We start from the raw sequence: 68,332 nt of genomic DNA on the forward strand, positions 1-68,332 counted from the left end.
AGAGCAGTCAGTGCTCTTAACGGCTGAGCCGTCTCTCCAGCCCTGTTGTTTGCTTTTGCAGTGATACTGTGGCTTAAAAAAATGAAAATTCGTATAGCCAAGTTGCTTCTACTTGGAGACTGTGAGACTAATCCAGCTAGGATGGGATATTTAGTTAATACCTGGCTTGTGACAGAATCCACCTGTCAGAAAATACTTCTCTTCAGTAGGCCATTTCATTTAGAATTAAGCGATTTTCTATAATTTCTCTAGCTAGATTATCACAATCATAAGAAAATTAAGTGCGTAGGTAGTGTCTAGACAATGTAGCACACCCTGACACAAATACATTTCCGATCTGGCACATGTTGTGTGCCTGCTACATTGAGTAACTTTTCCGTAACCATTGTTACATATTGAGTCTTGCCCTTCTTGGTTCTTTGAAAACAAACAGGTACTGCTGCCCAATGAAACATGTCACTGGTACCCAGAATGACTTAGGTCAGTGTCTTTTCATAGCTTCAATTCACATATCCATTCTGTGGCTATTCCATACTTAACTACTACAGCAACAGGCAACCATCACAGTCACTGAGTCCACCCTTAGTTGTGGTTTCTCTAAAAGTTTGATACAGGTGACATGGAACAGAAGTTCTGCTGCCAGAAGTCACACAGGAATGCCCATGAACAATGGTGGTATTTCAGGGGTCTCTGCCACAGAGGGATTCATAAAGGAAATGTTGCAAGCAGGGATGCTTTATTCCTGTCACAAATTGCTTGCCCCAAATGTCAGGGGTCACACACAGCCATGGTTTATGCTTTGCCCTTGTGGCTAAGTATTAATATTCCAGAATGTGAGGAGAATGTGGGTGGGAGGTGCTTTCAACTCTATCCAGATCAGGAAAGCAGGACTGAGATCAGCCTTCTTAAGGAAATGTCTTAATGGGACACCCACTGAAGGACAGTGGGAGGAGAGAGTGGGGTTTTAAAGGAAGAGTGAAATGGTGAGGTCCTGGCTAATGTGTTCTCAAGACTAGGATGACAAATCATCCATGCAGCATAAAAAATAATGTAAAGGCAGTTCCTGAAGACCAAAGGGTCGCCAGCGGGGAGGTAGGGAGTGGAATGGAAGGGGGTTGGGATGAAGAAACAGCGTTCAGAGAGTTGAGACTAGACTTCCGAATGTCAGAGGTAGCTTCCAAAAGCTAGTAGGAGGCTATCCTTCCCTCCAGTCCTGATTATGGTCAGATACAAAAAGCCTACTTTGGTGTCTGCTAATGCCTCCCCAGGGGCGGGGGTGGAGATGACTGATCTAGTTGCCTGAATGTAGGAGTTCCCCTTTGCTAATTTAATTTCTTATGTTTATTCACTTGTATGTCTGTATATACGTGAGGGGTCATGCGTATGCCACAGCACCAGTGTGAAGAAGTGGCAGTTCTACCATGTCCCCAGAAACTGAGGTCATCAGGCTTGGGACCAAGTTACTCCTATGCCATCTGACTCCACCCCCATCCCCTTAATTTTATTGTTTTATTTGTGTGTGTGTGTGTGTGTGTGTGTGTGTGTGTGTGTGTGTGTGTGTGTGTGTGTGTTTACAGTTGGCATGAGCCACATGATAGGAGTGCTAGAAACAGATCCCACACTTCCTCTATGGGCTGCTGGCCCCTTAAAAACAATTGTTTATTTGTAGGGGGCTCCCTTGATTAGGATCTGAAGCCAACTCTGTAGGGGTGTTGGCCACAGACCTCATCTAGAGGAAGATTCATGAGGGATGGGTGCATGGCTAAGTACTCCGAACATAAGCTTTTAAAGGAAACCAAACTGAAAAGCCCAGATGGAGAAAGCCGGGTCCAGCCTAGCGCCTCTGCAGGCCAGGCGCTCGCTGGAAGGGCACGGCTGAGCACAGTGGGGTTACTCAGGAGTGGAGGAGTCAAGTGTAATTTTGTAGCCCTGAGCAAAGCTTAAGTGCCTCCTCTTGCTGCCCTGGCCTGATGCATCTTAGTCCTCTGCCAGGGGGAGGAAACAGTTTCTCTATCCTTCTGGAACATCTGCCCCAAGTCCTCACCTATAGGGTCAGAATGTGCTGCTTTTGTTACATTAGAGCCTGGCAGGTAAGTGTTCAATTCACCAATAATTAGATTGAGGTGGGTGTTCTATTAAGGTTCATCATTTGCCAGCTGGAAGTTTGTACGTGTGTGTGTGTGTGTGTGTGTGTGTGTGTGTGTGTGTGTGTGTGTGTGTGTACATATACACACATGCATATGCACACATATTTACACACTCATACACACATGGATGTTAAATTTGGTTCTGGGAAACACCTAAATAACATTTTGGCTCTGGCCTTTTTAAAGGACCTTTTAAAATTCTCCTTTATTACCATCCCCACACCTGTCTTTCTGATGATCAAACCATGTAGCCTAGTCTGGCCTCAACTCCTAAATTTAAAGGGTTGTTTTTGTTTTTTTGTTTTTGTTTTTTTTTTCTCCTGACACTGAGATGGGTGGTATTAACCAGATATGGTGACACTCCTTTAATCTCAGCACTCAGGAGAGGCAGGTGGGTCTATTGAGTCCCAGGCCAGACTCAACTATTTAAAAATTCCAAACAACCAGGGCTTTGTCTCAAAACAATAAAGATACAGCATTAATAAGATTAGGAGAACTGTTTTGTTTGTGTTTTGAGACAGGGTCTCAGAGCCAGGTTGGCATTGACTTTACTAGGTAGCTCATGGTGACATGAACCAATGATCACCCTGTCTCTACCTTCCTAAATTAACTTAGTAGAACTAAAAGCTTGAGTGAAGACACTAACAGTTGAATTGTGGGCTCACAATTTCTGGATGAATCTTTTATTTTTAATTAATTTATTTCAAATATGTGTGTATACTGTCACTGTCTTTAGACACACCAGAAGAGGGCATCGGATCCAGTTACAGATGGTTGGGAGTCACCATGTAGTTGCTGGGAATTAAACTCAGGACCTCTGGAAGAGCAGTCAGTGCTCTTAACCACTGAGCCATCTCCCAAGTCCTGTTTCTGGATGAATCTTAAACTTGCTCTAAGAGTAATCCATTCTAAGTTCAGCCACAGTGAAGACTGCCTTAAAGATCATCAAGTGGCCTGTGTGTATTCAGTCTTCTGCCCATGGAATAAAAGTGCCTCTTGTTGGGGTTTGGGGATTTAGCTCAGTGGTAGAGCGCTTGCCTAGCAAGTGCAAGGCCCTGGGTTCGGTCCCCAGCTCCGGAAAAAAAAAAAGAAAAAGTGCCTCTTGTTTGTGGTAACTTCTGTACCTGGCTAAGCAGCTAGAGATGCCATCCTCAATGCAGACAAGTGGGTGTTAGCTAAGAGCACAGAGCTGGGGCAGCTTCACCTCTTTAACGTGACCCTGTGGGGTGTAGTCAGGTCTGGGCTCTTGTTCCTCCATCTATAAAATAGAGAATTCCTTTCAGCAGTACTTAACAGGGAGGAAGTGCGACCCTTTGGAAGTGCTTATTAACATGACCTAATTTTTACTTAGCACTTTTTATGGCTCAGAGTTAAAACGTTTACGTAGGAAGAGAGCAAGGGGGGGGGGGCATCGCTTTTCAGATGGGGAAACACTGCTAACTTTTTATATCTAAAACCTTCTGTCTTCTCATTATCAACCCACGATTTACTATTGAGTGTCGTCAATTACAACTCAAAAACCCAAGTGCCCTCCTCTAGTTAAAATCACACTTGAGCCAGTGTGGTGGTCCATGGCTTTAACCCCAGCTCCCTAAGAGGCTGAGGCAAGAGGCTCTCTTGAGTCTGGGAATTCAAGGCCATCCTGAGCAACATAAGGGGAAAAAAAAATCTAAAAACAAAAATGTAATTGAGCCTCTTTAATGTACCTATCACTGGGAGCTTAAATATCAGCATTGACTTTGCCATTGGGAGAATGGCTTTAACGTGGGTCTGGGCTAGGGTCTGGGGTACGCATTAATGTCAGTGGGCCAGGATAATTGAGCAGGCATGCTGGGTTGCCACAGCTGATCCTTCCAGCTTTCTTTTTTCTGAATAGAAATGTACAAAAAAATTTTTTTTGCATGCTTGTTGAGTTTCCTTTTCTTTAATGGACTAGAGAGATGATCAGTGGCTAAGAACACCTGCTGTTCTTGTAGAGGACCTAGGTTTGGTTGTCTAGAATCTATATAGTGGCTCATAACCACTTATAACTCAAGTTCCAGGAGATCTTAGCATGGCCTCTGAGGGCGTCAGACAATGTAACACACATACATACATGCAGACAAGACATTCATACACGTATAAAGTTTTTCAAAGAATCCTTTTATATTGAAGGTTTAGTTTTTATGAATGTGTTTTTGTGAGAGTCTATCACGAGTGCCCTCTGAGGCTAGAGGAGAGTGTCTCCTAAATAGCGTTCCCTCACTCGATGTGGGTGCTGGGTCCTCTGGATGAGCAGCTAGCACTCCTGACACTTAACCCCAGTCAAGGACCTTTAAACATTGGGTCTCTTTGCTCTGTCTTAATAGCATGGCCTAAGGAAGTTCCTGTGAATTACAGAAATAAGCAGCTAGGGACTGTTACTGTTTGAACGCACACACAGTGCTCTGAGCTGGTGTGTCTGGATACTTGGCCTTCAGCTGCTGATGCCATTCCAAGGGTTGTGAAAACTTGAGGATGTGGAGCCTGGCTCCACTCGGGACATACCCAGGTGATTACATCTGCCCATTTGTTCTGTCTGCCACCATGTGCGGAAGCTGCTACTGTATGTTGCCACTGCTTCAAACTCAGCCACTGCATCTTGCCTCTGATACCCTGGTGGCCATGGTAGCCTGTGACTGTCAGAAACCTGTCAGGTATGGTCACAGCAATGAGCAAAGCAATTAATAAAGAGCTTAATGAAAGGGAGGAAATCAACATCCTTGCAAACAAAACACTGGATGGACAAGAGAGTTTACACGGCCAAAAGTTTAAGGGTTTGCGAGTGTCTGTGGTTTTCTTTCTTGTTGCTGCTGTGTTTTGAGACACAGTCAGACTGTAATTCAGGCTGGTCATAAACTGATTATATAAGCCAGACTAGCATTGAGTTTGTGATCGTTGGACTCCTGAGAGCTGACATTATAAGCACACACCGCACTGGGTCCAACTTGAACTTGGATAGTATAGATAAGACAAAATACTCCTGAGTGATTGGAATGGATAGACTCCTGATTAAAAAGGTAGAGTAGTAAAGAAAAAAAAAACAAGCTTATTAGAATGTATATTCCATATGTATATGTGAGAAATGAACTGCAGTTTCACTTGTACATACACACACACACACACACACACATACACACACCATGGTACTTGCAATACAGAAAATGAAAGTTGGACAGAAAACTAGCATTCTCAAGGACATGTAACAGCGCATTATCAACAAGAAGCAGTAAATTTTTTTCAGAAGACAGAAGACATAAGAGAAAGGCTTTGAGTCTGGACATGGCAATTGTGCAGAGCACAGAGAAAGTTCAGTTAGTAAAGCTTGTGAACAGAACCCCCGGGGAACGCCTCCAAGCTGGTAAGACAAGAAAACTGGTTTTAAATCCACTTCCGTTTTGAAGACTCCGCATGCTGGTTAAGGGGCTAGAACATCTAGACTGTGGAGACTTGGGATGTGGCAGACCGAGCCAGTTACCCTGAGTGAGAGTCTTTATTCACATATGAGTGCCTCAGGTGGAAGCCCAACCTTTACATCAGTGTCTTCCTTGACCCCTCCCCCCCCAGTTTGCCTTTTGTTGCTATTATAAACATTATGATCAGCAGCAACTTTGGGATGGAAAGACTTAACATGGCTTACATGTCCTCATCATCGTCTATTGCTGAGGAAAGCCAAGGCAGATTTAAGCAAGGCGGGAATCTGGAGATAGGAACTGAAGCAGAGGCCATGGGGAAATGCCAAGTTAATCAGTAAAGTCTTGCTCAGTCTGCTTTCTAATATACCCCAGGACCAGGAGGTCCCGTATATGCCCAGGGTGCCCTGTATATGACCTTACAGGACATTGGCAAGACTTTGGAATCTGTTATTACATTTAGCCTCTAGCCTCCACCACCTTAGAAAACTATCTCTTGCTGAGATTGTTCTACTCTGCTCTGGCCCTCTTGTCTGAAGCGCTCATTAACACACCAGTAAGTACACTGATTTATGGCTTTCTTTTGTCCTATAACTATGAAATTTTATATAGCAGCTGTCACAGAGGAGTACTTTACTCAGGGGCACGGTAAATCCATGTTCTAGACCTTGAAAGCTCATAGTTGGCTCAGAATAAACAAACTCTTGCTCCCTTTGGGTCAAAGTTGTGTTTTCTGTTCATACCTTTGTTCTCCCCTGGAGAAGGCGAAGGGAGCCATGGCTTTGAGATCCGTTCCTCCTTAGGCAAACACATGGATGGCCTTGGTGCATTGCTTTCTTCCATTCAGCACTCCATCGTTTTATGGGGAAGCATATTCTAGCCTTACACTCTTTCATAATTCATAACTCTGCAGATTGTTTTGTTTGACCCCGTGGAGAAACATTCTAGTCCTACCTGCTAGGTAATTCAGACCTCAGAAGATTTCACGCTGACGATGTGAGACATAGGAAGGGAAAAGGCCGCGCCTTCTGAGTTAAGGTCTGAAAGAGCAGGCAGGTTCACCATGGAGGTTGGCAAACAGTTGTGTGTTGAAAAGAGAGTAAGGTGATTGAGCGGAAGTAGGATGCCCAGAGCAGCAGGGATAGCATGCTTAGGCATTTGGTCAGTAGCTGAAGAAGAAATGAAAAGGAAAATGAAAAGTTATGGTTTTTGAGTTAGAATGAGGAAAAGCAGGCAGGCTTAGCAGTGCCATATGGCAGGAGCTCTGGAGGCAGCTGCCTCACGGGAGAAGCACTAGTACACTAGCTCCGTGTCTTAGTCAGGGTTTCTATTCCTGCACAAACATCATGACCAAGAAGCAAGTTGGGGAGGAAAGGATTTATTTAGCTTATGCTTCCACATTGCTATTCAGCACTGAAGGAAGTCAGGACTCAAGATCAGGAAGCAGGAGCTGATGCAGAGGCCGTGGAGGGATGTTACTTACTGGCTTGCTTCCCCTGGCTTGCTTAGCTTGCTTTGTTATAGAACCCAAGACCACGAGCCCAGGGATAGCAGCACTTACAAAGAACCCTACCCCCTTGATCACTAGTTGAGAAAATGCCTTACATCTGGATCTCATAGAGGCGTTTCCTCAAGGGAGGCTCCTTTCTCTGTGATAACTCCAGCTTGTGTCAAGTTACCAGCCAGTACACTCCCTAAGGGAATGGTTTTTTTTCTTTTTTTCCCCCATTTCCTTAGCTATCTTCAGGTGAATCAGCCTTCCTATGGGGTCTGACTGTTGACCAGGTAATAGAGAGACACCACTGAATTAACTCTTAAAGGAGACAGTAGTATGTCATGTCTCTACCCAGGGCAAGAGGTAGAACTAAGATTTCCATTTTACCAGGTAGCCTTCCCTTCATTAGCCTCAACAAAGCCCTGGTACTTCCTTTTTTTTTTTTTTTTTCCCTATAGTATAAAGAGGCAATTGTAGTAGAGCTTCCCTTTCTAGTTTCACCAGGAAAACAGGAGGTGAGGTCCATTTACAGTGGCCTCCAGGGCTACTTCTGTATCAAAGGTAACGTGAACTCAAATTCTTAGGCCATGGGCAATCTTAGTGGCTCAGGATAAACTCGTATTTTTTTGTATGTTTAACTTGGATTTTTTTAAATTATTATTTTGGTATTTTTGAGATGGGATCTCACTGCTGTTAATTAAATCCCCTGAAAAGAAATGACACCCCCCCCCCCCCGCCCCTCGTTGAGCACTCTACAAAAGATGATTGGTTTGAACCACAGTGATGGAGAGAGGGTGGAAATTGCAGGTCCAGAGCCAAAGACCTTGAGGTTTTGTTTTGTTTCTTTGTTTTCAAGACAGGATTTTTCTGTGTAGCCCTGGCTGGGATTAAGGGCATGCACCCCCTCCCCCCAGTCCCCTCACTCCCCAGCCTGCTACCCTTCTGATTATTGGGCTATTTTTTTAGCCCCCCAAATAGCTACTTAATTTCTACCTCCAAGTGTAATATGATATCCAGTGACTAATTCCAATCTTTTTGGAACACAGGAACAGACCTCCCAACTTCTACCCACTCTAAATCTACACAGTGTCCTTAGCCAGCATCTGAGAGAGGCCTGAAGCAGAGTTTTCCCCATCTTTGTCTAACCTACCTTCCAGACGATTACAGTAAAGCATTTTTAAAATTCCTTTTTATGTCATGTGCATTGTTGTTTTTGCCTGCATGGGTATCTGTGTGACTGTGTCAGATCCCCTGGAACTGATGGTCAATGTCGGAGGGGCCAGCTCACTGTGGGCAGTACCGCCCGTGGGCTGGTGGTATCCGGTGATATAGGGAAAGTAGGCTGAGCAATTCACGAGGAACAAGCCAGTAAGCAGCACCCTTCTTATGGCCTCTGCATCAGCTCCCCTCGCGATGCACTGTGATGCAGATGTGAAAGCTGAAATAAGCCCTTCCTTCTCCACATTGCTGTTTTAGCACAGCAATGGAAGCCCTAAGTCCAGCAGCTAACCAAAACCCAACCCAGGATAAACAGCAAGACAAAGGGTAGGCCTGGTCCAGAAAAATAACTACCAATTAACCTTTAGCTAGAGACTCTCCCCTGGAATTAACCGAATAGGGCGGCATTCCACTTTAATCAATATCTTCTTGCTTTCTGTCTTTTTGTGGAGCCTGGAGCCGCACGTTTAATGGAGCTGTCCAGTACATAATTGTTACCAGCTCAAGTTTTACATTTGTAATGTGCCCAAACTTACAGCGTATTCATTTTTATTTTTTAAATTGAATGTATTTACTTATTTACCTATTTATTTGTGTGAGTGTGTGCACACATGCAGGCGCACATGCAACACACGTGAGAAGGGCCAGAGGATAACTCTCAGGGGTCAGTTGTCTCCTTTCACGAAGTGGATCCTGCGGATTCATCAAAGTTGACAGCAAGGACCAGTACTCACTGAGTGTTGTGCTTGCCCCCGCAAAGTATCTCTTCCCAGTACCAATCCCAGTGTCTAAATTCAGAGTCCACAGTGTCTATGACCAGCTGTAAATTATTACCCCTCTGCCTCCCTACACTTAGACTCATGTGCATGTTTGTCCCTATTGGCTCCAATTCTTAGGGGTTAATTCATCTTTTTTTCCTCTCAATATCTATGAAGGCATAAAAGATCTAGTCTCAACAACTGATTTATTTTTAAACTACTCAATGTGGACATTAAAGGACTGCTCATAGTCCTGGGTAGTGGTTTACACATCTAGTTCCAGGTCAGCCAAGGTTACATAGAAGGTGTCTCTAAAACCAAAACAAAAGGACTGCACACTACAGAACCGACCCATCTGCTGACCTTTGTCTCCCTTTGTTCCCCTTTGTTTAGAGAAGTGAATTCTTCTCAGGGGCTGGCTTCCTGCAGCCGGAAGCAGTCGGGGATAGGGGTTAGGAATCTCCCCTCCTGCTTCAAAGTACTTTCTCCAAATAAAGAACATTGTTTCCAAAGCCAGGTGTTTAGAAGTCCTTGTTTTTTTTTTTTTTTTGTTTTGTTTTTTTTTTTGTTTTGTTATTCCCATTATTTTATTGCTCATTTCATGCTTAATGTAAAGCCAAGCACATAACCAGTGTAATGCAAATCTTTTTGGAAAGCGACATATTTTCTTTTCTTTTTTTTTATTAACTTGAGTATTTCTTATATACATTTCAAGTGTTATTCCCTTTCCCGGTTTCCGGGCAAACATCCCCCTCCCCCCTCCCCTTTCTTATGGGTATTCCCCTCCCAGCCCTCCCCCCATTGCCACCCTCCCCCCAACAGTCTAGTTCACTGGGGGTTCAGTCTTAGCAGGACCCAGGGCTTCCCCTTCCACTGGTGCTCTTACTAGGATATTCATTGCTACCTATGAGGTCAGAATCCAGGGTCAGTCCATGTATAGTCTTTAGGTAGTGGCTTAGTCCCTGGAAGCTCTGGTTGCTTGGCATTTTTGTACATATGGGGTCTCGAGCCCCTTCAAGCTCTTCCAGTTCTTTCTCTGATTCCTTCAACGGGGGTCCTATTCTCAGTTCAGTGGTTTGCTGCTGGCATTCGCCTCTGTATTTGCTGTATTCTGGCTGTGTCTCTCAGGAGCGATCTACATCCAGAAGTCCTTGTTTTTAATCCCAGCTGGAGCAGGTGAATCTCTGTGAGTTGGAGGCCAGCCTGGTCTACAAAGTGAAAGCCAGGACAGTTGGACCACATAGTGAGACTCTTGTCTCAAAAACAAAACAAATATAACGTTTCCCCTAAAACAAATCCTGATCACCATGCACTCTGGGTTTTCCTGTAAAGGAGAGTGCAGGGGTGAAATGCTAGATATCCTATAAGCCAAAAGCTCCCAGAGACTTGACTGTCTTCCAACCGGTCTACAACTCTGTAAACTGTAGAAAAACATACAGCAAATCGCGCTGTTGGCGGAGGGACCACCCTTGCTGCTTCCCAGCAAAAGCCAACTGTACAGCCTCCGAGAGTTTTTCCGTATTACCTGTTGTTTGACTTTATCTTAAGTCTTTGGATTGGCCCTACAGTTTGTTGTTTTCTAGTGCTTTCCTTTAATTTGTGAGTAAATAAAAGTTTTGACACATGGTCATTTATTTCTGCATGTTCTTAATTCTTATCCTTTTCCTTGAGAAGGATCTCTCTAGCGCATTAAGCAGGAGTCTCAGGCAGGAAGTGACGGCATACTCAGAAGGGAAATGGAATAGGAGTTGGTGAAGGGACTATTTTTAGGGGTGTGAGTTCAGCCAGTGGGAAACTGTGGCCACACTGGAGGAACACAAAGGCGGCCAGCAGGGAGGGGCAGGGGAATAAATGACCTTTCTCTCCTTTTGTACTCTCAGCCTGATGAAGCCAGAGGGCACTGGAGACAGGGTGATAGTGTTAAATTTGTTTTCCACTGTTTCCCTGACACTTTTCTACTAAACCCGTCCTTCATGCATCATAAATTCTTGGTGAATTTATAGTGTGGTTCAAGTCTGCTAAATTAAGGGGGAGAGGAATTATAAATATGGACCGGACATTACGGCGTATGCCGTTAATCTCAGCATTCAGAAGACAGATGCAGGTGAATCTCTCAGTTGGAAGTCAGCGGGAGATCATAGACAGTGAGATGCTTGTCTCAAAATAAATAAATAAATAAATAATAGAATTTTTTAAAAAAAGGATTATGTATAACGTCCCACATAGATGAGTAACACAGCTCTTTTTTAAATGTCCTCTGCAGCACCAGGACAGCTTAAATTGGAAGCAAAAAGCTAAGAAACATGAGGGGACAGGGAGAAGGGGCCGGGGATGGGGGTGGGGGAAGATTTGACAGACTCTGTATGATCTTCCATGGTCATTCTCTGTATGTGTGGTGGAAGCTTAAAGAATCTGCTTTGGAGAAGAGAAACCGCACTTCATAAAACACAGGATGGGGCTGGTGCAATGGGAAGATGGGTAAAAGCTGTCTCCAGGCTGTTGTGGGTTCCCCAAGATCTGGTTGCTTCCAGATGAGTAAATTCTCCTGTACATAGGCCTTTGTAAACCTTGCTCCCCAATTAAAGCGATTGGTTAAATAAAAGTGGCTACAGCCAATTACTAGAAAGAATGGAGGTAGGCGGTGCTTCAGTGACTGGGCTGGGGGTCTCAGGTAGAGGGAGAATGAGAGAAAGAAGGAGAAAGAAGACAGAGAGAGCAGGAGGTCTCCATTAGGCCAGGAGAACATGGCCGAGGGAGAAAAGTGCATTCTGAGGACAAACTGCAGCCCCAGGAGAAATGCAAATAGCAAGTAACTTGTGGAGCACAGCTGGGAAATAGCCAGCCTAGCATAGAAAATTAAACTACGGACAATCGCCCAGGAATTGTGTTAAAGTTGATTAAATAAATCAATAGGACTATGTTTCGATTATTGGGGGGGGGGGGGCTGACCAGGTCATCTTAATAACTAACAGAGTTATTAATAGCATTTACAACAATACCAGTTAAGAGCCCACTACTGGAGGGAGATGAACGATGCTGTGCCTAATCTAGCAGAAGGATCTGGAGCTCAAGGAATGATCTAGAAAGAAGAGGAAGAAGAAAGGAGGTAGCAAGAGAGATTGAAGTTAAAGTAGCGGAAGTGACCAGCCATGGTGGTCCACACCTTTAGCTCAGCACTTGGGAGGCAGAAACAGGCAGAGTTCTGTGAATTTGAGGTCAGCCTGGGCTGCATAGTGAGTTTCAGGCTGGCCAGAGATATAGAGTGAGACCCTGTCTTAAAAAAAAATTTTTTTTTTAATAGAAATGGATGGGAGGAGCAGGAAAGCAGGCTCGGTGGTTAAGAGTACTGGTTGCTCTTGCAGAGGACCAGGGCTTGGTCCCACCACCAATATGAACCCTCATGATTATCCAGAACTTTCATTCTGGGAGATTTGATGCCCTCATCTGACAGACACAGGCACTCACATGATACACATACATAGATACAGGCAAAACACTTATACACATAATAAAACAAAATAACCTTTAGAAGATGGATAGAAGGCCATCTGAATGATGTTTACTATTCAACTTTAAATTATTTTCTACTGAGTCTCTGGCACATCATCTATGTGAATAGTCTTCATAAAATCCTAATAATGAGATGCCTTCTATCAGCCCTTTAGTAAGGCTTGGGCATTGTGTAAACATGTATGGTGATACTATGTATGTTACAGTAACTTATGAAGGCATTTGTTGTACTTTCTAGAATCATATTGATACTTAGTGTCTTAGGGTTTTGCTGCTGCGAACAGACACCATGACCAATGCAAGTCTTATAAAGGACAACATTTAATTGGGGCTGGCTTACAGGTTCAGAGGTTCAGTCCATTATCATCGAGGCAGGAGCAGGGTGGAGTCCAGGCAGCCATGATTCGGGAAGAGCAGAGAGTTCTACATCTTCATCTGAAGGCAGACAGGAAAATACTGGTTTCCAAGCAGCTAGGATGAAGGTCTTAGAGCCCACACCCACATTGACACACCTACTCCAATGAGGGCCACACCTACTCCAACAGAGCCACACCTTCTAATAGTGCCACTCCCTGAGCTGAGCATATACAAACCATCACAATTAGAAAAAGTAAGACAGTCACACAAGGAAGGTCTTATGGCTGACACAGCACAGTCAAGACATTAAGCAGGAACCTAGCTAGGCTCTTTTCATTACACTACACTACTTTCCCACAGTCTCCCAGGGCCATCCTTATAGAACTGTTTTCTAGACTCCTAGCTAAAGGGTCACTGATAAGAGCCCCTCCCTCCACTGTGCCCACCTCAGTGAAATGATTGTGTAACCAACACCAGTTTTCCATGTTGAATCATGTCTGCTACTCTATAGTTTCCAACTGCTTTTGGCATTACCTAGAACAAACTTAGTTTGTCCATACAACAAACTGTACTACATTTGACAGTATGGTGTTGTAGGATACCTGGATTTATTGCCCCAAATACGTTCCCTTTGGCAGAGGCATTAGTTTGAGCTATAAGCCACTGAAGAAAAGCAGGAGACAGAGGAACAGCTATAAAAATAGCTTATCTCGTTAAGGATATTTCAATTTATAATGACTTGTCATTTCTCTAAACAATCATTTCACTGTACTATGTTGGAGATATTATATGCTGAGATTCAAGGCCACTTTTTGAAAATTATCATTCCCCGGCTATACACCACACATATATGAAATAAGCATCTTCCTCTTGTTCATCTATCTTTCTTTCTTTACAGGGTCTGATCCAACGAAGGACTTAATGTTAGAGTAGCCATAAAGACCCATTAAGAGAAAGACTCCGTCTGGTCAAGGAGATAGAATCTCTGACCTGGGTGAGATCTAACACTGCAGTTGGGCCGTGTCAATCGCCTGGCCAAGGACTCTTAGAAAAGTGGATTCACCGTAAGCTATGCTAAAGAGAGGAAAGCAATATTTTTCCTCTAATGAGATACTGTACTTTTCCTTCCCAGAATTCCTCCTTCCTCAACCCAGTCCCTACAAACCAACCACCACGAGGTAGTAGGTCAGAGTCAGAAAGGCACAATTTCCTTCCCCTCCCCCCTTCATCCTCCTTCCTCTTTGATGCTGGCCAGAACCTAAGTATGTGTTTCCCTGATACTTTGGGCTTCCTTACCCTTTTCTTTAAGGTCTCCCTTCCCACCCTGACCTCTATCTGACCTCCATCTCAGTAACTGGAACAGCAAGGGTTTTTGATTTTTTGTTTTTTGTTTTTTCCTCTACTCCATTCTCCTCCTCCAGGCAGTGCTGAGATGCACAGCTTGTTGACCCTGGAGTGTTTCGGTTTTTGTTTTTAAATTCTAATAAAATTATCCTTGAGCTTCCACTTTATTCTTAAATTCTTTTATAAATGAGACTTAGGAACCCCAAGAGGAGACCATAATTTCTACTACATACTGGAGGAAAAACTATTTTTCTTTCTCTATAGTCAAAACCACCTGCTTTTGTTTCCAGGTGGACAACCCCCCCTCTCCCCCCGCCCTATTTCGTCCATTTCATCCATTTCGTGCTACACAGCTTGTTGGATACAAAGTAACAGCTTACTTAAAGGGACTTTCACCTAATTTCTCTCTCTCTCTCTCTCTCTCTCTCTCTCTCTCTCTCTCTCTGGTGGGGGCAGGTATTTGTCTCTTTGTTTTAAGATAGGAGTCTATGAATCACAGGCTGGCATGACTTCGGAGGATTGACTTTAAACTTCTGACTTCCCACACTGTCACCTCCACTTGCAGGTCGCTGAGATTATAAACTTGGGCCAACAGTGTTTTGTGTTTGCGGGGGTTTGTTTTTGTTTTTTTCCTTTCTTGTTCTAGGAATGAAACCCAGGGCTTAGGACAGGAGCTACATCCCATAATGTATGTGTTTTTACAAAACCCAAGAGTGACCAGCTCGGAGCTGTCGTTCTCTGTGTACTTTACAGAACTGATAAGCTTCTCGAGAAACACCACGTGGTAGGATAGTTTTTCTTGCACCTAAGACACAGCAAGTGTTAGGGTAGTTGGATGGGGACGTTACAGTGTTCAGAAGATGTGATTTCTTTTTGTGGGAATTGATGTTAAATATGCTCTAATCCTACATTCACTATTTCTGTACATCGAAAAGACGGAGCAAAGATTCTGACTTAAGATAATAAGTTAACAGGACAGAGAGTGAAGAGTTTTTAAGTACGGTGGCAATATTGTTTGCAGAGAGTGCGGGGACTGTTGTAGCCGTGGAATTCTCTAGAGCCACATCCCCAAGTTCAACTCTTGTGCCACTGTTTGGCTGCACCTGCAAATCATGGGCTTGCATGATCCAAGGGTGTTTCGAGGACAGGCTCACTGCCAAGGACCCCCGCACAGTCTAGCGTTTTTCGGCCGAGACTGGGAGGGCGGAGGAAGTACGAAAGATAGGGTGCGAAGGGTTGCGACACAGCCCAAGCTGGACCCTACGATCCGGGCTTCCAGGAAATAAGCAAAGCTTCACGGCGTCCTATCCCCTAGCCACTTGCTCCGGGTGGTTTGAGGCCCCACCCCACAAAGCTGGGCACCGCTCCCCTCTTTTCTTTCACCGCCTCTGTCCTCCCGGGGCTCCGCTCACATGGGCGTGTCTTCAGTAAGGGGCGGTGGCTAGCGCTCCCCTTTTGTCCGCCTCCGAGCTACTGGGGCTCCTCCTGCGGGGGCGTGGCTCCAGCGAGGGGGCGGTGGCCCCGGCGCTGACAGCAGCTCCCCGCCTCCGCGGCCCGCCGCGGCCCGCCACGTCCCGCACGTAGAGCCCGGGCAGCGGCATAGAGCGGCAGGTTGGCGCCGGGAGCTCCGGCTCCTCCGGCGGGGCTCGGTATGAGGCTGGCAAGGCTGCTGCGGGGCGGCACGAGCGTCAGGCCGCTCTGTGCCGTCCCCTGCGCCAGCCGTAGTCTGGCCTCGGACTCGGCCTCGGGCTCCGGGCCGGCGTCGGAGAGCGGCGTTCCGGGCCAGGTGGACTTCTATGCGCGCTTCTCGCCGTCGCCACTCTCCATGAAGCAGTTCCTGGACTTCGGTGAGGGCGGCCGCCGGGCCGTCGGGCCTTCGTGCGCGGGCTCCGTCCGCCCAGACGCACCCCTCCTCCCTCCTGTCGCCTCCCCTGTGTCTTAGGTGCTTCCTTCCTCCCCGGAGGGTGCGGGCGCTGGCAGGCTGGGCACGTAACCGGGGCATGGGACTATAGTGTGCAAAAAAACAAAGCAGGGGGCCCGCGGGCTGCAACCTTGCGCGCACGTGCGTAGGTGCGCGCTTGGGGACCGGGTGTCTTCCGGGAAGCCTTGCTCAGGTTCGAGGCCAGAGCTCCCACTGCTTTAAGGGTGGCATTCTGTAGAGGCGAAATCAGTGCCAGCACAGCGAGATCATTTGGAGTGGCGTGATGGCAGGAAAACAAGTTACTACTGGCCCAGTGCTTTCCTCACCAGTGTTTCCACCGAAAGCAAATTCGTTTCAACAGCAGTCTCAAGCACGTGTAAAGTGCATGGTCTTGTCTGTGTGTAACAGATTGCAGAAGGAACTGCAGAATTAGGCCTTTGACTTTTGACTTCTCTTCAGGAGTAGTGAGGGGGAAAGAAAAATGCTTTAACATAAACTCTTAATATTGAAATCCGAAAGTTCTAGAGTAGAAAAAGTTATCTAATGGGTCGTGTTGTCAGGTTCTAACATGGTTAGCCAGCATGAGAGATTAGTGGTGTGGCTAGGCACTTTATCTTATAGTTTGCAGTGACAGGTGCTTTTCCTTGTATTTTTTTTAGTAAGGGAATATGAAAGGCCCCTGTTTTGTTGTTTTGTGTGTGTATGTGTTTTGGTTTTATTTATAAATGCCTATACTGGGGTGTTGTGGCATAGCAATGTTCACCTTGTTCATGGATACACTATTAAACTCTGACAAGATGCTTTCCTTAATGATACTGCTACTGTTGACAAGATAGTTTCTGCTAAGGTTCCAACATCTGCAAGATTGAATTGGTTTCAAATGGATTGGTGAAATGTGACTTTTTAGTTCAAGTGAAGGTGCTTGCGAGGGGATATTCTGCCAAACATCTGGACTCCAGTGGAGGAAGGGGCAGGTGATTTTCCCCGGAATCAGATAGCTGAGTAGGTCCCACTTGATGGCTGCTGACGTGGTGTTGATGGTCTTTGCCCGCCTTCTATTGCTTGAAAACCTCTGTACTGACTGTTCTGGAGGTTAGTATTTGTGTCCAGTCAATCTTGACCTACTTGGGTCAGAATTTCTTTGCTTTTTTCTTTTTTTGGTTTTTCTAGACAAGGTTTCTCTATAGGTTTGACCTGGAACTCACTCTGTGGATCAGGCTGACTTTGATCTCACAGAGATCCACCTGCCTCTGCCTCTCAAGTGCTGGGAATAAAGACAAGTGCCACCATACCACTTCCCAGCAGGAGTCAGAATTTCTAAAGGCAGCATATAGAATGGTCTTTTCCCAGTTCTCTTCACAGGTCCTGAGAATTATACAGACACATTCAGTTACCTGAACTCTAGGATGGATGGATAGTAATCGTGAAGTATGACAAAGTACCTACATGTTGTACTGAGTAGTTGGAATTTCAGGAATTGGCAGGTCGTTCTGGAATCAGGGTTATAGACGACCGGTTAGCTCAACTGGGCCTGGATATATCTTTGTTTCTTAGTCCTTCCTCTTACTATGGTAAATCTACCATTATGGCCTTGCCAAGTGACTCCCTTCTTTTCTAATTCCTGATTGCTTGTGCCTTCTACTTACTGCCTTTCACTGTGCTTGCTTTCAGGGTCAGTAAATGCTTGTGAAAAGACCTCGTTCATGTTTCTTCGACAAGAGTTGCCTGTTAGATTGGCAAATATAATGAAAGAAATAAGTCTCCTTCCCGATAATCTTCTCAGGACCCCATCCGTACAGCTGGTACAAAGTTGGTAAGAGTCCATCGTTTTTTGTTTTTGTTTTTTGTTTGTTTGTTTGTTTGTTTGTTTGTTTTTTGAGATACGCTTTCTCTGTGTAGCCCTGGCTGTTCTGGGACTCACTGTGTAGACCAGGCTAGCTTCAAACTCAAAAGATCTGGCTACCTTCTGCCTTTGGAGTGCTGGGATTAAAGGTGTACACTCCCCAATGCTCAGCACTGTTTACCTTGTGTTCATATTTAGTGTTTATAGTTTCAGCGGCTTTGTGGAATCTGTCCAAGGTTAAAGAAAATACTTTCACATATTTATTATTTATTCATTTGATTTTTTTTTTTTTTTGAGTCAAAGTCTCATTATGTAGCTCTGGCTGTCCTGGAACTCACTATGTAGACCATGTTATCCTCATATTCAGAGAGGTCCACTTTATTTCTGTCTCCATCTTCCTAGTGTTATGATTGAGTGACTTATTTGAGATAGGGTCTCACTATGTATCTCTGGCTAACCTGGAACTTTATGTAGACTAGACTGGTCTCAAACTTAAAGAGATCTGCTAGACTTCTTCCTAGTGCTGAGATTAAAGGTGTGTGTCTAAGAATAGATTTACCACATGTGTGCAGGGGTCTGTGGCAGCCAGAAGAGGGCGCAAGATCCCATGGAACTAGAGTTCTAGGCAGTTGCGAGCTGCCCATTGCAGGTGGTGGGAATCCAATCTGAGTCCTCTTTGAGAGTAGCAAGTGCTCTTAACTATTGGACCACCTCTTTTGTCCTGCTTATACCCTTAAGTAGAATCTGAAGGCAGTCGAAACACCCCTCTGCTCTGTGTGTATCTTGTCTTCTTAATACTGTACTTCTTGGTTAAAATCTCTTGTTTTTAGGAAAACACATCAGGCCTGAGCTGAAGTACTGATACTAAATTTAAGATGTATGTTACTGTATCTGCAAGAGTGTTATATTCTAATGGAAAGTAGTGACTATTTGTTGATGGCTAGATACTTAATATACACATTCTTTTTATTCTTTCAACCATGCTAGGTAGGTGTTATTAACTCCTATCACTGGTGACAAAGCTAAGACATGATACAGTCTTTGTCCAGGTGTGAGCCCAGACACTGGAGCCCTGGGTTTCCGTCCTGGATGAGTCTGTCTCTCTTACACCCTGGTGTTTGAGAATGATGGCGTGCGTCCAGGGCTGCCTATACCTTATTATAAAGTGAGTTTATTCTGGTGAAGTACATCTTTTTCTAAATTAGAAAGGTTAGGGGATGGAGATGTAGGTGGTAGAATGGTTGCTGGCACATACTAGGTTCTGGCTTTAACCCCTAGCACTGCATCAGCCAGAGGAAGTGGTACACACCTGTCATCCCAGCACCCTTGGGAAGTGGAGGCAGAAGATTCAGAAGTTAAAGGTCACCCTTGGTTACATAGCAAGTTCTAGGCCAGACTCATCTATGTGAGATCCTGTTGCAAGCAATAGAACAATCACAAAAGTTACAACTTTTCTGCTCCTTAGAAACATCTGTATTAATGAGTTCAGCCAGATGAGGTAGTGTGCACACAGTCCTGCACTGACCAGTTTTTAGTAACATCTGTATTAACAAGTTCTGTGTGATGATGTAGTATGAACTAAGTCCTGCATCAATCAGTTCTTTTGTAACATCTGTGTTAACAAGTTCAGCTTTTCCCTTTTAAAAATAGAAGTTATTGTAATTACCTGGAAACTGTAATTTTTGCCAAAGTAATAAGGTTTTTAAGTTTAAAAAGTTTTTTATGTATAAGGGTGTTTTGCCTGGTTGTGTATCTGTGCACCAAAGGTGTGCCTGGTGCCTGTGGAGGCCAGACAGAGGTATCAGATCCCCTGGATCTTGAGTTACAGATGGTTGTGAGCTGACATAGAGGTGCCGAAAACTGAACCCAAGTCCTCTGGATGAGCAGGGAATTCTCTTAGCCACTGAGCGTCTCTTCAGCCTTATAATAAAAGTTTTAACTGTATGCATATTTTTATGTGGTCACCTGTTTGTATCCTTTATTTCTACTATTTATTTATTTTGAGACCGTCTTGCCTTCACGTCCCTAGTGCTGGGATTACAGGCCTGTGCCACCACAGCCTGCTTGTTAATTTTAAAGTGTTACTAATTTTATTTTAAATTTCATTTTACAAATTGTTTATGTGTGTGTCTGTGTGAGACAGTACTCATGTGCTTGGATCCTCGTGGTGGTTAGAGAACAGTTTTGCAAGAGTCAGCCCTCTCATTCTACCATATGGTCCCAGGGATTACATTTTGTTAGTAGGCTGGGGGACTGGTGCCTTTACCCATGAAGCCATCTTTCTGGTGCTCAGTCCTTGCTAGTTTGAGACCCTGTCTTGTGCAGGCCTGGCGCTCAGTGCACACACAGGCCGGCATGGAGAGCTCAGTGCACACACAGGCCACCATGAGAGCTCAGTGCACACACAGGCTGACATGGAGCTTGCAGAGATTCTCTTGCTCTACTTCTTTGGAAGTGGGATCGCAGGAATTGCTACCGTGTCCAATGCCTGTGTCCAGGTCAAAGCTGCTTTCTTCAGGTTTTTGAAACAGGGGCTCACTGTGTATTCCTGACTAGACTTGAACTTACTCTGCAGTCCAGGCTGACCTTGAGCTCACAGAGACCCACCTTCCTCTGCCTTCCCAGTGCTGGAATTAAAAGTGTGAGCCACCGTGCCAGGGAGAAAAGGGTTAAACAAAATTTTTGTTTGTATGCATGGCCAGGGTCAAGTATGAAGTGGGAAAAAAATGTAACTGCAAAACATTTCCTGATTATGATTCCTGCAGATGCTGGTTTTCTCTTTGTAGGTATTATAGTTTGTGAGAAACGCTGATCAAACATTAATTTGAAAAATAAACAAGGGGGCTAGAGAGCTAGAGCTCAGAAGTTAAGAGTGCTTACCACTGTGTTCTGTTCCCAGCACCCATAGTGGGTGGCTCCGTCACCTGTACCTCTAGCTGCAAGGGATCCAGCACCCTCCTCTGGACTCTGAGGACTCCAGTACTCACATGTTCCCCTGACACATAAGTGCACATAATTAAAAATAAGTCATGATAAGAAGAAGACAAACAAGGGCTTGGAAAGTTGGCTCAGTGGTTAAGAGTGTTTACTGCTCTTCCAGAGGACCAAGGTCACGCCAGCCATAGCTGCCTGTAACTCCAGCTCCAGGGCATTGGTCATGCTCTTCTGGTCTCTGAGGGAATACACACATACCCATTCGAGTGCGTGTAGACAGACAGACAGACAGACAGACACACACACACACACACACACACACACACACACACAGAGAGAGAGAGAGAGAGAGAGAGAGAGAGAGAGAAATTAAAAGAAAATATTAAGGTGTAGAAGAATGACTATTGCGTGTTGGTCCCCAGAGGCTAGTTAGTTCATGTATGGAGCCACTGCAAATGTAGTTACGTGAGGAAAGTGGGTTAGAAAGTAAGTATCATGGGATACATAGGAGAGAATGCAATCTTCTCATTCCTTAGAATAGTTCATTTGAACTAGCTTAGCCCGTTTTTTGAAATCTGATCTTGTCTGTATAAGGGTAGGAATTTAAATATTCCCTAAAGACTACTTTTTCTTGCCAGTGAAGATTAATTTCAGGGCTAAAGCAGGGTGGCAGCTATGAGAATCACTGGACTTTTGAATGCAGCGAGGCCTCTCTGGGCGGTGTGAGGCGCTCTCACGCACACATGCAGCATTTGGGCTGTAAAGAAGATGACTGGATGACTGCGAATGTGTTTGCAGCTCCAGCCTGTGCTGCCCTAGTGTTTGTCTGTATGATGTTGAGAAAGTCATTTGGCCTTCCTCATTTCGTCCTGAAGAAGAGATCTCCTACCTTAAATTGTTGGGTGAATTAAAAACTTACATTTTAATTACTTTTGTGTTTTGTTCAATGTATGGCAGGTTATAGACTTCCAGTAAGTACTTGTTGATTGGACCAAAATATCTAAAGTTAAAGTTTTTAAAACAAATGCTTTTTTTTTTCCAAGCTAGATTCTTAGAGCAAGGTATACCCTTAATTGCTGTGACTAGGACAAGCGTGTATCCATGATCACAGTTAGTAGTAATGGTTCAGTTCTCATGATGAAGTCTTTATAATCTGATTCAAAAACTCTTACGGTTTAGAACATAAATCTCCATCTCTTCACTCAGACTTGACCTGCTGATCTATGGTTCTGTGTGTTCTGAGGGACAAGTGATGAGTAAATGCTTTACTGCCAAACCACACCCTCCTGGCCTTATCTGTGCTTTTTGGTTTTGAGACAGGGTTTCACTATTTAATTCTAGTTGTCCTGGAACCCACTATGTGACTAGGCTGGCTTTGAACTTGCAGACATCTATCTGCTTGCCTCTCAAGTGCTGAGGCTAAAGGTGTGTGCTACCATGCCCAGTGATTTTTTTTTTAATGGTAAAATATGCATGCTCCTTCTCCTCCCACTTCTTTCTTTAAGTCTCTCTCTCTTGCGTGCGTGCGTGTGTGTGTGTGTGTGTGTGTGTGTGTGTGTGTGTGTGTGTGTGTGTCTGTCTGTCTGTCTGTCTGTCTATCTGTCTATCTGTTTATGTCTACATGGTTTTATGTAATGTGTCTGGCTGCCAACAGAGACCAGGAGAGGATATTGGGTCCCCTGGAGCTGGATTCATTGATGGTTGTAAGCCATCCTCTGTGAGTTCTGGGAACTGAACTTGCGCTGTCTAGAAGAGCAGAAAGTGCTCTTAACCGATGAGCTGTATTTCCAGCCTGAAAATAGGTACCTAGCACTTCACTCATGCGATAGGTGTAAAGCTCCTGTTTGAGGACCGGTGGCAGCTCAGCTGATGGAGCATTTGCTCGCACTCACAAAGCCCAGATTTGACCCCTAGGGTGGCTTGAAGCTGGGCTCGGTGATGTGTCTGGCTCGCATGAGACCCTGTCTGAAAAATAAGAAAAGAAACAGTCCTGCTTCAACTATAATTTTTAGGAGTATTCTAAGTTTAAAATTATAAAATATTAAAAATAACCCTTTGTGCTAATTTTACAGTATGAGTAAACTCAGCTCTCTGGGTTGATTTTAGGTATATCCAAAGCCTTCAGGAGCTGCTTGACTTTAAGGACAAGAGTGCTGAGGATGCTAAAACTATTTATGAGTAAGTATCATTGTATGGTCCTATTCTCAGTACAACTTTATATCCTTTAAGAATAACTTACTTGGGACTGGAGAGATGGCTCAGTGGTTAAGAGCACGGGCTGCTCTTCCAGAGGTCCTGAGTTCAATTCCCAGCAACCACATGGTGGCTCACAATCATCTGTAATGGGATCTGATGCCCTCTTCTGGTGTGCCTGAAGACAGCTACAGTGTATTCACATACATAAAATAAATAAATAAGAAATAACTTACTTAATTTCATTTTATATGCATGGTGTGAGGGAACTGGAGTTACAGACAGTTGCGAGCCACCATGTGGTTGCTGGGCATTGAACCCAGGTACTCTGGAAGAGCAGCCAGTGCTCTTTTTTTTTTTTTTTTTTTTTTTTGGTTCTATTTTTCGGAGCTGGGGACCGGCAGCCAGTGCTCTTAACCACTGAGCCATCTCTCCAGCCTCCAATTTTTTATTTTTTAAACACCACCACACAAATGTGGTTACCTTACTTTGCTATTGGTCTACTTTAAGGAAACTGATGAGCACTGAGGTGTCTTTTCCTGTACCACATAGTTACCGTATCCATGTACAGCGATCCACACAGGTACTGAGGACATCAAGACAGTATAAACCAGGGAGCTGGACTGGATGGATGTAAACCGTGCTACACGGCCCTCTCTATTGTAAGACAGTTCAAATGTGATGACCAGGAGAAATCTAGATGTTACCTGGATGCCTCTTGGTCTGTTAACCTGGGGAGGGCAGGCCAGTTGCAGACGGATAGACAGTCACCTGTGCCTCACTGCTCATTCGTTTGTGCATATGCTGCCTGGATAGTCGGAAGTTCTCTAGTTTTAAACAAAAGTTTGCTGGGCAGTAGTGGTGTATGCTTTTAATCCCAGCACTTTGGGAGGCAGAGGCAGGAGGATCTCTACAAGTCTGAGGCTAGCCTGGTTTATAGAGTGAATTCCAAAAGACAGCCAAGGCTGTAACAGAGAAGCCCTGTCTTTAAAAACAAAAACAAAAATAAAAAGTTCACAAGTCTGGATTTTTCATGTAAGGTCTCTAATTTTGAAATAGCAACTGCTTATTCTCCTTTTGTTATATAGAAGGGGTATAAAAAAAATCTCTGGTTTCTATGGTCTGCGATTTATAAGATAATATAAATCCTGCACCCAATTTCATAATATGCCAGAGTTGATAAACCCAATTAATTACTTAGGGAGTTATCTGCTTGTAATGAGTCTTGTTCAGAATGTAAAGACCACTGCTGTCAGAAACTGACTTTCTTTTTTTTTTTTTTTTAAGGAGGAGGTGCTATTTTTGTTTCGGTTTTTAAAGGGAATGTCAGTACTGCACTTTTCAAACATGGTTTTGGTTCGAAAGTAATTCATCAGATGTTCACTCCCTAGGTGAGTGATATCATTTAGTTGTTTAAAGCAACTCTACTGAGAGAGTGCATTTATACACAAAGAGGGTTCATAGCTTGGGGTCTTGTAGCTAGTAATAGGCCTAGGAAGACTGCAAGAGGTAAACTGTAGAATATTCTATGACTGCTACTGTAGAACCCTTTGAAAACCGTCGTCACGAGAGCTGAGCCTAGGATATAAAGTGAGTTGGGCCGAGTTCTATGTTCCTTTAAAAATTCATGCCTATGCAGGCTCCTGTGTGTTTGTGTGGAAGCTTGAGGACAGCCTTGGGTATCAGCCTCTGGAATGTATGCCATCTACCTACTTAGAGACCGGCTCTCTTGCCTTAGCAGGTCAGTTAGACTAGACTGGCCAGTGAACTCAGTGGTCCTATCTGTTTCTCCAGCACTGAGGTTACAGATGTGTGCCACTACACTTGACATGGTGAGCTTGTGCAGGCAGAACTCAGGTCATTATGCGGTGGGACAAGCACTTTAGCAACTGCTCTGTCTCCCCAAACCAGCTTTTGTTTTCTGAGATAGGGTTTCCCATGTGGCCCAGGCTTTCGTGGAAACCACTGTGTGGTCCAGTCTGGCTTCTGGTCCACAGTGAGTTGCCTGCTTCTGCCTCTGCCTGGCATTACAGGTGAGTCACTGTGCCCTGCTCAACGAGTTTCGTTCTAAAGAGAGGAACAGGGAGGTAAGTGAGGAGAGGACTGGGATATTGGGGTGTTTTTGAAAAAAAAAAATTAAAATTATATTTTGTCTTAATGGCTTGGTGTTGAAGTTTATTCCCAAGTAAGAATCCCAAAAGCGGGGAAATCACTGGAGCTAATGGCAGTCAAGCTGGTGCTTGAGGAAAGCGCTCTTTGAGAAGCGTGAATCCTGATGACTGGTCAGGAGATAGGCTTGCTGCGTGCATCACAATGGAGACTTCTGTCTGTTTTCTTATTCCCCAAATTGACAAAAGCAAGAAGGCAATATGAATTGAAAAATCTCTTTTAATCCAATAGTTTTCTTTTTCTCATCCACTTCGGTTTTTTTGTTTGTTTGTTTGTTTTGTTTTGTTTTTTGTTTTTTGTGTTTAGTTGGTTTTTTGTTGTTGTTGTTTTTTGTTGTTGTTTTGTTGGTTTTGTTGTTGTTGTTGTTGTTGTTGTTTGCTTTGTTTTTTTTGTTTTTCAAGACAGGGTTTCTCTGTGTAGCCCTGGTTATCCTGGAACTCTGTAGACCAGGCTGGCCTCAAACTCAGAGCTCCCCTGCCTCTGCCTCCCCAAGAGCTGAGATTAAAAGTGTGCACCCCCATCGCCTGCCCGGCTTCTCACCCACAATATAAATTCAGGGCGAATGAAATCAAGAATTCTTCTTTCGATTTTCTATTCCAAGCGGCTTCTTTTCTCTGAGCTCTAGGGAGGAGATCCACAGCCAACTTTCTTGGCTTGATTCTCAGCTTGATTCCTTAGGGGGTGTTTCCCTAGAAACAAGGAACTTTTCTTAGGCGGTGTGGTGCGTCTCTGGAATGCAGTCCTCGTTAGCGAGCCTCAGATGCTTTGGTGATGCTGGATAAGGGGACTCCACACTGTAGTATGGCTTAGGTAATACTGGATAAGGGAAACTCACGCCGTCCACAGTAGTATGTAGTGTTACAGGAAGCCAAAAATTAGGTAAGTTTTATTTTTTGGGATCCTTGTACCTTGTGGGTTGTGTGTATCTTACGAGTTGAAATGAATTTAAACAAGCGTGGGAAAGCCTTCGGTGACTCTCCTTTCTCTGAAGGAGGAGGGCTTTCTGTGGCTGCAGCTTGTATCTTAGTATTGAAGTCACTTGTCAACATCTTTGGCCGTTCTGACCGAGAGGCTTGTTTAGATTCACAGACACAGTGATAAGGATCAGAAACCGGCACAATGATGTCATCCCCACCATGGCCCAGGGTGTGACTGAATACAAGGAGAGCTTCGGGGTGGATCCTGTCACCAGCCAAAATGTTCAGTACTTTTTGGATCGGTTCTACATGAGTCGCATCTCAATTAGAATGCTACTCAACCAGCACTGTAAGTGTCCCGAGCTTGAAAGAAGTGGCTAATTGATATGTGCAGCGAGCGCTCTTTATGTTTATCTAGAAAATGTCCCTTTAGAGTGAGCATCACTGCTCTTCAAAGGCATCTTCATTGACTGTAAAATGCCGTCTTTACACTTAGGGGAAATATTCGTTCTACTGTTTAGTTCTATTTAGATCTGGAAAGGGGTGTTAGGCAAATGTGCTGACTTGGTTTGGTTCTTCCCTATTGATAGCTTTATTGTTTGGTGGAAAAGGAAGTCCATCTCATCGAAAACACATTGGAAGCATAAATCCAAACTGTGATGTAGTCGAGGTTATTAAAGGTAAGTGCCTCTGTCCTTTGTAGCAGGATGTGGCGTCAGAGAGCTGAGCCATGTTCCTGCCCCCAGGACTCTTGCTGTGTCAGGAGAGAGAAATGTTAGGAGCAAGTGCTAGGTTTGTCACTTCGTGACATTAGTTATGCAGGACGTAAGGTGAATGTCTTTCCCAGGAGAACTCTTCGTTAGTAAAGTTTTACACGTTAGTAAGTGTGTTTATCTGTTTTTGCTTCAAAAATTCAAAGCTTTCCTCATCCTCCCTAAAAAAGGGCCTTTGAGATAGCTCAGTTTGTGAAGACTTAGATCCTAAATTTGATCCCCAGAACTCACCTAGTTGGCAGGAGAGAACTAACTATTGAAAGTTGTCCCTTTGGTCTCCATACATGTCTCTTGGCATGCACAGACCCACAGATGTACACACATACACAGTAAATAAATACAGTAAAATACTCAGGCTCTGACTTTGTCCTTTCCAGTTCCTAACTCAAAGTGTGGAAATTCCTAACAGTTGGATGTGCATCTTTTCAAGCATGTTTGTTTGTGTTTTCAGACAGCATTTTCTCTGTGTAGCTGTGGCTCTGTAGACCGGGCTGGCCTTAAACTCACAGAGCTCCACCCACCTCTGCCTCCTGAGGGCTGGGATTTCGTGTGCCGCCACTGATGGGCTCCTTTCAAGCATTATTTATTGACATAACATGCATATCTATGTATACGTTGTTTTACAGTTTTTGTTATTTTTAAATTTTTAAAAGATGTTAAAAGATGTTTATAGGTGTCTTGCTGTATTTGTCTATACCTTATGGGCATACCTGGTGCTCTCTGAGGCTAGAAGAAGGGGGGGGAGGTCTTCTGGAACTAAAACTACAGATGGTTGTGAGCCACCATGTGGATACTGAGAATTGAACCCAGGTCCTCTGCAAAAGCAGCCTGTGCTGGGTTTTTGTTATTTTTCCTGGAGGCAGTGTTTTCCCATGGGTCTCTGACTATCATGGAAGACACTATGGAAGCCACTTGCCTCTGTCTCTTGAGTGCTGGTTTTTGTTCTTTTTTTTTAAATAAGATTTATTTATTTTTACTTATCTGAGTACACCGTAGCTGTCTTCAGACACACCAGAAGAGGGCATCAGGTCGCATTACAGTTGGTTGTGAGCCACCCCGTGGTTGCTGGGAATTGAACTCAGGACCTCAGGAAAAGCAATCAGTGCTCTTAACTGATGTGCCAGCCCCGAGTGAGTGCTGGTTTTAAAAGTATAAATTGCCATGCTCAGCTAGCAGCTTGTGTTGAGTCTAGTCTCCAATCACTGGGTTTTGTGTTTTGTTTTGTTTTGCTTTGCTTTTAGAAAATGGAGTGCCTCACACATTTTGTTGCAAACTCATCGCTGCTTTAGAGTGGCTCTTTCGAATAGATCAGAGTGCTAGCCTATCCGTCTTGTAATATTTACCTAGGCTGTTCTCATTTTCCCTTCCTGTTACTCGCAGTGAACTCGCATGGTGACGTTTGCTAGTGTAAGGCAAGAACCAGAATTGACAGGCAGGGTAGTACTCGCACATACTTGATCCTAGCACTCAGGAGGTAAGGGCTTGGGAGTTAGATCAGACCAGTGTGTTTACATAGTAAGGCAATAAATCAATAAATCCTAGATTTAAAAACATTTTTTATGCATTTAAATTCTTAATGCTTCCAAAAAAAGGTATCAAACAATAGATAAAAATGTAGACTTCTAGATCCCTGATTCTTTCTAAGATGTCTCAAAGACAAATGCATATGCAAATATATATTTAATGTATGTAGCAATCTCTTTAGCCTGTTGTTTCTTTGCTTTGTTTATGGTATGTTTCTCCATGCTGATGTGTTTAAGTTTCTGTGGCCCTTTCTGTCATTATCCTGCTTTGCGACATGAGAGGCCTTCCCTCGCTAAGACCGTTTAGGTATGCTTTCTTCCACAGAGAGTTGTAAATTTACATTCGTCCGTACTGTTGGCCTCTTGTTGAGTAAGACAGAAGTACATTTCTTTAATGCTTCTTTGTTTTGTTTGATCCACACCAGATGGCTATGAGAATGCGAGACGGCTTTGTGATTTGTATTACATTAACTCTCCTGAACTAGAACTTGAAGAACTAAATGGTAAGCTTGCCTAGGGGGCGCCTGTCCTAAGTAATGGGTGTTCTGACAGCCAAGGAGCAAGTCAAGATTTGCTTGAACAGTAAAGGGCTCTTCCATCAACTCCATCACTAAGTGGGAAGCCAGAAGAGTCAAGAGTGCAGCGCATAGCCACACTTACAGAGTTTAGTTTGAATATTTTGCTCTCTTGTTTTGGTGTTCTCTCTTTTTTTTTTAACTGATAATTTTGATTCTTTGCTATTTTCTTCAGAGACAGAAAGAAATACTAAGAAAATTTTAATTTTTTTGTATACAGCTCCTAGTAGCAAAGTTTGTCTTTTTTCTACTTCCTGAATTGTAAGTCAGTTTTTATCGTTGAAGGCAGAAGGCTGGCATGTGATAGACAGAGGAGGCCTCTCACCTTTCTGAGCAGCTCTGATGGTCTCCACCTTTGGATAAAGAGTTGCAGAGTTTTGGACAGAGACTGAGAATGGTCGTTTGACAAGGAAAACCTCTCCCGGGTTAAGATAATCCTTTGAGAAGGTGGTGGGAAGAAAAATGTTTTAATAGGCTTGAACTAAGCCACTTTCTGAACTTCTGAATCTGAGTAATGGGCGCGTACCCAGTTGAGGTAGCATGTGGTTTCTTCGGATGGTACCACCCAGTCAGTAAGAATCTCGTGCCCCAGGTGAGAGGTTAGAGGCCTGCGCTGTGGGTGCAGAGTCCACATTCCCCACTCCTGTTTCCAAGTGGGAGCTTCTCGGAGGACAGTTTCGTTTACTGCTAAACTGTTTTCTGTTGGTCAGAGTACTCTGAAAGGATGGTGTCTTAGACCACCTTGTTCTCCTAGAGGTCTTTATTATATAAACCTCTTGGGGAATGATGCTAGCTTTTTTTTTTTTTTAATTTTGCTTTTTTTTTTAAATCCAGCGTTATATCCATAGAAATGTCTGAAATAAAATAAACAATGATCTACCCAGGTGAAACATATTTTTTCCTAAGATACCCATCTTGGGAAGTGCAATCCTACCTGAAGATTGAATTCTTCTAAGACTTGCTGTCCTAGAGAGGCATGGGAGTGTGGGTGGCGAACCTCTCACACCAGAGTGTGAGGAATGGCTTCTTGTCCCTGTCATCTGTGAGTGTGAGTCCAGAGCTCAAACTCTTAAGACAGTGAAGAAGTGGGGTGAGAGGACCCCCTGACCCGTAGCACCCCCCTCGGCTGCTAATGTTCGCTCCACGTCACTCCACAGTTTATTCTTAAGAATGCTTTGAGCGCGTCTCTCCGTACTTTCATATGTTTCTCTTCTGCTCTGTAGCGAAATCACCAGGACAGCCAATACAAGTGGTTTATGTTCCGTCCCATCTCTATCACATGGTGTTTGAACTGTTCAAGGTGTGTAAAATAGTATCGCGTAACACTTACCAGTCCTTCCCTGAGCTTAGGATCTGCTCTGAAAACCGTATCCCTTTGGGCTTCTATTTCATGATGATTACCATTTTATGTGAGTATTATGCACTGTGCTGGAAGTGAGCCTTCTGTCTGATCGGATGATGCCTCCGTACAGACCCGGGAGCCAGAAAGACCTGGAGTTGAATAAAGATTCGGCTGCTTAGTATGTAACCTTGGGCAAATGACTCAACTGCTCTGAACCACATTTGAAGCTAGGGTAATACTCTCAAATTTGTGAAAATTGGGAAAGATGTATTGAGTGGCCATTAGAACAGAGCACGCTACAGGTGCTTGGGAAATTTATATTCATATTTTCATGAACCAAAATAATATACAATTGTATTTCCCAGTTCCCTACCCCCGAGCCAGTCCCACTTACACACCTTTGTTGGTGTGTTTCTTAGGAGGTTGTCGATAGTGGACTTAGAGAGCTATTTATAACATTTGGAGAACTCAGTAGAGGCTGCTGGTGGTGCCGAGAGCTGCTCTCCCTGCCACTGGGGCACTGCTAGTGTGGTTGGTTCCTGCAGTAGAAATGACTCTCCTAGGTCAGCAGTTGCACAGCCTCCTCCCTTAGCCCCTCACCCTCCAGCCAGCAGCAGGTGGGAGGAGGAGGGGAAGGGGATGGCTTCCTATGGGACGATGCACAGTGACACTAGGCTGGCCGGGTGCAGTGGCACACACCTGGGACTGTAATGCCAGCACCTCTGAGGTGGAGGCAGGAGGGGTCTAAGCACTCTAGACCACCATGAGCTGCATAGAAAGACCCTGGCTCAAAATCCAGAAGGAAAGGAAGATCGAGAACAACGTACTGAGACACAGGAGACTAAGGAAGTAAGGGCGGTGGGACTCGCTTTCCTTTGACAAGAGAAGAACGCCTGTGTAGCGCCGACATTAATCTATCAAAGTGGCTGAAAAGCACTTGCCCCCTAATGTGCTTGAAATTTCAGTCTTGTAAAGATTCTACCCTCTAGTACTTAATAAAACGTTATGTAAGCTGTGACATACTTATCTAATGCCTGTGACAGTGGCTTTTGTCTGGAACTTAGTATTAAACCGAGGGAAACAAGGGTGGTCAGTCTCCCCTCCTCAGATCTCAGGTCTGCTCAGTCTTAGCGGCCAGGGGTCACTCTTTAATCCCACGTCCAGTCCCAGCTTCCCCTGGCTTCATCGGTTCCTGTTCCATTGTCACATGTCCTGGTTACTAGCCGGTGCTTAGGCAGTACAGGTCTGGTGCCTTTTAGAAATATGCATAATATGTATAAATACTTTTAGTTTCAAACCAATGATAAGGGAAACTTAAAATGCACATAATGTATATATTTCAAAATTATAAGTAGTTGCTTTAAAAAAAAAGCCCTATGCTTTAATGTAACCCTGATGTATTTCAGAACGCAATGAGGGCCACCATGGAGCACCATGCAGACAAAGGCGTTTATCCCCCGATTCAAGTTCACGTCACACTGGGGGAGGAGGATTTGACTGTGAAGGTAATTTCTTTAAAAGAAATGGATGTGTAGGCATGTAAAAATAATATGTCTAATTTCCGTAATACGTAATTTATTCTCAAGGGAAAGAATTTCAGTCAACTAGATAATAAGCGCTTTACTTTGTTAATCTGGCAAATTATAGAATTATCTTCTGAGTCTGTTTCTATTCTGGTCCTTAATCCAGATGATTTGGGTTGAAGGAACACCTGGAGACAAACTTTGATCAGTGAAAACCTTAAGTCTTTGAGCACGTTGAGTGTGATGGAGAACATTAATCTTACCGCGGTTCCATCTGCTCTGTTCTGTCCTCAGCAGAGCCTCTTTGCACAGGAGAGTGTAGGTACAGTATACCTGTGGGAACTGAGGGTCAGTGAGGGGTCACATGGGGAATAGAAGCTGCGGACACCAGGATTCGACCCTCAGACGCACTGCTCGGCCTTAGGCATACCTGCTGTGATAGTGAAGTTTGCTTAGAGCAAATGTGCTTCTTCTAAAATAACCAGGTGACATAGAGAATATACAAGTCGCCCGTCCTTTCTGGCCACATAGGTATGATGCTCACTGTTTGTCTTCTCTGTTCTGTTCCTACTGAACTTCTGAGGGGTGTTCTGGCGTGAAGACTTTACACTGTCTCTCTGAGATGACTGCTAGAGGTGTTAGCCCTCTCGAATGTAGCAGTGGGCACTTGTCCCTTTCCTGCCCAGCCCCAAGCGCACCTGCCCGCCTCCTTCTTTTCTCAGTCTTGGTTTCATACATGGAATTATAGGCTACAAATAATGATTTCGGGTTCTGGAGGTACCTGGTGCTCCTGTCTCTGGTCAGTTTCAGTGAGTTTTAATGTCTGTTAAGTTCTTGGTTGCCCCAATAGGGTTTGAATACACCTGCCTTTATAGTCTAATTCAGTCGGATAAATTTAGCGTGGCACCCTTTCCGATGTCAGGAATAAATTGTTTGTCAGTGTACTCGCTATGTGGGTGGTGCCCTTCACTCGCCATCCTTAAAATAGTCTCTCAGGGCAAGGCACAGTCTGAAAAAGCCATTGTTTCTCACGACATGGAGTAACTTAGGGCAAGGTGTAGCCTGATCTCAGTCAGGTAGGGTTGAGAGCTTAGGGTCTTCTGGGGGCTTTCCTGGGTGGGAGCATAGGCCTCCAATACAGCCTTCCAGATTCCCAGGGTTGAGCTTTTCAAAGCCCTGTGGCCATCTTATTCCCTCACTGTCCTACTTACCTCTTTGCTTGGCCTGTTATTTATCTTAGTTCATCCATGTCCTTGTGTCCCTCAGGGTAATCCATGGGTCTGGAGAGATGGCTCAGAGGTTAAGAGCAGTGGCTGCTTGTCTTGGTTTGGGTTTTATTGCTGTGAAGAGACACCATGACCATGGCAACTCTACTAAAGGCAATTATTTAATTGGTGCTGGCTTACAGTGTCAGAGGTTTAGTCCATTGTCATCATGGTGGGAAGCATGGCAGCGTGCAGGCTGGCTTGCTGGTTCTGGGGGAGCCAAGAATTCTACATCTTTATCCACAGATGGAGCTTGAGCAGAGGACTTCAGAGCCCACACACACAGTGACACACTTCCTCTAACAAGGCCACACCCATTCCAACAAGGCCACACCTCCTTATAGTGCCACTCCTTAGGGGCCAAGCATATTCAAACCACCACACTGTTCTTCCAGAGGACCAGGGTTCAATTCCCAGCACCCATGTGGCAGCTCACAACCGTCTGTATAACTCCAGTCCATCCGATACCCTCACATAGACAGACATGCAAGCAAAACACCAGTGAACAGAAAACAAAATTGAAAAAAAAATTTTTTTTTTTACAAAAGTATTTCATTACTTCTGATCTTTTCAGACATAATAGCGGTAGGGTGCTGCGGAACTCAAAATTCAGCAAATGCAAGCCTTCTGAGTGGCTGTCAGTGCCTGCTACTGCCCATCACTGGTGGGGGGGGTCAGGGGGGTTGGGAGCAAGACGAAGACGGGAGTGAGCCCACGCAGAGCTAGCGGAGTACTTTCTGGAACACATGCCTCTCAGTTGCTTCATTTTCATGGGTTCTGACAAAGCGTTTGCCTTTTTCTTGGTGCTATACTGGAGCAGTGAGTGTGGAGACGCCCTTTCTTTGCTATTTTGGCAGGCGACATTCAGGTTGTCCTCCTGAGAAGAGCCTGACGTTCCAAAGGTTTTCTGCAGTTGCTCTTCCTTTCCTCCTCCTTTGTACGATCGGTTTTAGCTGTCAGTTTTTTGTTTGTTTTGTTTCTTGTTTTTTAACTGAAGTTCTTAGATCTTTTTCTGGATCGTGCTCTGGAATTCACTGTGATGTTAGTCCACGTGGACCTTTCTTTTTCTCTGGGACTTCTGGATTCACTTGTCTTATTTTCTTCTGTTGCTTCTCCTGTTCCCCCCTGGGGAAAGCAGCTTGAAAGAGAAGGCATAGTTAAAGGGTACAGAACGTGATGTTGGGGAAGGACCTCCATAGTCAGAAAGGAGCCGTGATACTGGGGTTCAAGTAGCCTTCTCTCTTGCAGGCTAGCCCCAGACCATGGAGTGTTAGCAGCTACTTTAGCATGGGTCTTTCTACCTCAATTATCCTAATCAAGATAATTCAGCATTGCCAGAAGTAATCTAATCTAGATACCCACTCCCCCAATGGCATAACTAGAGGTAGTGTATCTAGACAAGCCCAGAGACTATCTTCTAGGTGAGTCTAGATCCTTTTAGGTTCCGATATTAACCCATCATCTCAGTTTCCTCGGGAGTGAGTTTCTCCTAGCAGCATGGGTTGGAGGGGTCGCTGTCAGGTCAGCAAGCCCAGCAGCAACCACCGTTGTCTGTTGAGCCATCTCACTGGCCCCTTCTTTGACTACAGACTCTCAGCGCTTCTACTGAATTTTTATTTCCAGTGATTTTTAGATTCTTTTAAGAATTTTTAAAAATTACTCCTTACAGTATTCTGTTCTGGCTCTCCTGTCACTTTGAAGGTAGTAATTAAAGTTAATCTATTTATTTCAAATTATAATTTATGTATTTCCTATTTTCGTGTTTCCCTATACTGTCTCCTTGGGATTTCTGAGGTTTTTTTTCTGTTTGTTTTTTGTTTTTATTGACTATTTATTCAAATGAGTGTGACGCACAAATAAATACATAACAGTTGGACGCATTTGCTGTAGGGGTACGAAGTATGCAAACTGAAATCATTCTCAGGTTGTATATTTTATTTTTTGCTTGAGTGTCTTGTTTGCATGTATATTTATGCACCATGTATGTGCCTGGTACCCACAGAGTTCGGAGGAGGGTGCTGGACCCCCTGGAACTGGAATAGTGGATAGTTGTGACCCACCATGTGGGTGCTGGGAACCCAACCTAGGTCTTCTACAAGAGCAGCGAGTGCTCTGAACTGTGGGGCCATCTCTCCAGCTTCATTTAAAAACACCAAGACAGACAGGAAAGGGTTCCTTTCCTCTGGGCCTGGAGTCACATGAATTGGCCCAGGGACTCAGTGTTGGGGGAACAGGAAGTTGGGGGTCGGGTAAGGGCTGTGGATGGTGGCGGCAGCTCTTGGCTAGATGCTGTGAGTGGTGGTTTGTGCTCTGAGGTGAGCTGGCACTCTGCTTCCCAGCATTCTCGGGACAGCACTTAACTCTTCCAGGGTCTTTCCTTGGCACAGGCTCAGGTTCACGGTTATCTCAGTCAGTCTCCTGTTTCATTAGTCTCTCTCAGTGGAGTTGCCTAAGTGTACCCACCAACATACCACCCCTCTCTCCCCATCCCTGGAGGACTCAGAGCTCTTGGTAATCTATTAAATAGTCTTAGAAAAACCTCCCTGAGTGGTTTATATAATCCCCCACATCTGTATCATGTTGACTGCAAAGCAGAGGCTATTCGTCAGGTCTAGCCATGACCCCTGGCTTAGATTACCCGTCAGCCTCTAGTGACATGCCACCCCTCACAGTCCTTTCTGCTCAGCTCCATGTTTTCTTCATACTGACAGGAATCGCCTCTCATTCCGTACATGCCACAGAGTTGTAGTCCATAGCTAGACAGCTAGTCTGTTGCCAGAAGGTTAATAAAGGAAATTAGGAAATATTTACTTACCTACCTTTTAATGATGCATGCAACTGTGTGTGTGTGTGTGTGTGTGTGTGTGTGTGTGTGTGTGTGTGTGTGTGTGCGTGCGTCCTGCAGTCCTGCCTCTGCCTCCGTCTTACCTCAGAAGCTCTGGGGTTGCTGGCAGTACTACTCTACACTTAGATTTATTTCACGTGTGCTCGTATGTCCGTGTACTGTGTGCATGCCTGGTGCCCATGGATATAAGAACCTCTTCAGATCCTCTGAAATTTGAGTATGAATGGTTCTGAGCCACCACGTGTGGGTGCTGGGAACTGAACCTGGGTCCTCAGCAACAAGTGTGCTTAACCTCTGAGCCATCTCTCTAGCACCCCTCCCTTCTTTATCCTAATGTCTGTTGTGACATACCACTCACTTAAGGTTTCCAGTGCACCCTCACTTCTTACCGGGGAAGTGTAGCCAAACATTGAACTGATCATCCCAGAGGGTTTTAATTCATTGTACTAAAATACATAATTCCACAGGCCTTTGAATTCACAGCCAAGAGCAGTTTAAAGCATAATTCTAAACACAGGTTCTTTAGAAAGTCCTTCCATGCTTTGATACTGTAGTTTCTTAGTTCTAGCTGTTTGTGAGGCAGAGCTTCACATGATATATTTCACAGCAAAATTTTCAACTTTGAAAATCAAAATAGGGGCTGGGGAGATGGCTCAGCAGTTAAGAGCACTGGCTGCTCTTCTAAAGGTTCTGAGTTCAAATCCCAGCAACCACGTGGTGGCTCACAACCATCAGTAATGGGGTCTGATGCCCTCTTCTGGTGTGTCTGAAGAAAGCTACTTACATACATAAAGTAAATAAATCTTAAAAAAAAAAGAGAGAAAGAAAAAGAAAATCACAATAGGGCTCTGAGTGTAGCTTCTAGTATGTGGGAGGTGCTTGGTCCAGTGCCTTACACCCTTAGAAAATGAAAACAGCTATATAATTCTTAGTATGTTTCTAGTATATATACATTATCATCTTAAACAATATATGAAATCTCAACTATAAGCCATTTACGGTATAACTTTTTTGTATCTGTTATTTACACTTATTATGTTTATGCTAAGAGCATATTAATAACATCAACTTAGGTCTATGACAGAAGGGGTATCTATAGTAAATTAGGATATAGGCTAGGAAGGTAGACTATACTAACTATATAGGAAAACAATAAAAATAATGGGTAAGTTAATTACTAATTCAATCTACCATGTGGTTACTTGGTTTGAAAAATGACAGAATAGGAAAGATGTGCTTCCTTTAACTCACCAGAAGGTTGTCTGGGATCCTGTGTTGCAAAGTTGCATTTATTTGTTGTGTCTCCGTGTGTTGCACAGGTGTGGAGGTCAGAGGTGGCACAGGGTGATGCTCATTCCCTTATGTGCACTCCCGGGACTGATGTGCACTTCTGGGACTGATGTGCACTTCCAGGATTGATCAGGTCCTTGGCTCAGTGCTTTTACCATTGGGTCATCTCGTGGCCCTTAGTTTTGTTTCACTGAGACAGAATGCACAAGCTAGTCTTTAATTATGGCAATCCTCCTGCCTCGGCCTCCTCTATGCTGAGATTGCAGATGTGTAGCACCACCTGCAGTTTAAAGAAAGAGACTCAATTAGTTTATCTGTACGTGCCTGTGGGTTACGTTTATACGGTGCCCGTGGAGGCCAGAAGAAGGTGTCAGATCCCCTGGAACTAGAGTTGTTTATGGTTTTGAGCCACCATGTAGGAGCCAGGAACAAAACCCAGGCCTTTGCAAGAACAGTCAGCACTCGTCACTGCAGAGCCATCTCTCCAGCCCATTTCCCACTTCTGTTTGATAATATATCTTCAGAGTTAGAATCGTGAGTGTTTCTGACTTGTTTTTTGTTGGCTATTTTTTGTAGACCTCTCTCTTGCTAATACATAAGAGTGTTGTACAGAACATTTAAATGACTACGTGGCATTCTGCTTTAGAATGCACTTTCTGTAGCCCCTGTGTGGGTTACTCTCTGCTTTTTCTTAAATCCATGGTGGGCATTCTCATGCGTACTTCACCTACATTAGTTTTTTTTTTAGGATAAACTTAAGATGTGGCACTGATGTGTCTAGTATCTTTGCTCTTTTTAAATTTTATTCCGGTTATCATATTACTGCTAACCAAGAAGGGTTAACCTTGTGTTAGCTACACCGTTGAGGGCAGTGTTCACATTTGCAGCCTGGATTTCCAAAAGCAGCATTCTCCCCACAGTCGTCTTTAAATCACGATACCGTACCGTGTGGGACCCGGTCACAATTTGATCCTTTCTCCTCTTAGATGAGTGACCGGGGAGGTGGTGTTCCGCTGAGGAAGATCGACAGACTCTTCAACTACATGTACTCAACTGCACCCCGGCCTCGTGTTGAGACGTCCCGTGCGGTGCCCCTGGTATGTGACACAGAAAGACTGTGGTGACCGTCAGCCACCATCAGAATGTGGCTTCCCCAAAGACACTTAAGTCAATTTCACAGGAGCTCACAAGGAAGGAAAATGTTTCAAAACTTTAGGGGCAAAATACTTCTATCTGAATTTAAAGAGCCCTGGGATTAATTTTTAATTGAAACAGGCACAAGACAGATGATAGTTTGAGGTTTTTCTGGTACTCTTGGTCGTGACATCACAGCAGCCTCTTCTGTGGCAAACCATATGTACCTGTCTATTTCAGTATGAAGACTCCCTGTGGATTGTACCAGTCATGTTTTCCTTCAAGTACTTATATCTAGAAAGACCTCATTGGCAGATAGAACTGAAGGTCTCCTCTCTCTCTTTATTTGTGTTCTTCAGTTCACCCAAGGTTGCCTCCAATGCCCTGGTATTAAAGGCATATGCCACAGTGCCCAGTTTGTTTACATTTTTATTATTATTTTTGTTTGTAAGTGTATGAGTGTTTTGGTTGCAGCTCAGCCCTAGGACAGGAGAAAGCTGGAAATTGGGTCGTTGACTTGGAAGGCCACCTAGAAACGGTGAACTATAAAATAATTAGTACTAGCATGATGGTTCCATGAGAAGAATGCCGCCTTCTAACACAGACGGCATCATTTGATCCCCACATCCCAGGGTGGCAGAAGAGAGCCAACTCCTGGAAGAGGTCCTCACTTCCACACACAGAGCGCTGTGCACACATACCTGCACTCATAAACACACCAATAATAGTAATATAAAAAATAATCAGTGGGAGAAAAGGCCAGAGCAGTGTTAGTGACTCTTCGGTTTGCATAAACGTGCTGTGAGGAGTACCACCCAAAGCATGGCTCGGGGATGGGAGCCATTTTTACCTCTTCCCAAGTGTCTGTAGAATTTCCTAGGTAAAGAAGGACCAGATACTGGAAACAGGTTGAACAAAGACCCAGTCCTGGGTTTAAGGAAGTCGGTGAAGGAGATCGGCTCCACTAGACAGGAGAGCAGGCAGAGACCTGATCTTGTCTTGGACGTTCTTTTTAGAAGCTTGGCTCTTTCTCTCTGGGGTGGGGAAGTCCTGGTATGCTTTGAAGATTTTGGAGCAGGGAAGTGATCTGTCAGTGATAATAAGAAAGCGACTATTACAGATTATTTCCAGGTTCAGAACAAAGGCTGGGCATCCATGGTGTGAAGTCCTGAGATTCCCGTCTATTGTTAGTAAAGCTGCCACAAGACATTTTCTCGTCTTGCTCCTAAATGAAACAGTGTGCTTTGTACGAAATTACTGAAAGCTGTGTTGGGGAACCCTGGAGCAGGACAGCAAAAAAAAGCAACACGCCTTCTTGGGACTACCACAGATCATGTTATAGACCGAATTAAAGGCTTTACGTCCACAGTTGGTGAACTAATGGGCTCAGCTAAACTGCAGCTGCATCCTTCCGCATGGCTGCGGTTTACAAGCTCTCTCAGCTGCACAGGCTGACGATTTTGCCATACTCAGTGGCATCTATCTTAGTTAAAAAAGTGTTTCAGTGTGTGGGTCTCTGAACAGGACTGTTTTCTCATCGAACAGGCTGGATTTGGTTACGGATTGCCCATATCACGCCTCTATGCACAGTACTTCCAGGGAGACCTAAAGCTGTATTCCTTAGAGGGCTACGGGACGGATGCTGTCATCTATATTAAGGTAACAACCAAAGCGTCTTGATATAATTGTGTTTAGTTTTTATTTGTATATATTTTTATTTGTACATGTATGCATGTGTGTATGTGAGTTTATGTGGACCATATATTTGCAAGAACCCCCAAAAGGCCAGAAGTGGTCCTGGGGTCCCTGGAACTGGAGCTACAGGCAGTTATGCAGTACCATGTAGGTGCTGGGAACTGAACCATGGTCTCTCTGTAGGAGCAGCCAGTGCTTCGGCCCGCTAAGCCGTCTCTTCAGCCTGTTAACCCAACTTCTTTTAATGATAAGGAAGGTACCAGTGAGAAGTATAATGGGGCTTTACTAAACCTCATGCTACTTAATAAATGTAGAGATATTTATATGGGAATGCACAGTTGGATAGGTGAGGGTAGTGGGAAAGCAGTAGAGAATCCTGAATGTACAAGAACGACCCTGGGCTCAGGCTACAGCACTGTAAAAAAGGAGTAAATTTAGTTTTAATGGGAAACACGACCAGTCATCGAACTGCTCTTTTAAAAGAATGGTTGTGTGTTGTTTATTTAGTGGGTGTATGTTCGTGGGTGTGCACTGCATTGGGTCAGAGGACAGCTTTCCAGAGTCAGTTCTCTCCTTTCCCCCTGTGGATTTGGAGATTAAACGTGGGTCTTTTCCCTAGCCACCTAAAGTAGTTCTTTAAACATGTTTGTTTGTTTGTTTGTTTGTTTGTTTGTGGGGGCATCAGCTGTGTGGAGATCAGATGGCAGCTCACCAGAGGTCTTTGCTCTGACCATGTGAGTCTTGGAGATTAAATTCAGATCATTAGGCTTGTCGGCCACATACTCAAATAAATCAATGGAATGAGAGTAATAATTTTTAAAAGTACTGGCTATGCATTTGGTGCCTCCAGTTCCTGGCTCTGGCCACTAGATGGCACCTATCTTATAGGCTATGCTCAAACATTTTGTGAAAAAGTTTGCCTGAAAAGATTAAATTCTTCATAGTCATGTTATTATTTCCCCTAATATGTCATTGTGAGGAATTTAAATATGACCGTATCAGCATGATACACTAAATATAGTATCTTGGTCTGTATGACCGTATCAGCGTGCTACACTCAATATAATATCTTGGTCTGTATTTAGACTGCTCAGAGCATGGAGGAGTTGGAAGATTTTTCTGTTTGGGAAAAACCAGAACGAAAGCGTTAAGATGGAGTCATCACACCCAGTCACATTACAGACCCTGTTCAGCGTCACTAGGAGGAAATTTCCAGTTCCATACTGTCAGCAGCCTCTTGGGGAATACCAGTGGCCTGGTGTCAAAATGCTGACAGTTCCTACTGTGGAGACAGTAACAGAGTTTGTCCCTGGGTCCCATTATTTACAGGAAACTGTAGGGCACCGAGTGAATGGTTGTGTGTGGGAAACTGGGACCAAAGCTGACTTTAATGGCGGGAGGAGAAAACACAGTACTGCTTAGTGATACAGCGTGTGCTTCATGTACGAGAGAGACCTCATGTGCAGTCTCCAGCCTGGAAACTGGAGAGCGAAGGACCAAGAAACTTGAAAAAGCCCAGATGCTTACTTAGACCGAGCTGTGTGTTTATTGATGCGAATATTGGTGCGTTCAGGTTTTAATTTTTATAGAAGATTATTTTATGTGTACAAGTGTTTTTCTTACATGTAAGCCTCTGTGCTTGCTACCTGTCTGCCTGCCTGGTGTGTGTGGATGTCAGAATAGGGCATCATCAGGTTTTCTGGCCTGGAGTTACAGGTAGTGGTGAGCCACCATGTGGGTGCCAGGAATTGAACCCAGGTCTTCTGCAACAAGTGCTAAGAACCACTTGAGCCATCTCCATTCCTGCATAGTAATGTTTTTTATAATACATTACTATATAGTGAAAAAGATTGGCTTTCTCCTCATTAAATCTCTATATGGGTATTAAGGTAGATATACTGATTTTTATACCATTCCTGCATAGTAATGTTTTTTATAATACATTACTATATAGTGAAAAAGATTGGCTTTCTTCTCATTAAATCTCTATATGGGTATTAAGGTAGATATACTGATTTTTATACTCTTACACTTGACCATCTTCTTAAAGTGACTTCCGGCTGTGTTTGCGCTTTGCAAGAGATGTCTGTTCTGCTTGGGTTGACATTTCCAGGCTGGCTAGTAGATAACTGAAGCATCAAACTCAGTCACTAGGTTACTGGTTCCTCAGTTGTAAATAGCATATTCCTGATATATCCACCCTGAAAAGGGTGTGTGGTTAGTAGAACCCTGTCTACTTTGTAGTCGCCATTTGCCACTGTATATTATCTCAGATATGAATTCTTAAAAATGGCTGATTTCTCTCCAACCCCAGGCTCTGTCAACGGAGTCCATCGAAAGACTCCCTGTGTATAATAAAGCTGCCTGGAAGCATTACAGAACCAACCACGAGGCTGACGACTGGTGTGTGCCCAGCAGAGAGCCGAAAGACATGACGACGTTCCGAAGCTCGTAACTGCACATGGGACGCCTGGCAAAGCCAAATGTGGTTTTTGCCAAACTTGGAAGAGAGATGTATTTGGAACCACATTGTACCAAATATGTCATGTGTGATTTTTCACAATCAGTGTTTGCTAAAGCTCCTAAAGGATCAATTATAGCAACTTTATTCTGATATGTTTTGTTAATTGGGCGTGTTTTTTTTTTTTTTTTTTGAACGCACATAATTTTGGTCAGCTTCCCTTGGTGCGGTATGGAGTGTGAAGTCCCTGGTTTCTGTAGGAAGCTCAGTGTTTCTTCCAGGTTTTCCTTTATATCCTCTAGAAGCGCCTGAAGAACGTGGAGGAGCTGGTTAGCGGCCTCTCTGCTTTTGGAGTTCTGTCATCCGTGAGTGGTGACACCTAATCAGATGGTCGTCTTACCTCCCACGAAGCAGAACACAGCAGTCAGTTAGAAGCCACACAGATCGTCCGAGTGCTGAAATTAATTGATCATGGCGTCCTTTTATTGCAGTGGATCGTAACGACTGGCTCCCCATGGAGCAAAACCCAGAGCATGAGTAGCGAGCTTCTAGTCAACGAGAGGGACTTTCTTTAAAAACAGAGTCTCACTGGGTAGCCCCAGCTGCCTTGAGTTTACCCTTGGCGTCCTGAGAGCTGGGAAGGGTGTGCCACCACATCTGGCTTAGAAGAGAAATGTCATCCCCAAAGCCAGCCACGTGCCAGCAGAGAATAAACTGGGAGGCACCAAGCAGCCAGACCGAGCCGGCTGACTGTTGAGATTTTCTGATTATCTGAGCTTTTGACGAGAGTGAGTTTCTCTGGGTCCGACCCAGGCACCCAGAGACTGCAGGCCAGAGATGAGGTGAGGCTCATGGCTCACTGGCTGGCTGGAAGTACACTCGGGAGTGAATAGTGACTACTGCTGTTGCCAGAGTGACAGGCTGGATTGGGAAGCGTGGGTGCCCCATTTTCAGGTCAGGTTGCTACACTTCCAGGGGACATAATCTGACTCTCAGGCCTGGTGCAGTCTAAAGTGTTAGCAGCTGGGGGATGATGGTCATCACAAGAGGTCAGATGACAAAGGTTCAGCCACCTAGGTTTTAAGTGGCGACTAAAGACATATACTTTTCTAAACTATCCAGGTTTTTTTAATCAAAGAAAAGTCCGTTTATATTGACTACAGAATCCCTTTGCAGCTAGCTGTGTGGTGATTGAAAGTCTGCAACCAGTGCTTTGGTGTACTGATGGTATTTGTGTCGAAACAGAACTATGGAGCAGGTACGACAGCTCGGTTCTCTCTCAGTGACCCGAAGTCACACAGAATTGGAGCCACAGCCTGAGCTATCTCTGCTGATCACCATCCACTGTCTGGAATATTCTTACCTCTCTCTTAAACAATGGAGAACTCCTTGGGAAACATGCTTCGCCACTTACCTGGAGGGATCTGGGGGTTTGGTTTGGAAAACATCGTGAGTTGAAACATGCCACTCTTGACAGGATTTACCCAATTATCACTCTGTGCCCCATAGATATATATACATATATAGTACAAAAGCCAAGTCATGCAACATGGCACAGAAGAGGATTTTGATACCAAATGATAGGGACGTGTAGTCTGAGCTCCAGGGTGGCCAGGCCAGAATCCTTATGTGAGAGGTGAGGAGCCTGGAACTTGTGTCCTATTGGCCCAGGGCTTTTTAACTAATACTACCAAATGTCGGAAAATACACACCTTATCCCTGCTGTTCCTAATCGAGGACTTTGTAAGAAATAATAGACTCTGTTCATGAGTGACATTTACTCAGTGTATCGCACTTACTAGCTTTAAATTACATTTTACTGCAATGGTGAAATATTTTGGAATCTTTTGTACAACCGTCAATAAACGTACTATTTTTAATTTGTGAAATACTTTGCCCTCTCCAAGGAATTAAAACATGCCTCCCCCCCACCCCCTGCCGCCTAAGAGCTAAGAAAATGCTTTCAGACAGGAAGTAGAATTATTTGAGTTCAGCTTCGTTTTAAGATATAGCACCTTTTTGCTTTGTTGTTATTATGGTGATGGTTGGAACCTGAATGGGACAAAGCTCTGGGGGAGGCTTTTCAGAGTTGCTTTTAAAGATACCTTAAAGGGTTTTAGATTCATAGGGTGAGCCATTTTGTCTGCCGGTATTTGTTCTGTGGTTCGGGATAGGTATGAAAATAGGTTTGGCTGTTGGGGAATGGACAGCAAGTGATTTTTATAAGCTGGGTAGTTAACGAGTGTGCCAGTGCATTGTAGGAAAGGGTTGTAAGACTATTCCACACTAATATCAAATGCTGGCTGGTTTTGGTGCCTTTACACTTAATAAGGGTCAGTGTCTTACACTGTGAAGTTTCTACGCGAAGGCATAGGAGCAGAATTCTACCGCACCGTAAGACATTTTTGTGGTTGACAGTAAAATGAACACATGGGTCGGCTTTTTCAAAGAATAAATTTGAGTCACTTAAGGATTTTGGAAATGCACTCATGTCTTTTAGACAGCGGTCCCGGGGTTGGGGATTTAGCTCAGTGGTAGAGCTCTTGCCTAGCAAGCGCAAGGCCCTGGGTTCGGTCCCCAGCTCCGAAAAAGAAAAAAAAAAAGAAAAGATAGACAGCAGTCCGTTCAAGGCTCTGTATCTGTAAAGGTTCAAGAAATTGTAGCTGTTGCCAGCCCAGTGGCTCAGCAGGTAAGCACAAGGTCATCGAGCCTGGGGGTTAGGGTTGGAGGTCTCTCCTTGACACATACGGTGGAAGGAGAGAAAGAACCAACTGCCCCGTTAGTTGTCTTTGGACCTCCACATGTGCACTGTGCACGTGAGCATCCCCTACACAGGCCACACTAATAAACCCCAGCTGTAGCTAGGCGCCTTGCACTCTCCTAGCACGGTGTCTGAAGCAAGGCTTCCACTGTCTCTAGCCTAATGAGGAAACCCCTAATGGGGTGTATGTGGTTTGACTCACCATAGATTTTCTTTTTCTGATAAACTGCCAATGGTTGACATGTACTGGAGAACTGGTGGATAATTTTGAAAAGCTGTATGAATAAGTAAATTGTCCACAGAAATAATTGTAGAGAGGGGTTTAACTTAACCAGCACTGCCTTCTATTAATACTGGTGGAATCTCTAACTTAGGTAGTCAAGACAGATGATGTGCTATCCCCCGTTGATAGCATAGAGTGGCCATACCTTCCTTTCACTGTTTGAGCCAGTAGGGTCCAGCTGCCACACACCTGTAGGGATCTCTGAACTTAGGCCAGCCTGGTCGGCCTAGGGAGCTTCCGATTAGCCAAGGCTACGTATATAGACCCCGTGTGCCGAATGTTTTTAAGTCAACAAGGTCCCAAACAACTACAGAGGGAGGAAAAAGAATTGTCTGGTTCTGTGGCTAATTAGGGAGGAACCCCAGCCTTTGAGTTTATATCATCAGTTTTACAAGGAAATACAAAGCTTGAAAGGTCAGGGGGCTAGGATTAAATTTGGTTGTTTTTATTGAAAACTTCTCATTATATCTGATTACCTTGTGGTCTCAATACTATTATTAATTTTCTCACAGTCAAACCCAAGACACTTAAAAAAAAAGAATTAATGCTTTGTGAAGGAAAATGAATGTGTTCCTATTTTTCATAATCCTGGCATTCTTAAATTACTGTATCATTAGTCCTACTTTTGTGTTTGCAAAGAATTAAACATTGTATTGTCCACTTTTCTTTGCCTTCATATTTCTTTAGCATATTTTGATCATAGGTTTTAGTAGGAAAACAAAAGAGTGTCTATTTTGTTAGCTTCCTAAGGCTTTTACTTGGCTGGGGATACTTGGCTGGGGATAAAGAGGCTTTCAATCCTAGTACCACATAAATCAGGCATGGCGGTCTATGCTGCTAATCCAGGGGTCTGTGTCTGTAATCTGGGTTACAAGGGAGGTGGAAACAGGAAGGTCAGAAGTTCAAGGTTATCCTTGGCTATATAATGAGTTTGGAGTTAACTTGGGATATTTTAGACCCTGTCACTTACATCAGTGAATAGTGACAACTGTCTTTTTACTTCGTTAAGTTAGAGTTTTTTGAGCAAAATTTTCCTAGTAAGAGAAACTCATTGAGATTCTGGAAGTCCCTGCAGTTGTCATAGAGATGACAGTGGATGAGATTTAGAGCTGGGACTGAAATATTGCCTCTTGCTTATCAGAAAAATTGAAAAATGTTGAAAAGTTCTTTTAAAAATAGCGCGTGAGGGGCTGGGGATTTAGCTCAGTGGTAGAGCGCTTACCTAGGAAGCGCAAGGCCCTGGGTTCGGTCCCCAGCTCCGAAAAAAAGAACCAAAAAAAAAAAAAAAATAGCGCGTGAGCAGTACCGTTTAGGTTTGACTGAAACATAAAAAGCTACAGTATTCTCTATTATGGTTTTGTGCTAGGTGCCCTGTAATGGATGCTCTGGTGTATCGAACAAATCATGTAACAGTGTATGGAAGATTGTTAAACACTTAGCTATCCTGCTGTATGCAACTACAGCACAGTATGAAATTGCTTGTTTATTTTAAAGATGGAGGCTGTATTGTGTATTTGAGATAAGGGTGCAAAAGGCAAGCAGTTTTTTGTTGTTTTTTTGTTTTGTTTTGTTTTGTTTTCCTATCACAGCATAAAGACCACTGGTTTAATATGAACTGGTCAAACTCTTCTCCATGGCTCCAACGCCTTGTCTGTGGTAGGCAGTTATGTCTACCAAATGTGTAACGATGATTCATTTACCAGCACTACCCAGTCTCCATGATACCTCAAAACCAGTCAGGAGGCAGAGCAAGCGGTGCTAGTCACCAACAGGAGGAAAGGCAGGGGGAAGATTAAGTATGAAGAAGATGAGAAGAGTAGCCAACAGTGCTGTGAAGACGGTTGAAGTTCAGAGGAAGCAAGCACTCATCGGGTAGACATTAAAAACCATTTTGCTAGTAACAAGGGGGACATTTTTTGGGGTCCCTTCTTGAATAGCATATACTTCAGACTCAACGAGTCAAGGGTTAGGCCCATTTCATGAGAACATGACGCTCAGTAGGAGGCCAACTAGACAACACAGGCCTATTGTCTACTGCAGGAAGCAGGGAGACGATAGAGCTTAATGAGAGAAAGCAGGAACCAGGCGTGCTAACATGTAGGCCGTTGCCCACACTTTCTGACAGGTGACAGGTGCAAAGATTTCTCTCTTAGAACTTAGTCACGGGGAGGAGTGAGTGGGTAAAGTGCATCTGTGCAAGTACGAGGACTGGAGTTTGGCTCCCAGCACCCAACTAAAAAGAAAGAAAAGCTGGGAGTCACAGTGCACACCTGTAATTCTCATGCAGATGCGGGACGATCCCTTGGGCTGATGCCAGACTAGCTGACGGTGAGCTCAAGGTTCAGTGAGAGACCTCATCTCAAAAGCAAGCTGGAGGTGGTAGAGAAAGGTACTTCTGGCGTCTACACTTGTGTGTGTAAGTGAGTATATCCATTACAGACTGACACTCTCTCTGTCTCTCTGTCTCTGTCTCTGTCTGTCTCTCTCTTTCTCTCTCACACACACACCACATGCAATCTCATGCACACGCGTTATGCTTACAGTCTTATTGATCCCCTAATGTCTTGAAGGAGGTACTGAATGCTTATCTTGAAGGCGCTCACATATTTCTAGTGGCCTTTGATGCCTAAAAAGCCCTCTATGTCTTACTTCCCCGGGACTGCTTGGCTGCTGGGGCACAGAGCATACCTTACTGTGACCAGTTGGAAACCTCTGCCCAGGCAACACAAGAAAGATTCTGTGCCTTCAGAAATCCTACCTTCCAGGGGCATTGTGGCTGCAAGGTCAGAATCCTGACATAGAAACAGCCTTGGTCCTGTAGCTCATGGCTGCAGTGAGGCCACACTCCTAGATATGGGTGCTCAGTGGTGGCGTATCTACCCCCCTTCTAAATGGAATCTAAATGGATTTGTTTATTATGCATAGCATTCTGCCTGCATGCATGCCTGCACTCCAGAAGAGGGCATCAGATCTCATTACAGATGGTTGTAAGCCACTACGTGGTTGCTGGAAATTGAACTCAGGACCTTTGGAAGAGCAGCCAGTGCTCTTAACCACTGAGCCATCTCTCCAGCCCCCCAAAACTAGCCATTTTAAAATGTAATCCAAAACAAAAAGAATAACTCAAAGTTTATACTTTCAGGGACCATTTCTTTTATAATTTAATATTTATTTGGGTACATGTGCACGCAGGTTTGCAGAGGTCGGAAGACAGGAGTCGGTTTTCTCTCCACTGGGGCTCCCAGGGATTGAACTCCAGTTCTCAGGCTTGGTGGCAAACACCTTTACCTGAGGAGCCCTCTTGCTGTCTGCAGGGATGATTTCTGTGGTTTGGTGAGGTGTAATTCAGTATGTCCACAACGGTATACAACCATGCATCTACCTATTTCCAGAAAAGACTCCATTGTCCCATCCCAAAGTCAACCCTGGACCATTGAGCAGGCTTGTTTCACTTTCCTTTCTTTCCCATGGCAATTTCTCGAAGAATCTAGTCCTGAGATTGCAGCCTTTTCTGCAATAGCCTGTAGATGTAGGCTGTCCTAAATTACCTCTTGGACATACTTCCTCAAAGGAGTGTTCTAAACCAGCCTAAGGTTAAGATCAACATATATATATATATATATATATATATATATATATATATATATATATATATTAACCTGCTTATATTTTAAACTCCCCAAATTGAACATCTAATATGGAGACTTAATTTTTTTAAAAAATAAGACTTGGGTAACTGATAAAGTTCTTTTCCCAAACCAAGCTAGTCATGTTTTTTCTTTTCTATGACATATTTTGTGCTCGCAAACGAGCCAGCCATTCCCAAACCTGTGTCTAACTAAAACAAGACTCGTTGTCACCCCAAATCACAGACTTTGTAGTGCCACGGTTGGTAAGTCCCAGTGATCAGGTAGTGAGGTCTGGTCGACCCAGCAGGCATCAGGGGAGGAGGAACAACCAGAGAACAATGATTGACAGCTGGCGTTTGGATTCTAAAACTTAACTGTTGTTTAGAGCATCCAGTGTGTACATGCTGAGGTGGTTCCTGAGCAATTACATAGAAGCAGATATATTAAGGATTTTTAATTATCCCTAATGAGCTCATAATGACTGTATACATTTATGAGATACATAATCAGCATAGGCTCTCCCAAGCATTTATACCTCCTTTGTTTGGGGAACATTCAAACATCCTATTTTGAAGTCTATAATGTGTTATTACTCACAGTGGTCACCCTGTAGTGTAAAGCACACCAGGGCTTTCCTCAGCTCTCTGTGTGTTTTACCTCATCCCATCCTCTCCTGCCTCTTGCTACCCTAGTTCTCTGCTCTCAGATCAGCTGACTGAGCATCCATAGGTGAGTGAGATCACCTAGCGTTCGTCTTTCTGTGCCCAGCTTACCCGTCCCGGTTCCATCTGCATTACCACACTTGTAAGATTCTTAACACTTTGTAAAATTTTTATTATTTACTTTCATGTGCGTGGATGTTTTACCTGCCTGTATCGTTTATGCCCCGTGTACGTATTGTGCCTACAGAGGTCCTAGGCTTGGAGTTACAGACGGTTGTGAGCCATCACGTGAGCGCTGGGATTTGAACCCAGGTCCTTTGGAAGAGCAGCGCTTCCTACTTCTGAGCCGTCTCTCCAGCCCCTGTGGATTTCAATATTTTTAATGGATGAATGTGGGACAGTGAAAGACCCTGGTTCCCGGTTGAGGAGGTTTGAAATCGCGGTGATCCTGAGGGACAGTAGGCGTTTTGCCTGACTCTCAGGAAACCAGGCCGGTCACTAGCATTCAGTCCTCCATAGATTTGTGACCACCAGTCACTTAAGGGCAACGCTCCAAGCCCCACACTTAGGCTCAAGACAGATCTCCGTTATAATGAAGTACCTAAAGGCCTGGAGGCTTAGCCAATAATCTTTCCTTCCCAGACACTCCTCCCTGCAAAAGATTATTTAATCTCAGGCCCACTCTGAGAAGTGGGATACGGTTTTACTCATCCACCTTCAGCCATGACTGTAAATGCCTTGAAACCACAGACCACCTCTTTTCGGGATCCGCAGTGGGGAGCCGCAGAGAAGGCCATTGCCTATAAAGCTACTGTTCAATCTCCCAAAGAAAGCCTCCCTGTGCTCCCAGTGGTGGCAGCCAGCAAGCACCCACCACCACCGCAGTCAAGCCAAGGACTCTCCCCAAGGGACCAGTCGGTGCTCTCCCTTTTCCCACCTTGGCCCCAGGCTAGATCCAGTCCCTCGGGCCCCCACTCTGTTCTGACTGCCCAGCCTCCTAGCAGGCCTGGGGACTCCCCCGGAGCCAGCTCTGGCTGTGTCTGGTGCTCAGACTGCATTTCCCCATCCCTGGAGTGGCGCCCTGCATCTTCCATAGCCTGACACCTGCCTGGCAGTGATGGTGGCCACAGTGGCGGTGGTGGCAGCGGTGGCAGCAGCAGCGGGGTAAGCGCGGTCAAACTTCCAGCGCCCTGCGGCCCTGCCTCCTCGAACGGTCCGAGCCTTGAGGTGGAGCGGACACGGGACCCCACTTAACCTTCCATTTTGTCTGTAATAAGTTTCCTTTTATCTCTTCATCACTGATGGGTACCTAAGTTGATTCCATCTCCCCGAAGAAACAATTTTTGGAAAAGAATCTATGTTTGTCATCAGCTTGTATTAATCCACGAAGTGTTGTTGAATTGTGTACAGTTTTTGTAGGGTAAGGAAAAATCCGAGTAAGCCAGAGATTAATAGCAGAGTAGTTAATACTTAACTGAGGAGAACCTCACACAAAAGGATAAAAGGTAAATTTTAAATTCCCATCATATTAAGTTTTACAATTGACTGCTGTTCATTGGGCCTTGTCTGCACAGAAGGGCAGGTCCAGATAGATTTTCCTATGACCGACTAGCTACTTGCAGCGTTCATCTTCCAATCTTTGTAATTTTCTCTCTGTTTCACTGTTTGGGCAACATCCTTCATGTTCTCATGAGTTAAGATGGAATCATTTTTACTGGAGATACCTAGAGCTTAGGGAAAAATTACTTATTCTTTAATGCTTAAACACAAAGTTTTGTTTACTTTTTGTTATGTATGAGTGTTCTGTAGCATGTATACCTGCACACCAGAAGAGAGCATAAGTTCCTTTTACAGGTGGTCATGAACCACCATGTGGTTGCTGGGAATTGAACTCAGGACCTCTGGAAGAACAGTCAGTGCTCTTAACTGCTGAGCCATCTCTCTAGCCCCTAAACTTAAACTTTTAAATGCTTACTTTATACTAGGTGTTACGAGACTCTGGGATACTAAAAGAGACAAGCACTGGGTCTGATGACATGGCATGTGGCTGTCACCTGGCTACCAGGAGGCCAAGGCAGGAGGATTGTTTGAATCTAGTTTGGGTAACATAGACTCTGTTTCCTAAACACAGACATGCATGTGTGCACACAAGCCCCACTCTCAGATGGCTTTTCTAGTTATGGAATTAAATGTCTCTCCTTGGCTGGACTCTATTTTTAATTAGAACATTCAGAGGCTCACAGATGATTGGGTATTTCCATAACCATATTTTATAATATTAAATTTATATGAACAAAATATAAGTCCAAATTTACAAAGATTACTGTGACTTTTTAGATTAGTCAAGACATTTTTTTTGCCACAGAACCTGTACTTTAAAAAGTCAGCGTAAGTTTTCATTATATAACATTTTCTTTCTTTCTTTCTCTCTTCCTTCCTTTCTTTATATTATTTATTATATGTACATGTATCAGATCCCATTACAGATGGCTGTGAGCCACCATGTGTTTGCTGGGAATTGAACTCAGGACCTCTGGAAGAGCAGCCAGTGCCCCTAATCCCTGAGCTGTGTCTCCAGCCCTATATAGCATTTCCAACAAGGTTTGTTTTTTATTCTCCTCCCCACTTCTCCATCCCTGACCCCCCTTGCACTCTTCCACCTACCCATCCATAACTTTCTGCTTTTGTGTTTCCTGTGTTCTTGACCCCTCCCCCGCACTTAGCACTTCTCTTTCTCTTTCTTGATTTCCTTTCTACTTTCACAGCTACTCGCACACTCACACCCTGCTACGCACATCCATATGAATGTAGGCTAGATCTGTATATGATGAAGAACACACGATTTTTATCTTTCAGAGTTTGTTAATATGATTGTTTGAATACCTGCATCTTCTACAGCGGCAGCGTGAGTCCTAGGCGCCTTTGGAAAAGCGCCTCATGGGTATCAGTAGATGGCCGCGTGCATCTCAGTCCAAGAGGGGTTTAGGATGGCGTTCTGCATGCATGCTAGAATGAGTGTGCATAGCTTCTAGAAAATTATTCTGAAGACTGGACAAGTCCAAATAGAGCTTCTGATTCTCCTTGGGTGGCTATTGGGTGCTTTGGCCAAGCACTTTTAAATTAATAAGGTGAAAGCCCTCATCACTTTCCCTATAAACTGGCTTTCCCTGGGCATGCGATGTTAGACAAGGTGTCAATATGGCCCCATGACATTGATCTTACTGCCTGTAACCTGTGATGAAGAAACCATTGTTGTCTGTGTAAGTAGAACCTGCGTGTTTATACAATTATCAAATCATCCAACAGTGCATTTCCCAGCCACTGGTGAGCCACTAAGCACAATCCAAGTATTGAACATACAGAAAAAAATATCCTTGTCACATCTGATCTAAAGTAGTGTCTAGGATTTAAAAAAAAAATGGAGCTGGAGAGATGGCTTTGTACTTAAGACTACTTCCTGCTCTTCTGGAGAACTCAAGTTTGGTTCTTAACATCCATGTAGGGTGGCTCACAACCACCTGTAACAACAGCTCTGTGAGATCAGACACGGCCTTCTGGACTCCATGGGAACTTGCACACATATGGAGTACACACACACACACACACACACACACACACACACACACACACTCACTCACTAACTCATTAAAAACAACCAAAAGTCTTCCAGTTTACACTTGTTTCAGGAACTCTGCTAGGCCCATACAGAAAAGGCATGCTTTATTCTTTGAGACTATTTTCTTCTTCCCAGCAACTGTCCATTGGACTACTGACTTACCATTACCTTTCCTTAGTTATTGCTGCTGCTCACCAACTACCCTGCTCCTTCACCAGCACCAAGAGTTCAATATGCTTTCTTTATGATGTATTGCTGGAGTAATAGGACGCTAAACGAGATTCACTAGATCCGTTTTAGCTGGGGGCTTCCCTGTGATGGTTAATTCTATTGCTCAACTTGACACCATCTAGAATCACCTAGGAGACAAGCACCTGGGTGTGCCAGTAAGGGAATTACTAGCCTGGGTTACCCAAGATGAGAACAGCTACCCTAAATGTGGGCAGCAGCACTGCACCTGCTGAGGCTTGGGCTAAATGAGGAGAGATGTTGGTGCAATATGACCAGCTCCCTCAAGTTGTCGGTGCAGCACCCCTCAAGATGGACCATCTCATCAAAGCATGAGTGTTGGTGCCTGCACCGCCAGTGTGTGAATATCGGACATAGGTCTGCGGGATTGAAAGAAAACATGTACACGGGTCACCCGTTTTCAGAGAGTGCCACCAAGGCTTTACTGAGATCTCCTTATATACCCGAGGCAAAAGCCGTGGAAAACAACAAGGCAGGTGAAAATCCCCAACCAGGAAAACAGGAAAAGTCTGTGTGGTGGAAAGTTCCGGGCCCAATCAGGAGCATAAACAACTTCTTAACAACAACAGGCAGGAAGGGTGGGGGGGAAGGGTGCCATGGACAGTCCCGGTCGCAAATCAGGGGCTAAGAGCAGCTACTAAGGGTACGAACAACTTAGCTATAGCAGGCTAAAAGGCTCAGCGAGGGGGAAGGGAAACACCACAAGGTAGGACCCAACACATGAACACAGGTAAATACCTTCTTTAGGTTTTCTTGGGCCAGGTATTGTGTCCGAGCAGTGAGAAAAGTGACTAATATAGCCTCAGGTTTGCGAATGACTCAGAAGGTGCCAAGTGCCCCTATTTGGGGATATGAGCTCAGGGTGGAACCCAGGATCCCATAAATACTAAGTACTACTTGATGTGTTTATAAAAAGATAAAGAGAGGGGGATATATTCTATGGAGGTGTGGGGGAAGAGTGTGCCTCAGCGGGCCCATGCTTGAGACATCCCTTCCCGCTAAGGGACCATCTGCATGACTGTATAGTATAGAATAGAGTTTATTCAGGGCATGTGGAGGGGAGTTAAGAGGGTAGTGGGGAAGAGAGAGAGAGAGAGAGAGAGAGAGAGAGAGAGAGAGAGAGAGAGAGAGAGAGAGGTGGTGGTTTGCCCTGGAGATATCTGTATTTTGATGCTAATTCCTTGCCCCAAGCACAGCTGCCTAGTACTGAGGACTCAGGTGACCTTATCAGTACCTTCTATTTAATTTGTAAAATAAAGGTGAGAGCCCGTGATTTGGGCAGAAGAGGGAAGTTGGAGGGGAGGAGGAGAGAGAAGGGATCGGAGGAGGAGGAGGAGGAGGAGGAAGAGGGAGTTGAAGACATAGCATGGAAAGACCGCACGTTAGGAGGGATTTCAGAGTTGGAGATAGTGAGGTGGTAGATCTGCCCAATCTAGGCGTGAGCTGATCAACTCACATTAATCGAGTTGTGTTTTCTTTGCGCAGGCATATTCGGGTTGGAGAGGTTACCGCAACAAATTGGCGCCCAACGTGGTTTTGTGTGCTGCAGGATGAGAGAAGAAAAAGACAGCCCTGAAAAGATCCACACTCTGCGATGCTGAGATTCTGGGACCTTCCAGTCCAGCTCCTCATTTGATTCTACCTCAACTACGTTGAAACTGCTTCTTTTAAAGATTTGTCTCCAGAATGTTTCCAGAATAGCTAGCTTGCCTATCCAGTCATTTAGACTGTCATAGTCAAGATGTCAGCGAAGTGATGAACTTTCTCAGCACACAGTGACTGGAAGGCAAATGATGCCAGTTAGCTCTACTTTGACAAAGCCAACTTTCCTAATTCCCCTTGGGCTACAGTAGGGAATTCTTTGCCCCAATTCAGCTGGAAGCAGACAAAGGAAGATCATCGTCCTAGTTCCTTATGTTGGGGTGGATGGTTCTGGTTATTTTAAGAACTGTAGATATGTTTTCTTTTAAGGGATACTTTACAAATGTAGCTTTGGACAGGAAGGGAACTAGAGAGTTTAAACTTAGGGATTGCTACTTTTCCTTTCTTCTTCTCTATACTTTCTTCTTAGGGAAAAGGAAAAGGAGTGGGGAGAAAGGGAGAATATAGTAATACCATAGAAGTTAGAGAAATAGACAAATAGGGATAGGTTAGCAAATTTACTCTTTTTTTTTTTTTAAGAAAGATTTTATTTATGCCATGTATGTGGGTACACTGTCCTGTCTTCAGACACACCAGACGAGGGTATTGGATCCCATTACAGATGGTTGTGAGCCACCATGTGGTTGCTGGGAATTGAACTCATAACTCTGGAAGAGCAGTCAGAGCTCTTAACCGCTGAGCCATCTCTCCAGCCCGCAAATTTACTCTTAAACAAAAATATTTTATAGTTAGAAATCTTTGTAGTTGATACAAAGTTGAAGTTGCAATCTTTATATTGGTATAGAGTTCATTTTATACAAATGTAAGGCATTCGCTGGTATAATTTCTTATGATTTAGAATTGAGATTAATATTGCTACTTTAATATAAGCATTGTGCCTATACAATACATTTAAGAATACAAGTCTTAGACCCAGTCCTATACTGCTATTGTACATTGTTTTTAGTTGATTAACCAATATGAGTTAAAGGACAGATAGAAAAGTCATGGTTCTGAGTCAGTTAAGGCTATTTTTTGAGATACTTTAATTAGAAATGGCCAATGGTAGTCAATGCTTACAGTTCAGAAATGTCTAATGTAGATAGAAAATCTTCAAAGGTATCAGAAGTCCACAGAATATCACATTTATGGACATTTCTTTATTAAGATCATTTGACTAGAGACCTATCTGCTTCTGACAGGATCCTTTCTTAGATTCTAAGAAGAAATTGAGCATCAGTGGAATTGTTCCAATTGTGATGAGACAGCCACTGGGCAAAATTGCTTCAATTTATCTACAGACAAAATACTGCTCAGAAAAGGACAAATTATGCAGAATAGTTGACTGATAAGCTCTGCCAAGACAGGGTGATCAGCCCTTCAAAAATCTACATTACAAAGGTCTGTCAGATGATCCTGGGCCAGAAGGCTGAAGACTGATGCTCCAACATTTTGAGGAATGGGGGACTGTCCAAGTGACCAGCAGTCTCTATAAATTGGGTAAACTTGGAAGCCATGTTTTGTGCTTCTCATATTTTCAGGTAATATTAATTATTCTTGGATTTCTGACGTGGTTGGAGACTGATAGTCTCATAGACAACCCAAGCTGTTTAGCATTGAGAAAGATAATAAATCTGAAAAGATGGTTTTTCAGGTGGCATACAATCTAAAACCAGGATATAAGTCAGGTATAGAATTATAGTCTTTTAGGATAGATGACAAGATGCTTTAGTTAATGGACAGATTGATGGACTGGGTGTTGAGGGTATCATATGTTTTATAAATTGTAGAATGATAATAATTGTACTCAATTTATATATAAGGTAAAAGACCTTTTAACTGGACAAAAAGGGGGAAATGTTGTGGTTTGCCCTGGAGTTATCTGTATTTTGATGCTAATTCCTCTGCCCCAAGGACAGCTGCCTAGTCAGAACTGAAGACTCAGGTGACCTTATCAGAACCTTCTCCCATTTAATTTGTAAAATAAAGAGAAGTTGGAGGGGAGGAAGGGAGAGAAGGAGTCGGAGGAGAAGGAGAAAGGGGAGCTGAAGACATGGCATGGAAAGACCACAAATTATGAGGGATTTCAGAGCTGGGGAATAGGATAGTGCAGTGGTGGATCTGCCCAATCTAGGCATGAGCTTGTACTCATGTTAATCAAGTTGTGTTTTCTTTGTGAGGGCATATTTGGGTTGGAGAGGTTTCTGCAACAGAGAAGAGAAGAGAAGAGAAGAGAAGAGAAGAGAAGAGAAGAGAAGAGAAGAGAAGAGAAGGGAAGAGAAGAGAAGAGAAGAGAAGAGAAGAGAAGAGAAGAGAAGAGAAGAGAGAGAAGAGAAGAGAAATAGAAGAGTAGAGGAGTAGTGGCCAGCCATGAGCATGTGGAGAGAAGGGGGGAAGGGAATGGGGAGAGAGGGGACAAAGGGGGAAGAGGAGAAGAGCAAGAGAGAGCAAGAGAGTGAGGAGGGGGCAAGCAACCCCTTTTATCGTGTCAGGCATACCTGGCTGTTTCCAGGTAACTATGGGAGTGGAGCTTAGAATGCTAACACTATACCACCACTGAGCTACATGCTCAGTCCTTATCCCTTAGTGAGAATTTGGACCACTCAGGCAATACTTGTGAACCAGAACCCTGGAGTCATCAAGCATCATGAAATAAAAACAAAACAAAACAAAAGTTTTATAAGTTTATAAGCCCGAGAAAGGAAAATCAGAGCCTTAGAGTTAAGACATTTGAAAAACTCCAAACAAAGCAAGGGACTCTCTTTAGTTCCTTTGGAAGAAGACAGCCAAGGGCTTAAATGACTCTGGTGAGAGAGAAATCAGGAAAGGCCCAAACTCCATTTTTATTGTGCCCTCTTTGGTAACCAACCTCCAACAGGAAAGAAAGGAGTAAAAGGAGAAGAGTTGTGAGACCCACAGCCCAAGATGTGCAAAGGTAAAAGAATTTCCCTTTATGACAGGTGATACTGGGTTTGAAACAGAAATGGGGATTCTCAGGTTTGAAGCTCAGGTGTGAAGGTATCTTAGATTTGATGGGGGCATCAAGGTGTTAGCTAAGGGGACAATCTCCATAGTCACACCCGAGAGTTATAGCTAGAAGGCCTGGAGGAAGACAGCCTGGGAGAGGCAGGAAGCTTCCTCAGTCGGGCTATAACTGAAGACTCACCTGCTCAAAGTTCCTGAGCTGGGATGTCTCTTTAGAAGGTGAGAAGCCCACCACTGTATCCTTGCATCATCCAGTTATACACAGTCATGCCCTAGGAGGGTCATCAACATGGGTGATATAATTGGAAAAGTCTGCGGATATCCCCAGCAGCCACAGTGTTGACTAGTAGGAAGAATGCCGGATGGATATGGGCGGGCCCGTCTTTGCATGGCTTCCCTCACTTCTGTGCTACTATCAGGCTGCAGGGAGATCATTCTGCAGGGATGGCTGAGTTTGTATAATTGATACACGTTTTTCATTGCTATCCCTGCGCTCCTTTCTGGGTGGGAGGAAATCCTTGACTCTTTCTCAGGAGCACTCTTGTCTGTGCTTGGCTTTCCAAACAGACTCAGAGCAACTCCTTCCAGCATCTGAGCAAATGCCCTTGCTCAGGGTGGAAGATGAAGGGAGGTGGGTGCCACAGGATCAGAGGGAACAGACAATGCTACCCAGAGCCACTTACCCCTCATATAATTTTTATGACCTAACTTCCCTTCAGGCCTAAGTTATATATATATTTTTAATGTCTGACGTTACATGCCTCAGATGTTTGAAAAATCATTTTCTTTGCCTTTCTACTGTAACATCCTTCCCCAGGGCGATGGGTGCACAGCTCCCATGAATGGAAGACAAAGAGAAAAAGAAATTCAGAGAAGGCACCTCAGATAGCATCTCAAAATATTATCCTGCCACAGTCGCACCCAAGGACACTAATGGACCTGGGGGCGGGAGCAATGGAATCTTGTGACAGTCTTTGATGGCTCATGGGAAATGGAAAGAGACCAGATGATCAAAGACAGGGAAAAGGTTCAGTGTTTTTCAAACACAGAAAAAGAGGGTGCTGCACATTGTAGGCAGGGAAAGCTCCAGAGAGAATTTGCCTATTTTCTGGTTTGTTTGTTTGTTTTATTAGTCTGTCTTGGAAAGAAGCCATTGAAAGGAAGCCCCTAGATGTTAGCAAAGAACATGAGTATCTCCTGAAATATTCAGGAAAAGACTCAAAGACGGGGAGAAGTCAAACGGGTTTGAGTGTGCAGTACAGTGAACTCGGAAAGACCACTGGACCTCACTCTCCAAGTCATTCCTGTTTTAGGGAGTGGAACCCTACCAGGGATCATTAGCATGGTTTGATCTCTGTGGCGTGTCCGTTAACACTGTTCCTTTGCTTCATTGTCTCATGTTCCTGGTGGCCCACTCTTCCTCATGTCGTCAGCTCTGTTCTTTGTGGCACTTCTGTATTCACCTGGTCCTGGCTTGCTCTTCAGTTCTGATGCCATGATAGTCTCAGTGTGCTGCATGATCACAAACGTGGCAATATGGTGGGTTGGTTTCCTTTCCACAGGAAGGCAATTTAGGATTGGATCATTCCTGAGATCACAATGAGAAGCATATGTGTGTGTGTGTGTGTGTGTGTGTGTGTGTGTGTGTGTGTGTGTACACCAAATCCTGTCTCCTTTGCCTTGTCGCTTTTGGCACAGTTGAAACCGTACGTGGTAAGTAAGGCTCATGCTGCAGGAAATGCCTCTTTGCTCCAGCCTTGTTAACCCAGTGTCGGGCTCTCTGAACCACTTACTTTTTTGCTAGGTCACACAGGGCTTTTGGGCAAAGAATTTGTGTGTGTGTGTGTGTGTGTGTGTGTGTGTGTGTGTGTGAGAGAGAGAGAGAGAGAGAGAGAGAGAGAGAGAGAGAGAGAGATATGGTGTATGTGTGCCAGAGATCTGAAGAGGATGTCAGGGGTTCTGCTCTATCCCTCTGCATTATCCTCTAGAGGCAGCACTCCATTTAGAGAAAGGGAGTGAGACAAGACGAGTCCTAAGAATGCTCTTAGGTTCTGAGCAGCCATGATCCTACTTCTAGGAAAGGTAGACACCTTTCTCATTGCTTTTCTCATTTCTGGGATGAAACACGAGACAAAATGAACTTAGGGAAGTGTTTTAGTTAGGGTTTTGCTGCTGTGAATAGACACCACGACCAAGGCAACTCTTATAAGGACAACATTTAATTGGGACTGGCTCACAGGTTCAGAGGCTCAGTTCGTTTCATCAAGGTGGGAGCATGACAGCATCCAGGCAGGCACGGTGCAGGAGGAGGTGAGAGAGAGTTCATGGAGGCTGCTGTTTGAGGCCACTGACCACCTCGCAGCTATGGTCAGCAGACCACAACGTGAAAGCAGAGAGCCACAGGGGAGGTGCTAGGCTCACCTCCTTTTTATCCACCCCAGGACCCTAGCGTTGGTATTCTGTCTAAGCTCCACCCCCACAGTTACCTGGCAACAGGCAGGTATGCTCCACCCCACAGTTACCTGGCAACAGCCAGCTGTGCCTGGCACTATAAAAGGGGTTGCTTGCCCCCTCCTCATTCTCTTACTCTCTTGCTTCTTGCTCTTGCCCTCTTGCCCTCTTCCCCTTTGTCTCTTCTCTCCTCATTCCCCTTCTCCCTCCCTCCACATGCTCATGGCCGGCCTTTACTCCTCTCCTCTTCTACCCTTCTTCTCTCATTAAACCTTTCCACGTGGAACCACGTTGACCTGTTGTGTTTTGTCCGGACTCGAGCTGAGATTTCTATCCCAACACCCAGTCCATGGAACGATGCCACCACGTGCAAGGTGGCTCTCCTTTCCACAGTCAAACCTCCCTGGAAGGACCTTCACAGACCCTCTCGGAGGTTTGTCTCCCATGTGATCCTAAAGCCTATCGAGTTGGCCGTAAAAATTAATCACCAGGAAAAGAAAGCGAAGAACCGAACCCAAGTCGGTTGTCACTTCCGCTACAAAGGTGTTTTATATGATTTAGAGAAGAAACTAGTGATTCGGAGAGAATTTTATAAAGGCTTATGAATATATTCGAAGTCGATTTTATGGCTCGTGGCCGGCAATATTAATGGAAACAATATTAATAAAAGGTATTCTTTATAGTAATAAAAACCTGAAACAAGGACTCACCGATCATTTTTTTACCAGTTTCTAAGGCAGTTAACTTTCCAGTGTAATTAAAGAGAAAGTAGACTTTAAAAAAAAACAGACAAGTAGACTCTATCTTAAACTTAGCTGTCACTCGGTCTAGGGCAAAGACAAAGAGGAACCAGTAGCAGTCAAGGATAACACACCATGGGCACACTGGCATTACAAATGTGACATCCGAGGCCCGGTGACATGGCTCAGTTGCTAAAGGTACCTGCTTCCATGCCTGATGACCTTGAGTTCTGCCTGCAGAGCCCACCTCGTGGAAGCAGAGGAGCTCCCCCCACAAGTTGTCCTCTGACCTCTACACAGGCACCATGGCATGTGCTCACACACGAGTAAACGCAAACATTCATAAATTGTTAACAGGAGTGCTCCTGTCTCCCTACTTGGTGGCAGAAGAGACAGAAGCCGCCCAAGCACCACTGGGTGCTTCCAGTTTGAGGTTCAGTTGACTCCTCTTGCTTTTCACTCTTGCAAGATTCTAGCTCAAAGTTCGCTGACGTAAAGCTTGTGCTAGCGTTGCTTGTGGCTCTGGCTCTGCACCACTTGCCCTGTGGGTTGCTACCAGAGTCCCCCGTGTTCCACTCAGAGATCCCTGCTCCCACACCACGTAGCTGCCCACCAAAGTCTCATCTTCCTTGTCTTCAGAGCTGCCTAAGCACCGTTTGCCAGGGAGAAGGAATTGGCCAGGAACATGCAGACTGTATCTGATCCCTTGAGGTCAGAATGGTTTTGTTTTGTTTTGTTTTGTTTTCTTCAGGAATCATTAGGGATTTAAGGAAAAAGGTTGGGGAGAGCCCTCCTGGTATCACAAATACCACACTCTGTGGCAATGTGGTATTACACATTCTAAGAGACTGGACCTTTTGCTGGATCTCACAGCCTGGCTAATAGTACCCCTTGAGGTCATTTACCACTTGAGACTGCCATCTTGCTTTGTACACAGCCTGTTTGCTTTTACCAGACTTTAAGAGAACAATGTAACAGTCACTCTTGCTGTGCTTGGATTTCCCATGGAGTGAACTTTTACAACCTCAACGATGCGTAGTTGAATCTTAAATTATGCATTCTTTCCGGCCCCTGACCCAAAGGACAATGCATGCGTGTTTGTGTGTGTGTGTGTTGTGAGAACCATTTTCTGAAAAGAGCAAATGGATGAAAGCAGCCATATAAAACGAGCGTCTGCCATAAATACTGAAAACAGCATGTGGAACCTGCTTGGTAGTGTTTGCTTGTTTGTTACCGGGGTCAGTTGGGGTCAGTTGGAGCCAGTGACTTAATTCCTTGTAAAACTCTTAAAGATTTCTGTAAATTATCCCTCATCCCTCCCTTGTTTGATGCTTTCTGTGCTGTTCAGTAAATACAGAGCAAAAGCCCTTTGTTAGGGACAGACGGTACAGATTAAGACAAGACAGCATTGAGGCAGGCACGCATCCAGATTCACGACAGACAGAAGGCAGAAGGAAGACACAGGAGAGAACTGGAGAATTCAAACTCCGTATGGCTTGCTCTCGGTTAAACTGCTTCAAGGGGACACCTCTAATTTCTGTGATGCAGCACAGAGACGCATTAGTGACCCCAGGTTTATGGCTGAGATGCTGAACCAGTGCAACACACCTTTTGAGTAGAAAAGCGGGGGTCTCATCCTTTATGATGTCAGGGAGAGAACATCCTTGGGACTCTGCCTGTGCAGAGGGGAACAGAACCAAGGAATGAGAAAGGATGACAGAGGCCTGACGTCATATTTGAATGCCTGCATCCGGCTGCAGTCAGACCCCTCTGAAGCCCAGGGCATTTCAGATTTCTGAAACAGTGAGTTCTTGTCTACTTACACTAGTGTATGTTCAGCGTTGCTTCGTGCAACCCAGGGTCCTAGTTAATTAGGCAGGCCAGAGTTCCCTTTATGTAGTAGAAACGTAGCTTATCTGAAAGCTACGTTCAAAGAGCAAGAACCTCGATCAGAGGAGCTCTTCATTTGCAACGTAAATGCGTAAACATTAAGTCTCCTGTTGCATTTTTTTTTTTAAATTTATTTATAAAAGTCACTGCAGCAGGCTCACCATTTCTGAAGGAGAGGGCTGAGCTCCGAAGCTGTGCAAGACTTGGGGCTGATTTTGTGAGTTAGAGCAGGCTGCTGATTGTGACAGACTCTGTGCTCTGATTTATTGCTGCCATGTGCTTCTCGTATGGTTCACATTCCAGCGAGAGGGATCTGGATTCTCTGCCTTGGGATCAGATAGGGGTTTGTGACACCTGAGTTTCTGGGGTATAATACAAGTGATGTGGGTGTCTGAGGCTGGGCTAGGAAAAGAATGCAACTTCTGGGCCAATGGGATGACTCAGTGGGTAAAGGTGCTTGCTGTCAAACCTGATGACCCTGAGTTTGATTCCTGGAACCTGCATAGTGCAGGGAGAAAACTGACTCTGGCAAACTGTCTTCTGGATTCATTTGCTGTGTGTTCCCTTTGGCAAATATCTGATTGCATACGGCAATACCAGGTCTATTGAAATCTTGCAATTGCTCAAACCTGTAATATCCACATGTCCAATATGCACTGTGTAAATCAAATGTTTATCTGCATGTTTATGCTATACCCATTTCCATAGCAACAGAGTAGAATTTACAAAATGGAATAGTTCACATATTTAATGGCACCAAAAAGGTAGATTGCCTTTCTATCACCTTATTTCAACTGTACTTTTTCAGATTCTGTGTTTGCCTATTTGGCATCTATTTATCACAGAGCTAATTATATTAACTTTATTTTCCTTTCTTCTGTCGTTTTGGTGCCCTGACATTTAGGGTCATATGGACCTATGACCGTCCCAGCCAGGGCTTAGTAGCTCCTCAACATCGTGAACATCTTTGATATGAGCCAATAGAGATATTTAAGTAACTCTCACACATCCACCCTTTATCTTCCTGATATCCCAGAAACTTCCAGAACCACTCAGAGTTGGCAATACAGACCATGGAGCAAGCTCTCTCCTTACTCCTTTCTTTCTCACCAAGTCTGGTGCTTCCTTGTTGTTTGAGTTGCCATAATAAAACATTATGACCCAAAGCAGTTTGTGGAAAAGTTTATTTTGGCTTATGTTTTTTTGGGGAGCAGGGTCTGTAATGGGGAGGGAGGCATGATAGCAGGGGGCTGGAGCAGGAAGCTTAGGGCTCAGATTTCTGTCCATGCACAGGAAGCAGAGAGTAAAGTGGACACAGGGTGAGGTTATAGAGTCCCAAAGCCCTCCCACAGTGGACACTTCCTCCAACAAGGCCACATCTCTTAAAGGTTCCCATAACCTCCCTAAACAATGCCTCCACCCAGAGACCAAGTGTTCAAATCTCAAGCCTACGGGGCAGATTTCATAATCTAGCCATCACAGTTGTTGATCCTTAATAACATGGCATACCTCTGTCTGTTGGGAAAACTGGGTGGGAGGCAAATTCTTCTTTCAAGGGCCTTGACCTCTTTGTGTCAGCATTGTATCACCTACAAAGTTTAAATCCCTGAGACTTCAAAGAGGACATACAGAAGAACACCTACTATATTTGTGTACACACACACACACACACACACACACACACACACACACACACACACACGCATGCATACACAAATCAAATGTAACCGGAGACAATGAAAAGCAAGCCTCCTCTCCACTTCAGTTTCCTGCAAGCACAGGTAAGTCAGTAGCATGTAAACATATAACAAGCAAGTGATATTGCAGGGTTCCCATGACCAGACCATGCTAGAAGTCTAGTATGGGTCCATACATCCAAATCAGGACTGAGTCCAAAGATTTCTACATAAGGCCGCTCAGTTGTCTGCAAACGTTTCTTGGTCCCCACTTTGACCAGTTGCTCTTCCTCTAGCCCACTAGCTGGTGGAGGGCCATTTACCATTGTGTATGGATGTCCCCACACTCACACCATCAGGGGTCATTCGTTCTGCTTGTCTCCTACCCTGAGATATTCTTTGCGTGTTGATCAATTCCAAAGGTTACACCATGCCCAATACAACCATTTAAAAATTGTTCTTTGGTCAAAAGTAAATAAACATTGGGACATTTGTTCTAGGGAATCCTTTATTTTATTTTATTTTTTAGAAACTTTGTACCAACTGATAATTTCTGATGCTCCTCCACTTCATGTTTTCCTGCAGATTTCAATGTAATAGACTTTTTTTTTTTCTTTTCTTTTTTTCGGAGCTGGGGACCGAACCCAGGACCTTGCGCTTGCTAGGCAAGCGCTCTACCGCTGAGCCAAATCCCCAACCTCAATGTAATAGACTTTAACAAGTAAATCTAAAGGGGAGTACTTTCATCCTAGTCTGTTCTCTTTTCTGCTTCTATAGACAGACTCTGTTTTTCTTTAAAATGGGAAAGAGAAAGGTGATAAAATCAACACTAAGCTGCAGAAAAGGATTCCTCATGTGTGGTTGGTTTTCTTTATTGCTAACTGGATAAAACCCAACAAGTCCCAAGTCTGGTGGTGCGTGCCTTTAATCCCAGCACTCACACTCGGAAGTGGGTTCAAGGCCAGTCTGATCTACATAGCAGGTTCCACCCAGGGCGACATAACAAGACCCTGTTTCAGAAGCAATCCTTCATTCGAGGAACTTGGGGTCAAATGACATTTTCAAGTATGATCCAAAAGAAGGAATGCTACAGACAGCCACGGTCTGAGGTGTCACTTCTCTTAAACACATTGACTCATGAAGAAAACAGTACTTATGGCCATGTATGGATTGCCTTGGGGTGTGCTACTCTTATTGGCAAAACTAAATACTCGAACACTAAAATAAAAACTACCCACCGACTCACTTCACAGTCTTGTCTACATATATTCCAAAAGTCATAATTCTTTCCTCTTAATGAAATGGTACAGGAGAAAATTACTTTTTAGAAATCACTTACAGAGTTGGGTGTAGAAACTCACACCTGTAATCCCAGCACTTTAAACGTAGAGGCCGGGGGAGCTCCAAGAATCCTACCCTAAACAAGGACTGAGTAATGAGGTCTTGTTTCTAAAACAAGATGACAAAAATCACTTACTGGATCCTATCAAAAATATTAACATGTAAAATATTATCTCTTTGGTGGAATAAATCTTATAGTAAAAAAAAATCTATGTAGGGCTGGAGAGCTGGCTCAGTGGTTAAGAGCCCTGACTACTCTCTCAGAGGTCCTGAGTTCAAATCCCAGCACCACATGGTGGCTCACAACCATCTGTAATGGGATCTGGTGCCCTCTTCTGGTGTGTCTGAGGACAGCTACAGTATACTTATATATAAAAAAAATCTAAAAAAAAGAAAGAAAAAAATCTATGTAGTGACTATTTTTAATCCATGAAAGAGTCCTGCCTATTGAATACAAGATGTAGCACATAATTAGGCAATATTAATACTCAAATCTTATCATAAAACTTTGATATTTAGCTGTAATGTGAAATAGTTTTATAAAAGCTATTTCAGCTCACTAGTGTCGTCACCAGGAATACCCTTCATTTGTAAGTTGAAAAGACATCATGTTCTGAGGACAGTAGAGATAATTTCAATTTCTCTGTCCCTCATTAACTCAGTCTTTACCACGTTCCATTTCTTCTCTCACCCTGGCCTTTCCCATCCCAGGGGTGGCCCCAGCAGGGAAAGCCCCACCCCAGAAAAAACTCTCCAAGGTCCTCCCTCAATAGTTTAGGCCTAAACATAGGTATCCTAATGAGTGAGCAGAAATAGGACATGCGCTCATGTAAGGCCTGGAGCAAGTGGAAGTTAGGACTGTGAGCAAAAGAGACACCAGGTGTGGCTGCAGGTAGGATGCTTGTAGCTGAAGAAGACAAGCAGATGCTAAGACCTCTCAGACCTTTGGAACGGACATCACCTCAGAAAAGTGAATATATCTTCTCCAGGTCCTCCCCTCCCTACTTGCACAGATTACCTTCCCTGTTGACTTTAATCTCTGGTGTGGGTTTATGGACTGTCAAATACGTTCTCAGGAAGGTGGAAGGGTGGACATTTATGGGCCAGAGCTTCGCTGTGGATACAGCAGGAGTGACTATGAGAACCCAAAGGCAGAACTTCCCCAAACCGACAGAATTCTACAGATCAGTGGCATCAATATCCTCTGGGAACTGGATAAAATATAGCCTTAGACCCCCAGATCAGTCATACTGAAAGGGACTCCCAGGGAGACTCAGCACCCCGTTGCTTTTTAAACAAGCCCTCGATGTGGGTTGGTTCTTCCATGCCAGAGAGAGCCAGCCAGGCCCAGTGTCCTTCACTGAATCCTCCCAGCACAGTGGCCGTCAGCTGTGTCCTGAGTACTTAGGACTCCCAGCCTAAGCTCTTGGTGTCTCTGCCTCAACTCTGGCTTGTTTCCCCTTTCTTCTTCTGCCAGAATCTAGAGACTTTTAGTGCTAAGCCTTAAATTTTAGGAAATCATCTGTTTTCACACTGGGTGAACTTTGTAAAGAAAATTATTAAACTAATTTGCATATTCAGAATTGGATCTCTTGAAGGAAGGAGTTCCAGGTAACTCAGGTTGTCAGTAGGATAGCACTGTGGAATCCTGTCACGTTTATTATAAGTCATTAGCCAAATGATTGTAGCAGCTTTCACACTGGCTGGTCATCAGGGCCTGAGCAGGAGACCTGTAGCCATTAGGA

General features: G+C 44.2%; 1 protein-coding gene across 6 annotated transcripts; it reads left to right on the top strand.

Moving 5' to 3' along the window:
• Positions 1-15,807: 15,807 nt before the first annotated feature.
• Pdk1 (pyruvate dehydrogenase kinase 1) lies at positions 15,808-46,372 on the top strand. Of its 6 annotated transcripts, none has more exons than XR_015680451.1 (12): positions 15,860-16,202; positions 17,853-17,994; positions 23,065-23,136; positions 26,402-26,586; positions 26,828-26,917; positions 28,959-29,036; positions 30,332-30,408; positions 31,857-31,955; positions 38,360-38,470; positions 40,053-40,166; positions 42,517-43,465; positions 43,550-46,372. XR_015680451.1 is itself a non-coding variant. In NM_053826.2 (11 exons), the coding sequence occupies exons 1-11, from the start codon at positions 15,912-15,914 to the stop codon at positions 42,655-42,657; spliced, it is 1,305 nt and encodes a 434-aa protein (NP_446278.2). In that variant the 5' UTR covers positions 15,808-15,911; the 3' UTR covers positions 42,658-42,829. The 6 variants fall into 6 exon arrangements, 3 of the variants coding, with proteins under 3 accessions (NP_446278.2, XP_087502794.1, XP_087502803.1); XR_015680448.1 differs by having other exon boundaries at positions 15,860-16,107; NM_053826.2 differs by lacking the exon at positions 43,550-46,372 and having other exon boundaries at positions 15,808-16,107; positions 42,517-42,829.
• The last annotated feature ends 21,960 nt before the right edge of the window (positions 46,373-68,332 follow it).

Source organism: Rattus norvegicus, chromosome 3 (assembly GCF_021556685.1).
Source record: "Rattus norvegicus strain SHRSP/BbbUtx chromosome 3, alternate assembly SHRSP_T2T, whole genome shotgun sequence".
NCBI lineage: Eukaryota > Metazoa > Chordata > Mammalia > Rodentia > Muridae > Rattus > Rattus norvegicus.

What these genes read in the sequence shown, in the direction of transcription:
- Pdk1 (NM_053826.2), top strand. Translation starts at nt 15,912, where the DNA reads ATGAGGCTGGCAAGGCTGCTGCGGGGCGGCACGAGCGTCAGGCCGCTC. An exon ending in GTACAGCTGGTACAAAGTTG is followed by an intron (nt 17,995 to 23,064) that starts GTAAGAGTCCAT and finishes GGTTGATTTTAG; the next exon opens with GTATATCCAAAGCCTTCAGG. An exon ending in TGTAGTCGAGGTTATTAAAG is followed by an intron (nt 26,918 to 28,958) that starts GTAAGTGCCTCT and finishes GATCCACACCAG; the next exon opens with ATGGCTATGAGAATGCGAGA.